The 72,089-nt window shown below is 36.9% G+C and overlaps 3 protein-coding genes across 3 annotated transcripts; 2 read left to right on the plus strand and 1 right to left on the minus strand.

Annotated features, from left to right (window-relative positions):
- The first annotated feature begins 3,633 nt into the window (after positions 1-3,633).
- Positions 3,634-6,225, plus strand: LOC127789114 (protein LATERAL ROOT PRIMORDIUM 1). The gene is made up of 3 exons (XM_052317904.1): positions 3,634-4,238; positions 4,592-5,580; positions 5,709-6,225. Exons 2-3 carry the CDS (start codon positions 4,833-4,835, stop codon positions 6,038-6,040), a joined length of 1,080 nt encoding a protein of 359 aa, XP_052173864.1. The 5' UTR covers positions 3,634-4,238; positions 4,592-4,832; the 3' UTR covers positions 6,041-6,225.
- Positions 6,226-14,360: 8,135 nt separating this feature from the next.
- LOC127812110 (uncharacterized) lies at positions 14,361-49,285 on the minus strand. Its single transcript, XM_052352440.1, has 6 exons — positions 49,119-49,285; positions 22,870-22,957; positions 19,078-19,142; positions 14,973-15,041; positions 14,829-14,878; positions 14,361-14,682 (listed from the first exon to the last, which is right to left on the minus strand). Exons 1-6 carry the CDS (start codon positions 49,194-49,196, stop codon positions 14,571-14,573), a joined length of 462 nt encoding a protein of 153 aa, XP_052208400.1. The 5' UTR covers positions 49,197-49,285; the 3' UTR covers positions 14,361-14,570.
- LOC127812099 (uncharacterized) lies at positions 41,745-42,672 on the plus strand. Its single transcript, XM_052352428.1, has 2 exons — positions 41,745-42,314; positions 42,401-42,672. The coding sequence occupies exons 1-2, from the start codon at positions 41,936-41,938 to the stop codon at positions 42,652-42,654; spliced, it is 633 nt and encodes a 210-aa protein (XP_052208388.1). The 5' UTR covers positions 41,745-41,935; the 3' UTR covers positions 42,655-42,672.
- Positions 49,286-72,089: the final 22,804 nt, after the last annotated feature.

The following is a 72,089-nucleotide window of genomic DNA, read 5'->3' on the forward strand; positions in this document are numbered from 1 at the left end:
ATAATGGGCATTGTTTGCCAAGAGCACCACAAAAATGTAATGGGGGGGGGGGGCAGTGGATTTCTTTTCTTTTCTTTGCTTGCTTGCTTCCTTTCTTTCTTTCTTTCTTTCTTTCTTTCTTTTACAAAAGAAAAGGAAGGAAGGAAGGAAGCTGGAGAAATGATTCTTGATCATGCTTGCAATAATATGCCCATAGAAAGAAAAAGGCCAATTTAACGCTAACCAAACGCCACTTTAAGCTTTCTTACAATTGCAATTGGAGCTTTCCATAATATCCATCAATTCATTCACTCACTCACAATTGCTTTTCCCTCACTCTTTCACGTGCCCTAACACTCAAATTTCTTCCCCCCATGACCCACCCAAAAAGCCTAATGCCAAGCACACGTTTAATCTAACCTAATCATATGCAAATCACATCTTTCTACACCCCCCCCCCCCCCCTTCCATTCCCTCCCTTCACATCTATCTATCTATCTATATATATATATATATTCACACCACCCTTAACCCTTTAGCATGCGCCCATCTTTTCTTCTTCTTCTTCTTGGCCACAGATATTTCCATTGGTAGGAGTTAGTTGTGAAGTGCCATTTCTTTAAATAAAATTGTATAGTTGCTATGTTATGTGCTTTTGAGGGATTTCTCTAATCAAAATATTTTATCTTTAATTGGATCAATTCCCTTTGGAGAAAGACTAATTGAGTTATGCTTTATGAGTAATGTTTATTACTTTCTCATGATGATTTTTCTAAATACAAAATGAATCATATGATCGTGTGACTATTTTTAAATATTTTTTAAAAAATAAATAATATATTATCCAAAAAAAAATTAATGTAGTTTGATTTGATAAATTAACAATTATGGGTTTTAAAAGAAAAAAATTAATTTATAATTGCGAAAAATGTTGCCAAGATGTATATTATTATCAATTAATTATGAACTTGTAAAACCTTAGGGGCATTCATTAGGGGAAGCGAGTGCAAGATGATTGGGTAGTCGCGGGAGTGGGTAGGGCGTGGTTTTAACTTGGCAATCACCATAGGTTTTGTCTTAACGGTCATTTAAATGGGTGGTAATGTAAAACATGCAGAGAGATTATACTATTGGTGTAAACCTAGCCCTAGCGTCTACCCTAGCCCCTACTCCTTTCCTCACCTTACCACGCGCTTCTGCAGCGCGTGTCTGTACTTCTCTTAATATTCCCCCAGACTTGGATTTCGCATAAATATCTTCTTTACAGCTTGTGTGTGTGACTAAGGGTTTGAATTTCATTTGGTATCAAATTGTTTTCATCTAACACTTACCAATCACCTAACTTTTATATATATATATATATATATATATAGTCATTACTTGTACTCGAAAAAAAAAAAGGGTAACCATAATTATTAAATATTATGCAGAATTTATGTCTTGGGAAATTATTAACTTTGATTTGATGGGCTGTCCTAGAAATAACATAGAGGATTTAAGAAAATTTGAAAGTTATTCTTTGTTAGTAAGAACGTTCGTAGCTTGTTGAAGATAAATAGGTAGAATTCTTTCGTATTTTAAGAATAATATTAAAAGTCATGACTAATAATAGTGTCATCAATTATGTGATTTTTTTTATTGAAAAAAGTTAAGAAGATATTATGTGTCATTATCTCTTCTACCTAACATCTTCTCCAATAAAAATGCGACATATAATTATAACTTCTAATATTATTCGTGTTTTAACTAGGTTACAAAATTTAGGAGGATGGACTAAAACAAGCCAATGAAATATGTGACAAATGGCATATGAGGTTCATCCTATGAAAAATCATTATTGTTATTGCTTTTATAGGTTTACCCTTCCCTCCCCTTCCCTTCCTTTTTATAATAATAATAATAATAATCACCAAGTCTGTTGACCACTCACAATTTCACATAGCCTAAAATTAAATTAAATCTAATTATAGAAACAAATTTATTTTGGGAAAAAAATTGTTATAACCGTCCAATCTTCCACAAAAACAGACATCAAAACTGATAAATTACAACCAAAATAATCTCACTTTTTCACCAACTATACTCACGAAAAAATTAACATGATGTTGACAATTTCATTCCTCATTTCTACAATTTTTTTATACTTTTTTTTTGAATAACCTTTTATATTATGTTTGGATAAAGGTAATTAATTTATTTACCAATCAATCTTGAGGCACCACGTGGACCAATAAAAGGTTGATCGATGCGTAGCATAATTTGGATGATCTAGACTATTTGAAAAACATCTAAAACTTGTTATATGGTAAGATCTTTTGCTTTGATAATGAATGGACATAACTCTACTAATAAGTTCAAAATCTTAACACCACGCCTTATTTGTATCAAATGTCACACCCCAACTAAGACATTCGACGAGAATCACAGCTCAAATCAAAATTAGGAGTTATAAAAACCCTAAATTATCTTATAATGGGTAAGTATTTTAAGATTATAGTATTTGTTATTTTGTCGCATTTTACTTGTTTCTTTAATTATCAAATATTAAGTTGATTGTCGAAATGAACTCAGAAGAAAGCTTACAAAAAAAACCCTTACAGTTATTGTGTTGGGTTCAGCTTTAGCAACATCATATTTGATAGTATATTAGTTAAATTAATGTATCTCAAATCTAAAGTTTGAGTTAAATTTTAATAGTTTTCATGCATAGTAAAAAGTCTAGAAAGTTGCATAGTATTTTTGTGTGACACTAACAAAGTGGAGAGCTGTAAATAATATTTTAGTAGCTAGAGATATGAAAAAAAAAAAGAAAAAAGAAAAGGATGGAGAGAAATATGCCATATTATATTAGTGTTATGTGAAAAAAAAATGTTAAATTAATAAAAATATTCAAATAATGATGTTGATATTTAGTGGGTATATTAGATATTAAAACAATGATAATGATATCAAATCATTGTAAGCTTTTTGTAATCTATCTTAGATTAAGAATCAATTTACTCTAAGAAATTTATTAATATGATAATATTAATTAATTCGTGTGAAATATTTATATATTATGGTCTGATGCCTGACCTTAGTGGTAAGCATCAATTATAGGTGGAATTTTAGCAGCATAAGAAAGAGCAGAGTGAATTTCAGAAGTTTTTTTTTTTTTTTTTTTTTTCTTTTCTAAAAATAAAATTATTATTATTATTATTATTATTATTATTATTCTGTTGTGATTCAATCCTTGACCTCTAAATAAGAATAATTTTATTGTTATGATGTCACACTTCATATATATATATATATATTTATAGATATTAATTTAAACTTTGGTTGGACAAAATTGAAACGAAATGTAAATGATGATAACAGTGTTGTTGTGTGACACTCTTTAAAAGTAATTTTCATTTAAAATTTTAATTGTGTGGTTATATATATGTATGTATAGGATGGGTAGCATACAATATATATAATATATAAATATAAATATAATTATATAAATATGGAAACAATAGAGCAATGACACCGAAAGACAGGGAAGAAGCTTTTCTTTAGAATGAATGAACTAATGAATGAATGAATGAATACTATAGCAGGTGAATTTGTTCACGCGCTTTTGGGGAATTAGATGCATGGCGTGAAAGAAAGAAAGAAAGAAAGAATGAATGAAGAGGAGAGGAAGAAGTAAGTTGGCCGAGAGAGAGAGAGAGAGAGAGAGAGAGATGTCATGTGACTTTAGGGCCTCCATAAGCTTACAAAAACTAGAGAACAAAAGTCTTTATGCTCTCTCTCTCTCTATAACTATAGTTAGTGTGATTATTGGAGAGAGAGAGAGAGTGAGTGAGAGGTAGAGAGGAACCCACCTCAGTTTCGGTTCCTAAAGGGGGGAGAGAGAGGGATTTTGGAAAGAAGAAAGAAAGAAACTCAGAGAAGAAAGAAGAGGAAGAAACAGAAAGAAGGAGAAGCTGCTGCTGCTGCTGCTGTTGACGATGATGATGAGAGAGAAAGGTCGAGAAGAAAGAAGGCAAGGATGATGCCAACTGCTGCTGCTGCTGCTGCTGCAAAATTTACAGAGAGAAGAAATATATGTATATATAGATAGATAGATAGATAGATAGGTGCCTGGCCTGGCTGGTGGAAAAGAGAGAAGGGGGGTCGTTATTGCTGCATTTTCTATCTCTTTCTTTCTCGCCCTTCTGTTATCACTGGCCAAGAAGCTCAGAAGTCCCTCTCTCAAAGAAACTTTTTCATCAGAAAAGCAAGTGACAGTGGTAAGTAGGAGTCGTATTACTATCTCTCCACTCCACAGAACCCACTCTCTCTGTATGCATCTTCTTCTCTATATATGTATCAATCAGCAGTAATTATGGCTTGAGAGAAACTAAACAAAACAAACTCATCGACCCACAAGATCTTCTTCTCTTTCCCTCCCTCTCTCTCTACAAATCTTTCCTCTGATTCAAATTCAGAGACCCCACTCTTACACATACATAAGACCTACATATATTTATATAGATATATTTATAGATACTTGTTTAAACATTTCCAATTCTTTTTCGGAGTTTTGTTTGGAAGGAAGATGATGCCACTGAAACTTATTTCTTTTGTCTGATGTATGGAAAAGATTGGATTTTGTTCAAGCCGCCGGGAATTGGAAGAATCATCACCACCACCACCACCACCACCAACACCATCATCATCAGCTTGCAGCTGTGGCTACTACCAGGAGGCTGCCCTCGGATTCCGGCGCTTTTGCAGACTGGGTGGCTTCCACCTCTTCCTCATCCGCCGCCCGCGCCACCGAAGACCTCTCCCTCGGCTTCAATGCCACCCCCGCCGCCGGTGCCTCCGCCACCGGGGCTGGAATGTGGCCCTCTTCCTCCGCCGCCGCTGCTCCCCGCCAAATCAACTACGGCCTCCCATCTGAGATGGGCATGGTGGGCCTCCGCGACGTCTTCGTCGTCGCCCCGGCCTCGTCCTTCCACCACAATAGCCAGCACGATCCCATTATTTCCGATCCTCACGCAATCAACGGCTCCAGCGCCGCCACCGCCCTTGGTGTCGGCGTCGGGGTCGGCGTCATTCCTCTCCTTACTGCCGCTCCGTGCCTCGCTCCGGCGAACATCGGAGTCGAGGAGGATATGCTGAACGCCAATCGCGGTCGAAGTAGCGGAATTCATCTTTGGCAGAACCAACAGTCAACCCAACAATCAAATTACCTGAAAAAATCCATGCTTTTCGAACACAGCTCCCAGGCAAATATGCTGCACGGAAGCGGCGGCGGCGGCGGGATTGGTGGCTCATCGAGCTCCGCAACGACGTGCCAAGACTGTGGAAATCAGGCCAAGAAAGATTGCAGCCATCGCCGGTGCAGAACTTGTTGCAAAAGTAGAGGCTTCGATTGCGCTACCCACGTCAAGAGCACTTGGGTTCCGGCCGCCCGCCGCCGCGAGCGTCAGGTCATCGCGGCAACGGCTGCTGTCGCCGGGTCCTCCGGTTCCAACTCCGGCGCCAAGAAACCTCGACTCGTCGCCTCTCAAACCACCACCACTTCCCATACCTCAACCTCGAACACTCCTCCTCGGAGCTTCGATACCAGTTCTAGCCACCAAGGTTCGAGCATTCCACTCCAACTTATATTCAAAAATTCTTATTTCATGTTAACTTCAAATATTTTCCCGAGGAGAACTCGCAGCCACTATGATTATTTTGTTGAATTGGGTGTGTTGAATTATGCGTAGATGCAAGTTTCAAAGAGTCGTTACCAGGCCAAGTACGCGCCCCAGCTGTGTTCAAGTGTGTTCGAGTTACAGCAGTGGACGATGGTGATGACGAATACGCATATCAAGCCGTTGTAAAGATCGGCGGCCATGTCTTCAAGGGATTCCTCTATGATCAAGGGGTTGAAGAAAGAGATGCCTTCCCCAATATCTCCGAGCTACATTTGGGTGGCGGCGGCGGCAGGAATGGGGCATCGTCGTCCTCCCCAATTCTCGATCCCTCCGACGTTTACGCCGCCTCCGGCGGAGGATTGCTCGGAGGTTCCAGCTATGGTAACCAAATAAACTTATAATTCCTTTCTGGGTCTATGGCCATGTTACAAAAAGAAACAAAAAAACACACCTCAGAGGTTACATTGTAGTCTAAATTTCTCCACTGTCTACTAATTATCAATAGCTTTGAGGTAAAATTTTTCTTGTTGCAGTGTATTTAATTAACACGTCTCGATTCCGGTCATATATTTTCTTCTTTCGTACATGATATTAATTTTGTCTATATTTTCAATGCCCGTCTTTCTCTCCATTTTCAAACTAATTAATCTGGTTTGGGTCTGCGAACTGGTTAATTAATTTCAATGTTTCGAAATGATACGCGCGCACACACATATATGTTCTTTGCTTCCTTTTTTCTGGTTTTTATTCCTTTCCTTTTCGACGTTCATCAAGTGTTTTGTTTATCTAAAGGTCAAATCCACCGTCTATAAAGTAGTATTCATTATCGAGCACTGTATCGTGAGCCTATCTTTATTGTGCTGCCATTTTGTCTTGATGTAAACGTTATTCCACGCTTTGATTAGACATTTTTCAGTATTCATTTCAATGTTTTCTCTATTATAATATCCAGTCCTTTCATTGCATGACATGAGTTCCTCCAGTACCTCTTACATTATTAGCGTTCTCATTTCCATGTGTTTTCTAAACCCTTTTGTTTTGCAAAATCCATTTACTCATTTGGGTTGGTTTGGGCTGTAAGTTTAGTTTATGGTTTAGTTCATCAACAACTAGAAGTTAATGGGCAGTTCATCATTATTGCGCTGCTTTAGACTTTAGGATGGATTCTAGCTGTAATGTCAACATCATTTATTGCTTGAAGGGGGAAGATGATTACATGGATGTCCTTGTCACTCCACTCCACAGTTCTGCATTTTTCATTTCTGTGACGTGCACAATTTGGCTATGGCATGCATTCTTCCACACATGATGATTTCTTGCTTTGGTTTTGCTCAAGTTGGCCGTTGCTTTCGCTCCTAATTTCATTACCAGCATTAATTAATCAGGCAACCCTCTATGTTGATTTTTTCGGTTTTTTATTTTTTGCTCAGTTAGGAAAACACAACCCCCCCCCCCCCCCCCACCCCACTCAACAAAAAAGACCAACCAAACACATAAATGATTATAAGCATAATGATCCTCCTATACCCTTTAATTTATATTGTTGCTCTCGGCAAACATTTTTGTTGCACAGCTGATTTCTATTTGAAGGCATTCATTCTGTACTTGGTTCAATGCCCAGTTGCCATTGTGCTTTAGTTTGGATACTCTTGTTTAATTGGCCTCCCTATTTGGTTAATCTACAAGCAGTGTAGTTGGCCCGACCTACCAAGTTGTCTTCCTAAATTTGGATGTTATGGTGATCGTGTTTTTATTTTCAATGTTATTTGTATGGACTTTGCATTTCTGCTAAGATGATATTGCCCATTAGGCTGTTTGGCTGTCTTACAATAATACTTTATTTCTTGAGAGGTACTGTTATACCTTGTTAATTCTCTTTTTGCTGTCCTCTTGTATACACAGTTGTTGACTTATATGGATTAGACAATGTAAATGGCTAGTGCTTACTCAGCTTTTATTTTTGCATCGCCTTCTATCCATTCTTTAATGTCTTTTACAAGAGCTGACAAAGTTCTATAAATTAAAATTTTTGCCTTGTTTTCTGCATCACAAACAATCACTGCAACACTTAATACTGTCTTTGTGTTTGTATGTACGTTAACTATTTACAACATGCTGGGCAGCTTTAGTGTTGCTTGTCTTGCTCCCTAAGATATACCTCAGACTGTCAATGTATGCCACACTGAAACCAGTATTTGTAGTGGGATTGCCATCCTGTGAAATGCCTCGTATCAATGTTGGAGATGTTGCAAATATTCTTGTCTTCTGGTTCTAGCTTTATTGGGCATGTGAAAATGGTTAGGTTTGGTTATTGACAAATTTAAAAACTGACGTTGAAATGCTTCTATTTGTTTTATATATTATAAAAAAGTCTCTTTACCTCAACCAATTGTGTAATCATGTGTGAGAGGGTGGGGGATGAGTCAGTGGTAAATGCTTACACGGTGTTCAAGTCTTAGAGCTGTGGCTTCCTAATAATCTTCTACCTTTTGCTTTGATCTCTCTTTTCCTTTATTTGTGCAAATGATATGGCCTTACGAAGTTGTTTGGTATGTGTTAATGTGGACACCTGAGAATGACGTGTGTTATCTATATATTTTTCGCTTTTCTGTCTGTTTGAACTCTGATTTATTTATTGCCGCTTGTCTCATCATGGTAAGTATTTTCCTGTATTAATTTGATCAGCCTTATTTTTAGTCTATGTCCTTGATTAGTTTCTCCTCGTTTCCAGATATTGTGTATATTCCTTTGATATTTATTTGTGGAACTAGAAACCTAAAAGAATAACGACTTGTTGATGCAACAGAAGTTATAGAATTCAACAGCTAGCTAGAAGTAATAATATTCACCAACTTATGCTGAACTAAAATTCGTGTGATGTAAAACCTAACCATTTCATAATTTAAGTAGTTTTTATGGCATCGGCTCTGATGAGCATGAATCCCCAGCATTTTCCCTTACATGTGATGTTACCCTTATTAATCCACCAAATTACAAAATACAAAACTACAAAAGCTCTCTTATATAGTCACCTTGTTTCTACCATGAATAAATTTGCTCGTGATCTCTTTGTATATCTTTCTTCTTTCCTATTCCTTATCAGTTCACTCTCTGTGCCGTGGTTGCTTTCACGTGTATTGTCTCCTTGTTCCCCCGAATATTTTATTTTTTGGCTTATGCAGGATACACCCAATGTTGAAACAACGTTACTTCAATTTTGTTGTTGTTCCCCCTCCCTTTTTTTTTTATTCTTTTTATAATGTTCAGGTACATGCCTCTTATCAAATGAATAAATAAAAAACGTTGAGGTACATGCCAAGTGGATGTATGGGGGTTGAAATTGTACTGAATCTGGACATGGCATGAGAAAAGTTTTGCGTGTGCTTGATGACCTACTTTAACTTCTGTTTGTATAGAATGAGAATTAGAGTATTTTGGTGGATTTTAACTGTGCTGGATGGATCTTTATGAAATATGAACAAATGGCAGCCAAATATTGGGTTGGCAATAGATTCAACAGATTATTTGTACCGTCTATTTACTAACTTTTCTTCTAGTTTCTTTGCTCATTTCTTTTCTCCTTTTGACATTTCAAGTCAATAATACGTACCACAGTGGTTATACTTTATCTTAGCCCCCTACCTTCTCCCATAACATATAGTTCTAGTTTCCTAGTCTATTTATCCTGTGTATTGGGGTTGTGACATTCTCTTAGTCGCGGTTCTACAACTGTCGTCCGCAAGACATCTTCACATTTGTTTGTGCCAGATTTTTTGTACTCTCTTTACTAAGTTGACTTGTTAGTTGTGCCATAACATTTGTTGTGCCATATATACATGTATGTATGTAATCAAGTGTATAAAGGATTTACTTGATTAATTGATGACTTGTTAGTTGTGCTGATTGTAATGGACACGGTCATTGTGTGAAAATACCCAGTTCAATCCCATATCTAGTATTCAACTCGTTTAAACTTCTGGATATAATGTGTCAGAGCTTTCATCTTTGCTTAAAACATTTCTTGATCAATTGGAAAGTAACCATTCATGCAGTCTACTACTAATGCTTTTTCCAAAGTCTAATGCAAGTAGGATGAATCTGAGCAAGAACGCCTTTAGGTCTTTCATCCTTTGTCCCCATTAGCTTAATTAACATGCCAGTATTGGTTTGGAATACAGATATCCATGCCATGCGAGTTTTCTTTGCAAAATGTTTGATTTTAACGCGTAGACCAACCCATATCATCGACAGGTTAAAATACGCTTCTAGGGTTGTGATTGATTTGTTGAGTTACAGATCCCTCTCGTTGAGAAACCCGGTGTTAATAGGTGCTGCTGCCTTTTGTCTGCACTAGTAGCCACTATACGCATAAAATTATATGCATAGATGGATGCATGGCTGGGTTACCATGTACAGTTTGCACAGTACTGGAAGCAATGCTTTACTTTCTTCTTGAAGTATATTTGATACGCTTAAACTATTTATAAATGACAACTTATCGTCTTTATCTTCCTACTTGAGATAATCACATGAATCTTAAACTGGGTTATCTTTCTTTATGCATAATTTTACCCGTCGTGTTGTGACACCCTTTTACATGGCTTGTTCTTTTCACCGATCTGCATCATCTGAAATCATGGTTTGTTTTATGGTGGGTCTGGACTGTTGAGGTTACATTAATAATAGATTCTCCTGTCCATAATCATGTTGTATATTAACATGGTGCTGCTTCTTTGTGGGAAGAATGATGCTTCCGTGGAGGTAATTTGTGCTTATATAATGATAACGAAGAAAAGAAATGCCATCATCCCGATCGAGGGGACGTGGCTTGTGGAGATGCCCGCTTTTATTTGTTTGTCTTTGTGGGTTGCTGCTTTTCCCTGGGTGCCTGTTTAGAGAGAGAGAGAGAGAGAGAGAGAGAGAGGAAATTAAATTAAAATTTGTCTGTCCATGAATTGTAGGTAGCCAAGTATCATTATTCTTAAGTAATTAATCCGAGACCCGTAATCATGGATTCTGGGTCTTAGTGCTGCATTACTGGTTTGCTTTTTAGGTTCCTTCAACTCCACCTGCATTCATCAGAGAGAGAGAGAGAGAGAGAGAGAGAGAATCATAGAAGTGAAATCTTATTAGTGGACCTAATAAAAAAAAAATTTACGAGCGGCATTTAGTCATTGTCTGGATGCATGGATTCTAATAGGTTTAATTATTTTATTATTTAGAGTTTTAAGGGGAAGGATTTTATGATCAGAATTAATTGGACTCAGAATAGACAATGCAAACCTAAGCTTAAGGCTTAGGAATGATTAATATACGATCATCTCTCGAGTTATTTATCCTTTGCAGCTCTAGGATCTAGGCCGCCACCTTGGGCCGTTTACTTTGCACCAGAGGACGAACAGTCATTTTCTTAAGAATATATAATTAATAGTGTGGTGTTTATATGTTTATTTATTTATTTTTATTTACTTGGAGTGTGAGATTCCCCCAATCAATTCTTAAGGTGCAGTTTCTAGGTAGGTAAATTCGTATACGAATATAATTTATATATATTTAAAGTTAAACATTGAGTGTAATTTGTACAATATTTGTCTTTTATCGTTAATTGTTATTTTTTAACTAAATGTTATTTTTTTAGCAATAATTGTGCCTTTTTAAGTCTTTGCACTGATTTGAACTTTGATACTAATACTACTTTGTATAAAATTTTAAGTGCTTTATCAGTGTACCAAACAGAGAAATGATTTCTTTCTTTCTTTTTGTTTGATCGCCTGGTAAATTGCTTTTAAGCTTATATATATTGGTAAGGCTGGATGGTTACCACTAATTAATTCATGTACTACTTGCTTAATGATCATGCCAACAATCTATACTAAACATGACATTTGGGTTTAAAATTGCCAACAGTTTCTAGATTTATAATAATTCATAATACAAGTACTAAAATTTAACACACATCATTTGATGGATTATGGCACTAAATTTTGGGAGTTTGATTGGCAGTTCGAGGAACCAAGTGAAATAGTCTATGGTGGATCAGTTAGGGTTATGCCCGGACAAATTTGTTCTTTAATATTTTCTTTTCTATTTTGAATATGAGATTTTAAAAAATATGTATATATTATATATTATTAATAAATAATAATCTCATATTAATATTAATCCGAATCCATTTTTAATTTATCAACCTCAGACTAAATTGGACTAAACCAAAAATTAGCTAAAATCTATAGATGGGCTGAGGATCAGATCAAGGTTTAGTTAGTTTAGAATTAGATTGGTCGGTGCACACTAATTTTTTAATTTTAATTTGAACACATGAGGTAATTACATCAATAATCACTTAACTTTACATTTTATTACTGTTTGATTTATAAATTTTGAAATATTACATGTTAATTATTAATATTTTAAAATTATTACTGTCTAGTTACTGAATTTTAAAAGATTATCTGTTAATTATTAATATTTTAAAATTGTTTCTTACCCGTCACTCGTTAGTCGCTGAATTTTAACTTCACGAATTGAGAAATAGTTTTGAAATATTAGCGACTTAACAAGTAATATTTTAAAATTTAGTGACTAAGTAGTAACAAGTTTAAAATATCAATAATCAATGGATAATATTTTAAAGTTCAGTGATTATATAATAATATAATATAAAATTAAATAATTATTGATATAATTAACCCCTTTAAATATAGTAGGCCATGCTAAAATTTTATTATTAGATATGAAATTTATCACAACATAACTAAAATTGACTAAAATTAACTGAGTTTTGAAAAGCAAATTGGGCTCCAAAATAGTTTGTACTCCTCCGGCAAAGAATAATGAGAATAAGTTGTCATTATTATTAATAGTCAAGTTTAATATTTCTTTGGAGGTCACACGTGTGATATTGTCACCTAGATCAACAACACTATAATGTGAGTGAGCTTGGAGTTTAATCATATGCCCAACTTAGATTAATCATGGCCCTAGCCCAAAGCATCACTTAAAATTGGTTCATTGTATCAAACGCCATCTTCATAGTTTTAAAAGCATTTCTCTGTTCCCACGGCAGTACAATACAATGATGGATTGCATTGGATATGACTATCAGAATTGTTATGTTGTCTGGTCGGTAACATAATAATTGTTCGACGCGAGTAATTTAAGAGAAAGTGAATGAGTTGTATGGGGGTGGTGGGGCCCACAAATCACCTTTTGCTAGCTCGTGCGAATGTCAATTGCTCGGCAATTTAAGAGAAATGGAGTGAATTTCATGAGAGGTGGTGAGACCCGCAAACCACCCCCTCTGCTAGTTTGTGTCGGATAACATTGACGCGAGCAATATATCAACCCTCTAAAACCTATAATCCATATATTTATAATTATTACTCTTTTTGTTGTATTTGGTTATTATTTCATCTTCTCATTTGTTATTTCATGTTATAAATTTTAATTTTATTATTTTGTTACACAATATTATTTTAAAATAATATTAAAATATGAATAAGTAACTATGTCTAATTAAAATGACTGTAATTAATATTAAGCCATCCACAAATAATATTGTAAAATTAAAATTTAAAATTAATATAATATTTTTTTGTTATCTATTTTGATAATTTAGAAACTTAACTTACAAATTGAAATATAAATAGTATCCTAAAATATTATTATATAAGCAAATACTATGTTTTGATGTTATAAAATCCTGTCAATAAAGTGTTCTTAAATACAAAAATTAATACTAAAAATCTGAACTGATAACCCTTAAATAATAATTGGTTTCTCGAACAATCCAAACTCATTTTAATAAAAAATTGACTAACAACAAAGAAATAAGTTGCAACTATTAAATGTCATCTAATAAATTTTTATTTAAAAATATTTATTTCTTTTATACATACATAACACGAGCCACCTCACTGAAGTTTAGGTTTGGCGTTAAGGCAGAGAGTACCATTCTCATTTCGTCCCAAACCCAATTTTCGTACTTTAAATTTTTCTCAAACCCAAAATCTAAACCTAAATTAATTGAGAGAAAACCTACTTTGATCAAGAAGAGTTTGGACGAAAACCACAGAATAGGTAAAAATTACCATTTCTAGTACAGGGGGTTTCTCTGGTAATCTTACAAACTTATCTACAAATGAATATATTTCAAGAGCTTAATATTGAAATTTTATAATGAATACTTCCTCGGGATGGAGACTTTAAAGAAGGCATCAGCCTAGCTTTATGTGGGAACTTTTTTAAAAATAACATTATTTTTTCAATTATGACTTTTCTTAATTGAACTTTTTAATTAGCTTTATGTGGGATGCAAATCATTTGTTAAGCATCGATATTTTGGTTTATTTACTATATACAATTGGAACTGAGAATTGAACTAAACTAACCCAACCCAACCCAATTTTTATTGAGTTGATTTGAATATAGGGATTAGTTGGGTTTTGAGTTCAATTTTATGGACCCAAGATTGGTTCAGTTTTGGTTAGTGTCAAATCCAAACCAACCCGACTCAGGAAGATAAAACAACATATCCAACTTTTACCTCACTATATGAGGAACCCTATTCATGAACATCTCTAAATAAAAATGATGGGCTAGTTAAAATTAATATAGGCGACTCCACCTAATATGGTAAGAGTTTGACATGTTAACCTCATATAATAACTTGACTAGAAATTACTTGTCACATGGATTTGTCAAACAAGAAGGAGCTGAAGGGAAAGAAAACAACAGAGGGCTATGGCATTGGCAGCCTGTCATTGATTTTAAATGCAGAGTTGTATTACCAACATGACTTTGTCTACTATAAATATTAACTCAGCAGAGATTTTGAACTAATGCTTGTAATATGCAAAAGGAGATAAAAAGATTTATAAAACTACACTTCAAAGTTTACCATCTTTTCTTTTGAAGTACTACCGACCCATATCAGGAAACCCTCGTGCTGCTAAGTTCAACTTGTGCCACTGCAGTGTTAATCGCATCAACGATGTCCAGCTTCCCGTTACTCACTGCTTCGTCCATTGGTGTCCGCTCATGGCTAGCCATTGCATAACACAACAAATCAAATTGGAAGGAGAGAGAACCAGAACAATTCAAGTAAAAGAAGGGGAGAAAGTGACGGCAAGAACTAGAACTGTAACCAAAATGAGCTGTGTATGACTCTGGTTTTGGAGATCAGCGCACCTGTTTAGAACTGATACGCTTGCCCCTGCTAAAACCAATTTCTTAACCACCTGAAATGAAAGGGGATCTGGGCTTCAAAACTTCAAAAAAGCCGGGGTGACAAGAATTAAGAATGAGTATGTGCATGAGGAGACTCTCTGTTACCTCAATGTGGCCGTTGAGGCAAGCCCAGTGAAGAGCCGTGTTCTTCTCTATATTTGAAGCATTAACATCCTGTTATCATGGGAGCAGAGAAGAATCAAATCCTGAAAAATATCTTATATTTATGAACAAAATAAATAAACAAACTAACAAACTAACAAATACACACCCACACACATATATGGACAGAACAAGGGGGTAAAAAACACTGGAAGTGTGTTAGAACTGTTCTTCAGTGCAATTTTGGAGGCAGCACTCAGTTAAGGCCAACAGAACATGTGAGCAGAATACCATCATAGTGAACATCAACAATGGAAATCACCTTGCCGCCAGGTATTTCTCCCCAAAGTAAAATGTGAGCAGGAATTCACATCTGCTTGATCAAGTACAATTTATTCCCTAACTCTCATCATCAACCATGATCATGCAAATGGAAAATGGACGGTCCCCTACCAACCAAAAGCATCAAAATTCACAAAAACTGAACCTTTTCTTCATTTTATTTTCCCATCAACCAAAACTTTACAAGACCAAATAGGTAATGATCAAAATTCATCCAAAGATCAATATGAATATGAAAGCAAAGAATTGAAAACAGTTGGCTAAGTAGAAGTTGGTTAAGTAGAAGTTGAAAACAGTTGTTTTCATATCAATATGAATATGAAAACAGTTGGTTAAGTAGAAGTTGACCTAGTCAAATCAATCAAACTCATTCACAAATTATCTGAGTTAATGCCATCTATCTAATGATAAGGCACCAAAGATTGGATACAGGTCATGATTTCATGTTTTTGAAATCCAAACGCAAGGGATGATATCACTGCAATAGAGAGAGCCCAGGTTGCTCAATTGTCCATAAACACAAGAGTCTGGAATGTTCCTCATCATATGGAAGAACTTCAAAATTAACACAAAAAAAGTGAATATAATAACTTCATTTAATGAGTACAAAAGTTTTATGCAAGCCATGGGCTCTGCTACCAGTACCACATATTAAGTAAGCAACGTTGCTTCAACCTTTAATAATTTCATCCTTTTTTTCAACTCTGCCCTTTACTTTTGAGTCCTGTAAGTTTGTAAGGACGTTTCTTTCTCCCATGTAAACACCCATTAGATCTTGAATCCTCTACCAAGGACCCATGTCAGAAACAACCAAAACTAGTAATGTTCCAGAGGCACCTTTTAGCAAAGTTTCAGAGGCACCTTTTAGCAGCGATAGAAGTCATTACACCCATTGGGGAGCTACAGAATATATAGGCAGCCTATGGATTGAATGGAAAGAATTATCTAAAATGGTCCTAGTTAATTCACACATTCTTGAAGGGAAGAGGCAAACTGAGTCATTTACTTGGTATTAGGCCTAAGAAAGGGGATCCTACATTTGATGCTTGAGATGGTAGAAGACTCGATGGTGATGTCCTGGTTGTGGAATGCTATGCTATCAGAGGTAAGTGCTACAATAATGTTTTTAAATACAACCAAAGAAATTTGGGATACTATCAAGAAAACATATTCTAAGGTTCGAGATGCTGCCTAGATCTATGAGATTAAGACTAAAGTATCAGCTACAAAGCAGGGGAACCAATCCATCACTGAATATGCCAATCTTTTGGAAACATTGTGGCAAGACATGAATCATTATCAATGTATTTAGATGAAGTACAGTGAGGATGCAACCCTACTTAAAAGGTTTGTTGAAAAGGACAGAATCTATGATTTTCTTGCTGGACTAAATATTGAATTTGATGCAGTTAGAGTTCAAATATTGGGAAAAGAAGATGTCCCATCTCTAAATGAAACAATTGCCATTGTCCATGCTGAGGAGTGAAGGAGAGAAGTTATACTTGAAACTCCTTCAATTAATGGATCAGCCCTAGTGACTAGAAGCAGGAAGAATCCTGGTTTGGAACATCAGGTGCACGAAGAAAGGAAGTCATTGGATGGATCCAGATCAAACAATAAAGACTCTGTGGTGTACTTATTGTAAGGAACCTGGCACACCATAGATAAATGTTGAAAGCTTCATGCAAAGCCTCAAACAATAAGCAAAGGACCAGCAGGCAAAAGTGGACAAATAAGGGGACAGGGGCAAGCATGCATTGCAGATGCACACCAAACTGAGGAAGAGAGTTCCCTAGAACCACAACCACCAGTTGAGTTTAACATGGAGAAAATAACAAATTTGGAAAACCTACCGGGGTCATTAGAAAAACAAACTGGAGCAGGTACATGTACCTTGGATCTTTCAAGTATTTCTTCCTCTTCTCATACTCTTAATGCCTTAGATATATCCTCTCCTAGCGTTTGAATCATTGATTCAGGGGCAACCGACCATATGACCTTTATTTCGAAAAATTTGTCTCCTATACACCTTGTCCGAGTAATAGAAAGATAACCATTGCTGATGGCACAGTAACAACAGCAGCCGGCCAAGGAAATGTGCTTATCAATGATTTTCTCACTCTCAAAAAAGTGCTTCATGTGCCTAGATTGTTTGCTATAACCTTATATCAATCCAGAAACTTACCACAGACTCTAACTGCAGTGTGATTTTCTCATTCTCAAAAAAGTACAATTTGTTATAGTTTTATCCCTAGGATATTTTTTTCCCACTGCCTTGTTCGGCAGTTTCTAAGACATAACTGACTCCTATGGAGCGGTTACATATGTACCAAACATATACTTTGTCAATTTCGAATCAAGGAGGGTTGCTTTTTTGTCAAAAACTACAATGTGGATGACACCATAGTAATAGGGAATGACTTGGAGGGAATGGAAAATCTGAAGAAGTGTTTGATAAAGAAATTTGAGACTAAAGAACTAGGTAAACTAAAGTACTTTCTGGGTATTGAGGTTGCACATTCTCAGTAAGGTATTTTTATATCTCAACAAAAATACATTCTAGATTTGTTGACAGATACAAGCAAACTAGGGTGCAAGGCTGCTAACACAACTACTGAACTTAATCATCAACTTGGTGATGCTCCAGAAGACAGGGCAGTAGATAAAAGTTCTTACCAAAGGTTAGTTGGAAGGCTTATTTATTTGTCACATACCAGCCAAGGCATAGCATATGTTGTTAGTGTTGTAAGCCAATTTATGTCCAGTCCTAAAGAAGTACACCTTAGAGCAATACACAAAATTCTACAATAATTAAAGGGCATACTAGGCAGAGGAATCCTATTCAAAAGAAGGCAAGAATTGATACTTGAAGCCCATACCAATGCAAACTATGCTAGGTTAATAATTGATAAAAGATCTACATTTGGGTATTATATATTCCTAGGAGGAAATCTTATAACTTGGAGGAGTAAGAAGCAGAATGTTATGGCAAGGTCTAGTGCAAAGGCTGAATTTAGATCAATGGCTCTTGGAATTTGTGAGTTGTTATGGTTAAAAATAATTTTGGAAGATCTGAAAATTAAATAGAAAGATCCAATGAGGCTCTACTGTAATAACAAGTCAACCATTAATATTGTACACAATCTAGTACAACATGACCAAACTAAGCATATGAAAGTTGACAGACATTTTATAAAGGAAAAGCTGGACAGTGGTTTGATTTGTACTCCATTTGTATCTACTGGTCAACAACTTGCAGATATACTTGCAAAGGGACTGTCTGGTACTGCATTTTAGAGGATAACTAGCAAGCTTGGAATAGAAGACATCCATTCTCCAGCTTGAGGGAGAGTGTCAAGAGAGGCTAGTTCCAAAGATTTCTGGATTTTTTAATATTTATGTTCCGAATATAGTGGTTTAGATATTCTCTTCATCTCTTAACTTCTTATCTCTTTATCCCCTTGTTTTAGGAAGTCAAAGACTGGTGGTTAGTTCTTATTTTAGGGGAAGTTAGTGGAGAAGTCAGTTTCCTACTTTTAGGGAAACAGATTTCCCATTCCTATAGGAAAACAGATTTCCCATTCCTCTCCAAATTATGTACATATATATTATTGACTTCTTGAATAAAGTGACACAAGTTTTTCAGTTTTTACCTAATTTGTGTCAGAAAGCATATCAATTCCCCATATGCTTTGAAATAACCACTTCAATAGCAACAATTGAAACAAATAAAGTAAAACAATCCATTGGTAAAACAACTGCTCACCACTCCATTTCCAATAAGATAGTCGACAATCTCAATATGCCCATTCGCTGAAGCCATATGAAGTGCTGCAAGCATATATTAAAAAACTGGCTATATTAATATAACTGTAATAATGGGGAATTCAGCCAAGGGGAACAAAAAAAAAAAAAAAAAACCTTTATCAGTCCCCTTGGGATTGACAAATCTATTGTTCCAGTAAACCTTTCAATTCCAAATACAGCAGGCAATTAAGCACCGTTGGGGTGATAAAAGTTTAGGGTATGCAAAATTAGGTCAACATGAAAGTATGACTTGTAATTTAGAAATCAGTAGAAATGCTTCATGAAAACATGAATTGCACAGAAGTACTTTCACAATTTTCTGCAAGAGGATATTTGCAGTCAGCCACATCTACCTTGTGAATGATCAGCAGAAATATTCAGAATTGAGAAAACAAACATTTCTCAAAAATTAGAACCAGATAGATAAATTGGAGAATCTCTTCTGAGAGAGAAAGTGTGTGTGTGTGTGTAGATTGTAAGCTTGAATCAGAACTGATTAAAACAAGATTGGCCAAGATGATCTGGTTCAGTCTAAAAGCCATGTATTTGGAGACATCTTGCCTAGGCCATGTTTCAACTATGCTAGAGGGCAAAGCTATCAAGAATCTTTTGTTGGTGAAAAAAGACATTGAGAGACCCAGCTGTAAACAACCTTGTTAGAAGTTCTAGGGCTCTGTTAGATTACAGAAGAGAATTTCCAGTTTTGCATCTCCAATTTCACTTACAATTTTAGTTTTCTCTTTCCACAAAAATTAGAAAATGTGATCCCATGTCAAACATAGATTTTTTTTTTTACTCCAGAAAATTGGAAAACATGTTAACTTTTTTCTACTCCAGTTACTTCTCCCTCTGCTGCTTCTTCAGCTTCTACTTCTGCTCCGCCATCCTCATTGTGCATACCCCGACAGACGCTCCTTCCTCACTACATCATCATTGCCCCTGTTTCTGCCTTTGCTCTTGCTATTGTTTTTGCTGCTGGCTTGAGAGAACTTTTGGAGTTATGTAGTTGAGGAGGCTTCACGAGACAAGAGAGTGAGATTGGAGGGGCAGTGATCATAGACAAACAGGGTTGCATCAGAGATCGTGCAATTGCATTAGGGAATCAATTGAGAGAAAGAAAAGTGAGAACTGGAAAACACAAGGAAAGAAAGAGTTGGTAATCAAGAAGAGAAGAGCATAGGCACAGCAGATTGGCACTCCAAAGCATCGTTGATTCACTTACATATCTATATCTCCCTCTTTGCACATTGGATTACTAAATCATTCAATTGGGAAAGGTTTACAGAGATGTGAGTGAAGATCTGAAGACACATTTTCCCTTCCAAACAAATTTGTACAGAAAATTTTGGAAAACAACTTTTTTTTTTTGAGGGGGGGGGGGGAGGGAGGGGGGGGTGTTTTCCATCTCATAGCGTAAGGTTGGAAAATTGAATGTTCAGTTTTCTAATTGGAAGAACACATTCTCTAACTGTGTTTTCCGTGGAAAAGTATTCCAGGAAACAGGGGTTGTTTTCCACAACTGAACAGCCCCCAGGGAAGGAAAGATAGTCCCTGATGTTTAAGAAGATTTAACTGTTTTTTTAGAAAAATTGATACCACAAGACAAATGTGTCTACTAGGTGTACAACCATTGCCTGAACTAGAGAAGGATTTACACTCATACTCTTAATGCCTCCATATAGTCCAATAATATCATTGTTTTCTATGAAGAGAACTTGAACTCAAAGGCATTACAAACCATTTAAATCCAGAATTAAAACTAGATATGAAGTCTATGTTATATCTGAAAACATTCAGAGATGATATAAATACTATCTCAGTTTTGACTTTCATTCAAAATTGGAGGTGCTTACTATGAAGAATGCCTAAATATTTATGGTTGTGTATGCAACAACATGGAACCGTATAGATGTAAGACGATTCCAATATCACATTCCAGCTCCAACTGTAGTTTAACTTCTGTTATTTCCTTGGATTGCTTAAACTCCACAACATACATGTTCAACAATTCAATTTCAAATATGAACAATACGTAATTAATAACTTAAGATGAATATTTTCATGCTCATATTCCAGCTCTAACTGTTGCTCTCACTAATGTCATTCATATCTTCAGCCATTCTGACTTCCAACAACCACATGTTTCAACTGTAACAGTCTGTATTCCCAGTGGTGGAATCACGCTCACTTTTAAGGATTGCCATATTTTCTTACATAATTTGATGAATAGTTGACCTAATCATGCTCACTGAACGAGCAAGTCAGTAAGCAAGACCAGATGGAATTTGCTATGTCAGTAAGCAAGACCAGATGGAATTTGCTATGTCAATAAGTCAAATCAACAAATTAATTTGAGACCACAATATTTGCCAATATAACAAATCCCTGTTCTGATAACTAAGTGCCCATTTGGCATTGCTGTGAACTTTCTGTTGCCACAAAAATCAATTCTGTACAGGACACTTTTAAGAATCACTTCCAAGGAAAAGAAATTAGTGTTTGGCCAGATCATCTAAGAAACACTTTTAATATTGTTATATGTTTGACCAGTGATTGAAATTTTTTTAACAACAAAATTACAAGGGGTATTGACAAAAGTGCTTATGTATTTAATACTATTTGAATGTAAAACTACTTTTAAATTTTTTTTGATTTTTATGATTAAATATTACTTTTAATTATAAAAATGAATACTATAAAATCATCTTTGAGCAACAAGAAATTTCTACAAAAACTTGTACCTATTTTTTTTTTTTTTTTACTATTCATCAACAATTAAAAACATAGCAAAAGCATTCAAACTACAATATAAATAGATGATCCTTTGAGGGAAATGTATCAAGATCTAAATGATTACGATAAAAATCATGAATAATCAGACAATCCATATTGATAATTTGAAGGATATGTACATCTTGTAGCATTAATGAAAAATAGTTTGATAAACAAAGCCTCTCTTTCTTCTGTGGAGTAAATTTAAAATTTGCAAAAATTATGAAAAACTACAATAAGAATCAGTGAGAGGAGCACGATATGTGATATTATATTGAATGGTTTATGGGGATAAGGATTTTGTGTTGACTGTGTGAAGACAAAGAACAGGAATTAAATGACTGATAATCACAATGTCTATAATTTAAATATTGATTGCGGGTAATTTTGACTAAAATAATTTTATTTTCTGCTTCTACTTTTGCTTCAGATAGAAACTCTAAATTTCTACTTCTGCTTCATAAAAAAAAAAAAATAGCATTTGTAGTCAATAAAAGCATTTTTTTTTTTAATTTTGGCCAATCACCACAAAAAATCACAAACATGTTTTTATTAAAAGAAAAAACACTTTTCTGGCTTACCTTCACATGGATTTTTCTTTTTTGGATAAGTTGTTTTTAACTACCTTAAATTGAGTAATCTTGACCTATTGACCCATATTGATGTTTCTTAGCTATTTGGCCCTACATGCTCCATTTCTCCCAACCAACTAAAGGCTATGCACTACTCACTTCCTTTATTTGGTATATGGCAAGGCAGGAAATCCTATCACATATGATCATTAAACAAATAACTAAATAATTTACTGGATGGTCTTAAATCATATCAATTAAAAACTAGCAGATGAAACAAAAATGCAACCATTTGAAGAAATAAAAACAATAAAGTAGTTTGAAAAGAAAAGGCATGGGGAAAACTATGTTATCTACAAATGAATATAGAATATTTCCAAGCATCCAACTATGACACGGATATTAACCTGTTCGGCCCTGCGAATCCTTGGAATCAAGAGAAACTCCAGAAGAAGCTAAGCTTTTAACATCATCAATGTCATCATATCTGGCTGCCTGTTAGAATAAAAGAAAATTCAGGTGAACTGAGTGAATGATAGAGCAATTACCAGCTAGAAGTAAACCAAAAAATACACTAAAACTGGAAACCTGGGTGCGGTAGGCATTTTAATTAGTATGATGTAGCAAGCAACCAAACAAATTTACATAGTATATCTTCATTTCTAAAAGTAATTTCCTACTTCTACTTTTCCCAATTAAAGACAGAAGGACCAAAAACGTAGCCTTTTGTGCTGATAATCATATGTATCACTAGAACACATAAGGAGAATCTTATGCTTAGGGCAAGGGATACACCTAAAAGCAAGCTTACCTAAGACACAACGAAACAAGGTGGCTAACCATGGACCATAAGCTAGAGATAAAGGCCCCAGTTGGCAACACAGAGAAACTATTTAGACACTTCAAGGACCTCAAAGATAGCCAAAGGTGGTGAATTTCCTTAGGTATGTAAAGTATCAGGTATTTTAACTTTTAATCTTCATGTAAAGATGTCTTTCACTCAAGGAAATAAAACAATTATCTTGGAAAACTCTCAACAGTAGCCAATACGAAACATACCCAAGGGGTTCATCAAATCATTCGACCACCACCCAACCAACCCATACGGTTCTAGATACATACTTCTATCTCAAACTACTATTGAGTATAAAGTCCATGTTTTGAAGATAAGGACCTAGGTCTAAGGCAGGAAATGCTCAATGGAAGAGTCACTCAATGAAGCCAAGTTGGCATGCTTGTCATTGCTAGAGGAATAGATGATTTACTCAATTAGAGGTTTGGTCAGTTAGGAGGGTTACTCAACCTAGCTAAACAATGCCTGATAGCATCTGAATCCATGTTCCTGTGGATGCACATTGTTCCAGTATGTGAAATGGGAAGACAATATGTCATATGCGAATGTTTGGTAGCATCAGTGTGTAGAAGGAAATAATGCTGAGTACTTTTGTTGTGTATTTTTCTAATGCTTGTGCCACGGTTGTATTCAGTTGTAAGCTGTTATGTTGTTATAATTAGGTGGTTGCGTTAGTTAGACATTTGAGATTGCTGTTGCAACTTGCAACAGTCTGTTATTAAGGATAGCTGGTATAAATGTTCAGCTATGCCTTATTTCTGTAACTATTGATTCATTTTTCAGAATTCATTCTACGAGTTCTTTTCTGTCTCTCTTTCCTCTTTCTCTTTTCTTGCGTTTCATTTGGTTTGCACCTTTAAGCTCTTGCTTCATGGTATCAGAGCCCTAGACAGACGTCGATGGCTTCCAATCCTAAATTCAGTTCTTCTTCTTTGCCTCGTTCCTCCTCTACCTTGTCATTGGCCTCACAATCCAATTTCTCAGCGGTTGCAAAGGCCTCCAATTATATCCCTATCAAGCTGGACACCAGCAATTATCTCTTCTGGAAGGCGCAAATCTTGGCAACGATTAGAGCGTTCGATGTCCTTCCATTTATCAATAAATCTCCACCACCGGTGAAATATGTTTCAGATCCAACATCTGGCGAATCTGATTCTCCAATTGTCAATCCTGAATGCATTAATTGGATCAGGTCAGATCAGCTATTACTAGGTTGGCTCTTTTCTACGATAGACAAAGAGGTACTCACACAGGTGATTTACTGTAAATCATCTACAGAGGTATGATCTACTCTTGAAAATCTTTACTCTCAACAAACAATAGCAAAATCTTTCTAGTTAAAGCAACAATTGAGGTTAGTCAAGAAAGATTCACTTTCGGTAAATGATTATATCCTGAAAATCAAAACCATAGGGCATGCTCTTGTTGCCATTGGTGAACCTCTGAATAACAAGGATTTGCTACTAACCATTCTTAATAGACTAGATCACGACTACAAGATTGTGGTTAGTCTCATTACCTATCAAATGGACGATATAAATCTAGAGAAAGTTCAGTATCTGTTGTTGATGCATGAGCAAAGGCTAGCTGCTAAGAATATGTCAATTTCATCTGCTGTTAATTTTGATACTGCTGCATCATTGTCCATGCATGTTAATGTTGCTTCTTATTGGCCTAGAAATGGTAATAAATCTGTACATAATAGAGGAGGTTTTGTGCCACGAGGAGGTGGTTACATGAATAGAGGAGGAAGAGGTCGTGGCGCTGGTAGGAGAATATATTGTCAACTTTGTGGAAAACCTGGTCACTTTGTGCTATAAGTGTTACCATAGGTTTGATAGAAACTTTCAAAGAACTCCAAATCAAAATCAAAATTTTGGAAGAAGTGGTAGTATGATACAATCAGATCAATGAGCTTATATAGTTGTTCCTAATGAGTCTAATGATGTCTTTTTGACTGAAGTAGGGTCTACGCCAGGGGCTCACTGTGGCTATTTGCCTCAGTCTTCAGAAACACAATCCCAATCTTCCTTGTCTTCCTATCATGAAGAACCTTCCCGGCAGTGTTCTAAAAATCAGCCTAGGCACTGTTGAGGCGCTAGGCAGCCCCTAGTCGCTACGATTTTGGCCTAATCAGCCCCCTTAGACACCGGTCTGGCTAATCGATGCCAAGCAGCGCCTAATCAGCCACGACGGCCGCCTAGCCTCATGAACTACCTTGGTCGCACATTAAGTTTAGTATAAGTTGATTTAGGGTTTTTTCCCCCTTACTCATTCTCTCTCTTGTCTCGCCATCGCCGCTTGCTCTCTATGTTGCCGTCGTCGCCGACCGTCTCTTGTCACTTTCTCTTTCTATCTTAGCCTTTCTCGTCGTGGCCTCTTGTGGGCAGTGAACTCACTGCCATCAACGTTGCCATCGCCACTTGCAGGAAGATTTACTCTCTCTCTTTGAGTCTCAACTTTGTTATTTAATATTTATTATTTAACTTGGTTTAATAAGTGTTAACATGTTGTTGCCTTTGTTATATATGCACAATATTATATATATAATATAATAATTCTATTAATATATAGGTATATCATATATGTGATCTATTTATAATTTTTATATATATATACATATAAATAGAGATAGATTTATATATATAGCCTCTATATATATGATTTGTTTATATATATATGAATATATATGTATGTATGTGTGTTTGGGATAATATAAATTTTATTTAAATAATTTTTTATGCCCCACCTAGGCCTAGCACATTTTAGAACACTATTGGTTTGTTGATTCTAGAGCAACAAACCGCGTTACATCAAGTCTTAATAATCTATCTCTCCACTCTCCATACAACGATGTTGATAAAGTTGTCATTAGTAATGGTAAGAAACTCCCTATTTCTAATGTTGGTCTTAACCAGTTATATACCCAAACAAATCCTACGTCCATTATTTCTTTGTCTAATGATCTTCATATTCCTCATATGAAGAAAAATCTTATTAGTGTCTCTCAACTTACTAGAGATAATAATATTGTTGCTGAACTTTATTCTGATTTTATTTGGTTAAGGACAAGGATTCAGGATTGGTGCTACTTCAAGGACTTCTTAAAGATGGACTCTATTAGCTGGCTCTAGTCTGTCAAGCCCAAAGTTTTTGCCACCAATGTTTTTGTTTCTTTGAATAAATGTAAAAGATAGAGTTCATTCTCTCATGATCTGTCTCCTAGTGTAAATGTAGCCCAAATTAACAATGTATGTCAACAATGGCATGCCAGATTGGGGCATCCTTCATTCAATGTACTGCAATTCATTTTGAATAAAATTCACATTCCTTGTTCAAATTCTAATCTTTCCTTTTGTGACTATTAGATTTATATTTATATCATGCTTATATCATGACTCGCTTAATATTAGTATAAATAGGTGTACAATGTATTTGTTTGTTGAGGAATTTATTTCCTCCAACTAGGATTTGGCTCTCTCAAATTCTCTAATTCAACATAGTATCAGAGCCACCACTCAAACTCTAGTTGTAGCTGCAACCTCCTTGCTGCCTCCACCATGTCGCTGTCAGTCTCCTCCACCAACTCCGACATGTGTCCCCTTCCCACTGCAATAGCCTCTAGCTCTTCACTGCACCATCCATCACCACTGCAGCAGCAGCCAAATCTCGTTGCCTTCTCCAGATCTGCCACCGCAGAGCTTGTCAACGCCACTAGATCTTGCTGCCTTCTCTAGACCTGTTGCCCCACGACCATCCGTCGCCGCTGCCTTCTCTAGATCTACCACTCCACAATCGTCCATTGCTGTTGCCTTCTCTAGATCAGCCACCACCGCAGCCGTCCATCGCCGCCGCTGCTCGCGTCTTCCTTTGCGCATCGCCCAGATTCAGCTAGATCTAACCAAATTCACCCAAATCCAACCACACCTTGCTTAGATCTGGCCGCCATTGACTAGATCCGGCTGCATCTTGCTCAGATCGGACCACCACCGACCAGATCCAATCATCAATCTTCAAATCCGCCCAAATCCAACCGTTAACCTTCAAATCTGCCCAGATCCAGCCATCGCCATCTCTTGTCGACTGCCAACTTTTAGATCTACCCAGATTCGACCATCACAAACCTTCAAATCTAACTGACCTTCAGATCTGAACAGATCCAACCCCCACACCTCTCTCATCACCCAGATCCGCTCTCGTCACCACCATTGTCACCTAGCTCCAGTCGTCGTTGCCTCCAAATCTGGCCACGACTCGTTTACCTAGATCCGGCTATGCTAGCTCCTACCCAGATCTGCGTCTGCAACTTCCATCACTACCACCTGCTTCCGCAACTTCCACTGCCGCCTCCCACCAACACCATCTTCGTCAATCTATCGTTTCAGATCTCACCGAATCTACCTCTTCATTCTTTCACTGATCTCTCACAATCTCTCGTTGGATCTGCCTCATCGGTCTCTCGCCAGATCTACCTCCTCAGTTGTTGTCCCTCCAGCCATCATTTCTTAGATCCGGTTGTCAATCCCGTAGACCCGATCAGATCTGGCTGTCAAACCTCAGATCTAGCCATCATCTCTCATATTTGGTTGTCAATTCTCCAGATCCAGCCATTCCCGTCCAGATCCGACCACTTCCGTCTCAAATCTCACAACTGCTTATTAGATCTCATGGTTGGTTTCTCAAATCTCGTCTCGTTCCAGTGCGGCTCTCAAATTGGTGTGCCTTCAGATCTCGCGCCTGTTTTTTCTTCCAGCGTGTCTCTCAGGTCTTGCAACCTCTTCTCTGGATCTTGTGCATCGCACAGATCTCGCATCACTGTTGTATTGCCAATCTACCATCATTGTCGCCATCGCCAAGATCTGCCTTTAGTCATTGCCTCCGTAGCCTCCAATCGTCGACTGCCTCTGTGACCCAAAACGACTATCTTCTATAGCAACACCTCCATGCGCCCTCGAATAAATTACATTTGTAACAAACTTGGAACATATATATGTTTCAGCTTGAGAAGGAGTATTAAATTTATATTTATGTCATGCTTATGTCATAACTCACTTAATATTAATATAAATAAATAGATGTATAATGTATTTGTTTGTTGAGGAATTTATTTCCTCCAACTAGGGTTTGGCTCTCTCAAGTTCTCTAATTCAACAGTGACTCTCGTAAAATTGGGAAATTACATCAACTTCCTTTTACTACTTGTCAAATTACAATAAAGAAGCCTTTAAAATTGGTTTATTCTAATTTGTGGGGTCCATCTCCTATTGTCTCCACTAAAGGATATGGGTATTACATCATTTTTGTTGATGCCTATATTGATAGGCATGGCTATATCCATTGAAACTCAAATCTGATGCATTGGCCACCTTTATAACCTTTCATAAATTTGTTGAATTACAATATCAGTCCAAACTTAAGGCTTTACAAATAGATAATGGTGGAGAGTTTAAAGTCTTCTTTGTACCTTACCTTCATACCCATGGCATTCAACCTCGTTTTACCTATCCTCATACACACCAACAGAATGGTGTAGCTGAGAGAAAACACAGACATATAGCTAAGATGGGTCTTACATTATTACATGCTCATATGCCCTTGAAATTTTGGGTAGAAGGATTTCAAACAGTTGTCTACACCATAAAATTGTTAATAGCCTCACCTCTCAAATTTCACTCTCCCTTTGAGTTACTTTACCATAAACAACCTAACTATTTGCAGCTTCAACCTTTTGGATGTGCTTGTTTTCCTTATCTTAGACCCTATAACAAGCACAAGTTTGATTTTCATTCCACTAAGTGTGTGTTTCTTGGTTATAGTCATGTTCAAGCTAGATATAAGTGTTTACATCCATCAAGTAGAATCTATATTTCTAGACATGTGCAATTTAACCCGGATGAGTACCCCTTTCCTGTTCTATTTTCAACTCCTCCTTGCTCTTCTTCTCAACTCAAGTCGGCTTCTAATGGTTCTTCTACTATATTCCTTCATTCTCTTCCTTCATCCTCCTCTAGTTCTTCTTCTCCTCAAGTAACACAACCCTCTATTCCTACCTTATCCCTTTCTTTTTCTACTAGCACTTCCTCTTCTACTTCTCACTTGGTTGCTTCCCCTGCTCTGCAGTCTGTTCAACCTATTTTACCTAAACATAAAGTCGCTCCAACTCTTTCTATTCATCCCATTGTCACCAAGTCTAAGTCTAAGCAGCTTGTTGTCACTTCTCCTCATACTTAAGTGAGTACCCTAGAACCTACTTTAGTTCATGAGGCTCTCTTAAATTCTCATTGGGTTAGAGCTATGGAAGAGGAGTTTTTTGCATTGCAGCGTAATAATACATGGGAGCTTGTTCCCTTCTCCCCTGATATGAATCTTATTGGTTGCAAATGGGTGTTTAGAGTTAAGTATAACTTTGATGGGTCTGTTCTCAAATACAAAGCCCGGTTAGTGGCTAAAGGCTTTCTTCAAACTCCTGGGATTGACCATGCTGAAACTTTTAGCCCTATTGTTAAGGCACCTACTATTTGGGTCTTGCTCTCCTTGGTTGTCACCTTTGGTTGAGATATTCAGCAAATAGATGTTAATAATGTTTTTCTCAATGGGGATCTATCTAAAGAGTTTTTTATGTCACAGCCTGAAGGTTTGGTGAATTCTCAGTTTCCTTCTCATATTTGTAAACTAAAAAAGTCTCTCTGTGATCTTAAACAAGCTCCTATAGCTTGGTATACAAAACTGAGGACTGCCTTGCAGGATTGGAGTTTTACAAGGGTTGTTTCTGATACTTCTCTTTTTATCAAAAAGACCCCTCAGTACGTGTTGTTTATTTTGGTATATGTCGATGATATTCTTGTTACGGGCTCCGATTCTACAACTCTTCAAGCTTGTATTCGCGATTTGGATACTCATTCTACCCTCAAAACTCTAGGGTCAGTAAATTACTTTCTAGGGTTTGAAGCTTATAGAGACACCAGTGGCATATACCTCACCCAATCAAAGTATCCTTTAGATTGTTGAAAAAGGCAACAATGCAAGATTGCAAGCCCTGTGCTACACCTATAAATTTGGGAGTTTCGTTGACTGATGAGGGAGATTTATTTTCTGATCCGTCTCTCTATAGAACCATCATTGGTTCTCTCCATGAAACAAGTAGAAACTAGAATGCTTGATTAATTCATTCTCGGAAAATACAGCTACATATATACATGAGTCCCTTATCTTATCTCCTATATTTTAGGATAAGATTTGGGATTCTTTATCTCCTAAAGACTAGGAATAAATGAAACTTAAAATACAAATTTCAAACTTAAAATATAAACTTGAAATACAACAATAATCTACAAGGATAATTCCTTTATTTTAACTTTTGAATCTTCTTGATTTAACTTTCAAATCTTCCTTATTTCGTCCAACACTCCCCCCAAGCTTAGGAATAAATAGAAGTCATTCCAAACTTGGCTATTAGAGATTTGAACCCTGGCCTCACCATAGCTTTTGTGAACACATCCGCAATTTGATCAGTGGTTGGAATATAGGATAGAATTATCCTTCCTTCCTCAACTTCTTGCTTTATAAAATTCCTGTCTATCCTTACATGCTTCATACGATCATATTGGACAGGATTTTTCACAATACTAATAACAGACTTATTGTCACTATATACCCTTGTAGGTTGAGTCAAAGGTATTCTTAGGTCCTCCATTAACCTTTCCAGCCAAATTACTTCACAAATTCCTTGTGCTATTGCTCGAAACTCTACCTTAGCACTGCTACGAGCTACCACTGATTGTTTTTTACTTCTCCAAGTCACAGTATTTCCCCATACTTTGGTGCAATAACCAGTTCTTGACCTGTTGTCCTCAATAGCGCCTACCCAATCTGCATAAAAAAAACCTTCAATTCCTCATTCTTTGGTCTTTTTAGGCATCAACCCTTTTCAGGTGTCCCCTTTAAGTATCTAAGCACATGAAATACAACATTCATATGCTTCTTTGTAGGTGCATGCATGTATTGACAGATCTTGCTTACTACATATGTTATGTCTGGCCTAGTAAGGAACAAATAGATCAACCTGCCCACTAGCTTTTGGTATCTCTCTCTTTCAAACGGGATATCATCATCCTTTACCTCAAATTTTCAGCCTTTGTCTAATGGAGTTCCAACTGGCTTACAAGTTAACATCCATGTATCCTTGAGTAAATCCATAGTATATTTCCTTTGAGAAATAAACAAACCTTCCTTGCTTCTAACTACCTCCATTCCTAGGAACTACCTCATAAGGCCAAGGTCTTTAACTTCAAACTCGGATCTCAATTGCTCCTTTAGTATCTTGATATTTTTCTAATCATCACCTGTTATAATGATATCATTAACATAGACAATTAGTATAGATTTTCTTCCACTTTCGGTGGCTTTGATAAACAAAGCATGATCAGCATATCCTTGTTTATACCCAAGTCGGATTAAGGTAAGACTAAATTTCTTGAACCATGCTCTAGGTGACTACTTCAATCCATATAATGATTTCTTCAATTTACAAACCTTCCTTCCGTAGCCCATTTCATCTTCAAAGCCTAATGGAATTTTCATGTAGATCTCCTCATCTAAGTCCCCATTAAGAAATGCATTTTTTATATCAAACTGATACAAAGGCCAATCCAAATTAACAACAATTGAGAGTATTACCAGAATAGAGTTTAGTTTGGCAACCAGGGCAAATGTCTCTTCATAGTCGATCCCATGGGTTTGTGTGAACCCTTGTGCCACCAACCTAGCCTTATACCCCTCAATACTATCATCCATAGTTACCTAGTTCGTGGAACGCCCGGTACTTAGAACATATTACGAGGACATGGTACGCCACTTTTCCCAGGGCGCGGTACATGAGGGGTAGGCTTCTTCAGTTCATGGTACGCTTTGGTGCGCCAAAGTGGAACGGCTATGAAATATATAAATTTTTGAAAAAATATTTAAAATTTTTTACTATATAAACTGAGAAATAGAAACTAATACAAATGATCAAAATCCTTAAGATGGAGAAATGATGAAACTTACATGGGAATTGGGATTAGGACTTAGGAGTTTAGGATTGAAAACAACGAAGACATCGAACAAGATCAATAAGATTTATGAACAAAATCTTGAATCTTGATAATAATAAAAATATCAAATAAATAAATATTAATATAATAATTTTATAATTATAAAATTATAAAATTTAAAAATATAGAATGGGACGTGGAGTCCCAATAAAAAGCTTTAAACAAAAAATGAAATCACAACTCACGAGAGAGGCTAGGTTGTGTCTCTCTACAGACCCACCTATTCTCTCCACCAACTGATGCAACTTCAAGTCTCCATCAGTTGATGCGACGGAGTGAGAGAGCCAGAGAGGCAGCAAGCGAGAGATCGAGGGGAGAGCCGACGACCGGCGAGTGACGGAGCTAGAGAGAGGCAGCAAGGAAGAGCGACTGAGTGAGGAGAGCGACCGAGGAGGGTGAGCGAGTCAGCGACCTCAGCGACGATCCGAGTCATTCGACAGAGGCACGAAAGCCGGAGCGAGTGAGAGCAAGAGACAGCAGCCTGCAGCCGGCAACAAGCGAAGCGAGAGATGGAGAAGGGCGGGGGGGTGGGCGGCAGGCGCTTAAGCGAGAGATGGTCTGAGGAAGGGTTAATGGCGGGCGTGAGTGTAGGCCGTCATTGCTTCACCTTCTAGTTCTTGACAAAGACCATGAACTGTTGCAGAGAGAAAGGAAGAAGACAACATCACTGCAGAGAGGAAGAAGACGGCATAAGAGATCTGGATCTTTATTATAGGGGAACTGGGACGCGTCCCCAAGCGTTCCAAGATGCAAACACACTGCGTTCCAGTGCGCGCGTACTGGAACGTGGTTTCCGGGGGCGTATTAGGTAACTATGCTACCATCTGCCTTATGCTTAATGGTAAACACCCATTTACATCCCATAACCCTCTTATCTGGAGGTAATTCAACAAGATCCCAAGTATGGTTTGTAATTAAGGCCTTCATTTCCTCCATAACAATTGCCTTCCATTTTGAATCTTCCATAGCTCCTTGAATATTTTTAGGGATTTCAGCACTGTCAGGTCTTGCAATAAATGCTCTAAGTTGAGGAGACAATTTTGCATAAGTTAAATAATTGGATAGAGGATACTTTGGATATTTAACACATGATCTTACACCCTTTCGAAGAGCTATGGGAACTGCCCAATCTAGCCCATCATCTGAAATATCACTATTATTAATTTTTGGTTGATCCTTAGTTTCTTCCATTAATGCAATCTCATTTCCTGTTAAATCAGCATCTGCTTTATTGTCCTCTAATAGACCGTCATCAAGAGAAGATGATTGACCCTGTTGGGGTTCAAATGGACCTTTAGGTCTTCGAGAATACACAAACCAGGGAGGACTGGAAGGTTTTTGGGCTAGAGACTGAGGAGATAGAGAGGCTGGAGATTGATGAGACATAGGCTGCACATTTTTTGGGCTTGGTTGCTGAATAGAAGGCTCAAAATCTGCCAGCATATTATCAGGGATTAATTCTTCCCCTTGAGAAGATGCTGGTAGAGGTAGAGGAAATGGTGTTGGTGTAGAAAGTAGAAGAGAATCAGTGATGTTGGTGGGAGAATCAGTATGTGGATAATAGGAAAGATCCTCATAAAAGGTAACATCAGAGGAGATATAGAGACACTTACTGATTGGACAATAACATTTATATCCCTTTTGTGAAGGAGGGTAGCCAATAAAAATACACTTGAGGGCTTTTGGATCTAACTTTGTTCGAGACACATTGTGATTGTGAACATACACAACACACCTAAAAACTCTAGGCTCAAGGGAAGGAAAGAAAGATGCATTTGGATGAGAGCCACAAAGGGTTTCAAGAGGGGTTTGGAATTTGAGTGTTTTGGAAGGGAGACGGTTTATCAAATATGCAACCTTAAGAATGGTCTCTCCCCAATATGAATGAGGCACATGAGTAGTGAACATCATAGCTATTGCCACTTCTAAAAGATGTCGATTTTTCCGTTCAACCACATCATTTTGATGTGGTGTGTAAGGGCAAGAACTTTGATGCACAATACCATGTTCAAGTAAGTAGTTGGTCAAGTCATGGGAAAAAAATTCACGACCATTGTCAATTCGAAGAATATGGATGGAGATTTGAAACATATTCAAAATAAATTTGTGAAATCTTTTGAATATGCCACTTGCTTCTGATTTATCTTTCAAAAGATATACCCAACATGCCCTAGAATGGTCATCAATAAAAGAGATAAACCACCTTGAACTTGAAAGATTAGGATGTTTAGAATGTCCCCAAATGTCACTATGGATTAAGTGAAATGTGGAAGGCCTATAAGATTGAGTGGGATGATGGGCTCTTGATTGTTTTGCAAGAGTGCATTGTTCACAAGAAAAACACTGATCTTTATTGATAAAAAACTGAGGATACAAAGATCTAAGATACGGAAAGCTAGTGTATCCTAACCATTTGTGCCATAACATAACCTTGGCCTTTGTGGCAACAGCTAGGATTGTTTTATTAAAAGTAGATGAGTTTGTAGTATTCTTCGTCAACCAGTAGAGTCCATCTTTCGCTTCAACACTACCAATCATCCTCCCCGATGCTTGGTCCTGAAATATACAGCAAGATGGAAGAAATATCACTCTACAATCCATATCTTTAGTAATCTTACTCACTGATAAGAGATTATAATTTAACCTAGGCACATATAACACTGATTTTAGTTTCAGATTCAAGATACAAACATTCCCACGACCCACAATAGGGGATACTGTACCATCAGCCATTGAAATATCAACTGAATTTTTACAAGGAGTATATTCGGTCATATACCTTGTAGAACATGACATATGATTGGATGCCCCTGTATCTATTATCCAAGTGTCCTTAGGAAATCTTTGTGTAATCAAAGAAAGATAGGGATTATCTTGCAAGGCCATGGAAACAGTGGGCTGATGTGTAGAGGAACTAGCAGCACTGGTACCTTGATCTAGCAGCCGATAAAGAGTCTGAATTTGTTCCTTTGACAGATTTAAATTTGTCTTATTTCCTTCTTCACTAGGTGCCTCAACAACATAGGCTAATCGAACATTTTCTCGGCTTCCAGTTGGCAGGTTTGTTATGTATCTTCCAACAAGTATCTTTGATGTGATATGGCCTTTTACAGTGATCACACCAAGGTTTTTCCTTCCCTGATCCTTTGAAGGAATTTTCTCCCTGTCTAATAGCTGCTAGAGCAAAAGAATTCTAGTGAGTAATATTTAGGTCATTAGGTTGATGCAGCATTACCTTCCTTCAACTCTCTTCCCTTCTTACCTCGGCAAAAACCTTCCTAAGAGATGGTAGAGGTTTTGTCCCTAAAATCCGGCCTCTTACTTCATCCAAATCCGAATTTAATCCATAAAGGAAATCAAATATTCTGTCATTTTCAATCATCTTATAATACCTGTTGCTATCAACCTTACATTCCCAATCTATAGTATGAAATAAATCAATTTCATGCCATAACTCAACCAATATATAAAAATAATCAGTAGCACTCATGTTACCTTGCCTTGTAGTCCTAATGGATGATCTTATTTCAAAACTTTGTGAGGAGTTCTCTAGGTTTGAATACATCTCCTGGACCGAATCCCAAATCTCCTTGGCGATTTTGTGAAATAGATAAATCCTCCCAAGTCTAGGCTCCATTGAATTAATCAACCATGCCATTATGGTTGAATTTTCTGCTTTCCAAGTGCCATAGCTGGCTGAATCGGTTGGAGGAGCAGGAATATCCCCTGTGAGGTAGTTGGATTTGCCTTTCCCTTTGATCACCAATAACATGAATTGAAACCACTCCCTAAAATTACTACCATTCAACTTGTGGTGAGTAATTTGAAGGGGATGATTATCGATTGAGCTGGCTGATAAATTCTGGGAAGAAAGGGCTGGAACCGGAGAAGGGAGAGGATTTGGAGAGCTTGTGGCGGAAACTTCAATTAGGCTAGGGTTTTGGTGATCATCAGCCATGATTTTTTAGGAAAGAGAAGGACAACGGAAAGCTTCAGGATATTTCTATCAAGCCTGGCTCTAATACCATGAAACAAGCAGAAACTAGAATGCTTGATTAATTCATTCTCGGAAAATACAGCTACATATATACACGAGTCCCTTATCTTATCTCCTATATTTTAGAATAAGATTTGGGATTCTTTATCTCCTAAAGACTAGGAATAAATCAAACTTAAAGTACAAATTTCAAATTCAAAATATAAACTTGAAATACAACAATAATCTACAAGGATAATTCCTTTATTTTAACTTTTGAATCTTCTTGATTTAACTTTCAAATCTTCCTTATTTCGTCTAACACTCCAATATTTGACATACACCAAACCAGACATTGCCTTTGTGGTGAATAAGTTGGGTTAGTTTTTTTCTTCTCCAAAAATGCAGCATTGGCTAGCCTACAAAAGATTATTTCGATATCTTAAGGGAACAGTTAGTCTGGGCTTGTTATTTGCTCCTACTTCTAGTGATTTGTCCTTAACCGTTCAAAGCCGAACTCTGACATGGGAAGTTCTCCTCGGATTGGGGAGAATTAGAGAAATTAAGAGGGAAGAATAGAGAAAATTGAGAATCAGGCATGTTGGCTATGAAGCACTAAACGACATCGTTGGATTAACCTGGTTGGAGGGTCACGTGCAGCAACCGCAGCCTGCCAATTGGCAGTTGCTAGATGGCAGCACATGGCAACCATCAGTTGCTCTTTGATGGCGCCCGATTGCCTTTTTCTTGCCCAATCTAATTCCTTGCCCGTCTGCCATTTCTGTTGGAATAATCATCGTGCTTGCACGATTGGATCTAAGCCCTTCATCCATGCTTTATGAGGCCTGATCCCAACCATCCATCATCGCTTTTAATCCTGCCCCTTGGGATGTGAACCGGTTAAACGATTGAGACATAAGAATCAATAAGAAACAAAAGAAAAGGGGAAAGAAACATCGGGCAGAGGGGAGAACCTTCGTCTTCGAGCTAGGGTTTATGGTTTGCATCTGTTTCATTCTCTATATATGCTTGTATAGCTTGGTAGTTATATGGTTCGATAGGTTTTCTACCTTTAATCTATATTGTGTGATTATTGGGCATTTTTGAGTTCACGAGCCATTGATTGTACAGAGTGTTTATGAGGGTTTTGAGAGGGTGTAATCTTTGATTCATTACTTAGTGCAGTGAACTCTTTTCACCAGAGCTCAACGTGGACGTAGCCTCTTTTGAGGTGAACCACGGTAAAATCCTCATCTCCCTTTATTGTTGTCGTTTCAGTGTTTATTGTTTCCACTTTGTGTATGTGCGTTCTGCTTCCAATTTTGGCTATCTTTAATCTTTGATTGAATTGGTTTCGGTAAATACCCTAAGGTATTGTTGTTTAGTCCCAACAAGGCAGGAGAGAGAGAGAAAGAGAATTAGGCGAGCGAGATGAATTGTATATTGATCCTTGATAATGTGGGGCGTAGAATCAGCATGTATATATACTGATCCGGCTCCAGAAAGTGGCGCCAAGGCCCACTTGCTTGACCATTACATGGGGTAATTTGAATTTAAAAGTTTAGCCTAACTACCAAACTGCTCTTCTCGCCTAATATCAACTAAACCCCTATACAATCAACTAATCCCAATTTATTACAATTGCAATTGCATGTCCATGACAATTCCCCCCCCCCCCCCCCCCCCCTTTTTTCAGCTTCTTGTCCTCAAGAAGATCAAAGAAGTCCTACCACTTTAGGAAACTGTTTGAGCATGTTGGGGAGGTACTCCCAAGTGTTGTTTTCTGGGTGTAGGGTTGACCATCTCACCAAGACTTGTGTGATAGGGCTCCCTATCAATATATAATCCTTTTGTCAAGGATTGCCACGGGTTCCACAACCTTAGAGGAATCAGGGAGTAAGGAGGGCAAGGTTGTACTCACTAAGTGGGCCCTTGTTGACTTCTTCAACAAAGACACGTGAAATATTGGGTGCATCTGGGAGTTTGGAGGCAGCGGAAGTTTATAGGCAACTTTACCGATCCTAGCTACAATGGGATAGAGCCCATAGTACCTTGGACTCAATATAGGTGTTGTCCCGGAGCTAGAGCTTTTAGATGAGCCTGCCTCATTTGCAAATAGACTTCTTCCCCTTCCTTGAATTCTCTATTACTCCTCTTCTTATCTGCAAATTGCTTGGTTCAATTCTGTGCATGGGCCAATTCCCTCAGTAGGACCTTAAGTACTTGCTATCTCTGTTGCAGATAGGAGTCCACCGTGGCCACTATGGTCTCTCCTGCAATAGTAGGTAGCAGAGGAGGATTATACCTGTATAAGGCCTCAAAGGGAGTCATCTTAATAGAACTGTGATGGCAAGTGTTATACCACCACTGGGCCAATAATAACCAGTGATGCCATCCCCTAGGCAATAAGAAGCATAAGCATCTCAGGTAGGTTTCCAAACACTGGTTCACCTGCTTTGTTTGGCCATCAGACTCCAGGTGATAAGCAGATGACAAGTGTAACTTGGCTCCCAAATTCTTAAGCAACTCCTTCCAAAAAAGGGCTAGTAAACACTTTGTCTCTATCTGAGACGATGGATTGGGGTACCCCATGCAGTTAGGCCACTCTATCTAGAAATGAGTGTGCTACCTCCTAAGCAGTGAAAGGGTGTGTCAGCCCAATGAAATGAGAGAACTTTGTGAGCATGTCCACCACTTTGTGAACTTTGTGTAGGTACAAGGACGGGTTATAGCAACCCCGGGGTGGCTACTGTCTCTATTTTGCACCTCTTACAAGTGTCACATTGCAACACATACTCAGCTACCCACTTCCTCAACCATAGCCAATAGAATAGTTGTCTGACTCTCTGATAAGTATTTTGTACTCTGGAATGACCCTGAGTGGTGATCCATGGAGGGTGTCCAAAATCTTTCACTTCAAGGCTTCACTGTCTCCAATTACTAACCTTCCCTGATACCTCAGCACTCCATTTTTTAGAGTGAACCCAGGTCTTAAGGTGGAATCTAGGGTGAGTTGTTCCATGATTCCCTTAGTGCACTCGTCTTGTTCATAGCTAGCACTGACCTCTTGAAACCAGTCAGGGACAATGGTTGTGATAAAGGTCACCATAGCTTCCTTTGTGCATCTAAATAAGGTATCAGTTGCCTTGTTCTCTTTTCCCTTCCAATCAGTGAACAAAAACACTGCCTAGGCGGAGTCGAGGTGCTAGGCAGCCGCTGGCCGCCGCAATTATGGCCAAATCGGCCACCTTAAGCGCCGGCCCGGCTAGTCAGTACCGAGCGGCGCCTAGGCGGACGCCTAGCCGCGTGAATCGCCTGGCTAAGGCGGCCAAATCGGCCGCCTAGGCTGCATGAAGCGCCTGGGCCGCGTGAAGCATTTAGTATAAATTGATTAGGGTTTTGTTTCCTTACCCGTTACCCCTTTCTCTCGTCGATTTCCCCTTCTCTCTCGCGCACACCGCCACCGACAATCTATTGCTGAATCACCGTCGCCGTCGCCTCTCTCGTGCTCGCACGCCGCCACCGTCTCTTGTAGTTGCAGAGTCGCCGTCGGCCCATCGCCACCGTCTCGTGCTCGCACACCGCCACGCCACACTCTAGTTGTCTCCTCTCTTGCAGCTTCACCTTCTTCACTCGTTGTCGCCACCGTCTCGTGCTCGCTGCTCGCACACCGCCACCCCCTGCTTGACGGTTGTCTCTTGCTCTTGCAGCAGCTTCAGCCTTCATCTTCTTCAATCTTCACTCACCCTCCGGGCCTCCGCCTCCTTCGGTAAGTAGTAGCCAGCAATAAGCAGCAACTGCTGCTACTTGCTATTGCCTCTCCCCGTTTTGTTTTGTTTTTATTTTTCTGTTATTTAATTTAGTATTTATATTAATATCTGATTATTTGTTATTCAAATATTTATTAATTATTATTATTAATGTATTTAAAAAATTAACATTTGCAACTTGCAAGCAAGCAACAAATGTAGCAAGCTGCCTTTGTTGCTGCTTGTTGTTGCTGGTGCTGCTTGGACTATATATTGTTAGTTTTTGGCTTTGTTTGTTAGCTAGTTAGCCTAATTATCTATTTTAATTCAATCATTCAATGTCAATTTACTCAGGAAAAAAAAGAAAAAAAAAAAGGAAGTCATGTCGGATGGAATTGGGAGTACGAAAGCATCGTCCGATGCCGCCTTAGTTCTTAAAAGGAAATCAAATGACGTCGGATGGGAGTATGGAATGTTAATTAATCCAAAGAACATGGATAAAGTTAAATGCAAGTTGTGTGGTAAAGTTATGTCTGGAGGAGTTTACAGAGTCAAAGAACACATCGGCCACATTTCCGGAAATGTTTTTGCATGTCCAAAATTTTCTCCAGATGATAAAGCTAGATGCAAGAATGCTATTGTTGAGGCAAAGAGTAAGAAGAAGAATAAGAAGCAGGAGGAAGATATGATGAGATCCTCGGTTAATATTTCTGACAGGAAGGAAAGGGGTGGATGATGAAGATGAATTGGAAGAGTTAGGGAGTAAAAAAGCGCCTCGCACTCTTGGCCCTATAGATAAGTTTGCAAGCAAGCTCCATTAGTCCTGAAATTTGTTTGAGTTTGAGAATGACGCAAAGGCAGCAAAATATTAGTGAAGCATTGTTTAAAGATAGAACACAGACTATACAAGGATATTGTGCTAGATGGGTGTACAAAGCTGGTATACTTTTCAATGTTATTGATCATGATAGCTTCAAATTGTTTGTTAAGACGGTTGGTCAATTTGGGCCGAGGTTCAAACCTCCTAGTCAATACCAGTTGAGGGAACCATTATTAAAGGAAGAGGTTGACATAATGAAAGACTTACTGAAGAAGCATGAAGAAGAGTGGGCACAAAATGGGTGCTCTATTATGACAGACGCATGGACAGACAGAAAAAGAAGGAGCATCATGAACCTATGTGTTAATTCTAGCATGGGTACTGCTTTTCTTTCTTCAAAAGAAGCATCAAACGAAGCACATACAAGTGAACTCATATTTGAGTATGTGGACAAGTGCATTGAGCAAGTTGGGCCACAAAATGTCGTTCAAATAGTAACCGATAATGCTGCCAACAATATGGGAGCGGCAAAATTATTAAAGTTGAAGAGGCCAAATATCTTTTGGACATCATGTGCTACTCATACCATCAATTTGATGCTTGAAAGTATTGGAAAAATGCCAAGATATAAGAAAGTCATTGATCAGGCAAAGAGTTTGACAATCTTCATTTATGCACACCGTAAGACCTTGTCCTTAATGAGGTCATTTATGAAGAAGAGGGATATAGTGAGACCGGGAGTCACTAGATTTGCTTATTCTTTTCTTACTTTGCAGAGTTTGATGGAGAAAAAGGCTCAATTGAGGTCAATGTTTACCAGCTCTGAATGGGAGGAGTGTAAATGGTCTAAGAATGTTAAAGGGAAAGTAGCATATGCTATTGTGATGAGCATTGCTTTCTAGAATGGTGTAACTTTATGCCTTAAGGTTTTTGCACCTTTGGTGAAGGTGCTTCGAATTGTTGATGCAGATAGAAAGCCTTCTATGGGTTTTTTATATGGAGAGATTAAGCAAACAAAGGAAGATATTAAGGAGGCCCTAAATAATCTTGAGAAAAACTATCAGTCAGTTATAGAGATTATTGAAGCAAGGGTGAAAGATAGGCTAGATAGTCCATTGCATTTGGAGGCTTACCTTTTGAATCCCTACTACCTTTTCAAGAATAAGACTATATATCTTGATAATGAAGTGATGGATGGGTTTTTTAATTGTGTGGAGATGTTTTATCATGGTGATGATCATTTTGAATTGCAAGGTCATGTCATAAATGTTGAGTTGCCAAAGTATACTCGTAAAGAGGGAGCTTTTGGAAAAGTGTGGGCAGCTCAAGGCTGTGCAAAAAATGATGACAATTATAATCCAGGTATAAAATTCCTTTAATCCTTTTCTTAGTTCCTAATGTGTATTAGTGTATAAATTTGTTTACTTTATACTTGTTAACTTATGTAGTTACATGGTGGATGACTTATGGAAATCAAACTCCAAACTTGCAACGAATGGCAATAAGAATGCTCTCGTTAACCAGTAGTTCATCCGGTTGTGAAAGAAATTGGAGCACTTTTGAAGGGGTTAGTGCATATGAAAGTATGAACTATATTTCTTTAATATCAATAACTTATCTATCATTTAAATTGATATTACTTTTATTTTATTTATGTAGATACATACGAAGAAAAGAAATATACTGGATGTGCATCGATTGAACAATCTTGTCTATGTCCAATTTAATGCAAAACAGATGAACAAGCAAAAGAAGGAGAAGGACGGGAATGTTGATGTGCTACTTGCTAGTGATGCTAGCAATGCACGAGGATGGATTGTTGATGGAGGAGATGATGAAGAAATTGAGCCTGGTACGGGGCTTACTTGGGAAGTGATTGGTGAAGCATCCGGAGCAGACGAGATGCTTCAACCTCGAAGAAGTTCTAGGATGAGAGAGCTTCATGAAGATAATTTTCAATCAGAAGAAGAAGAAGACGATGAGCAAGAGCTCAATGAATTTGATTTTGAGTCTGATGAAGATCATGTATTGGAAGAATATGGAGAGGAAGAATTCCAATTAGATAGTTAGATACTTAGATTCTTCAAATATGGTTTATGTTGCATTATTGTTGCTTTTGTCTTATTGAAGTTTGAACCTAGAACTGATCTACAACAATTGTTTTCTCATGCTTAATTCTATATTTCACTTGTCATTCCATTATTGTTGTATTATTGGTTTATGTTGCATTATTGATGTTTTTCAACTTTGATTTAATTGAAAATAACATCAAATTACATCACAAAGTTAAAAAATAAAAATAAAAACAACAGTTTTCCTAGGGGGCCCGCCTAGGCCCCCTAGGCATTAGGCCCCAGCCTGGCGCCCGACTAGCGCCTAGCGCCTTTTAGAACACTGCTTCCAATATTGGATAACATAGTCCAACCCCATCCACCTTGTCATCCCCTTCTTTTGAAGATGCGTGTGTAGCCTCTGTTGCAAGACGAATTTGAGGCTCTTGTGGTCTGTTTTGATGATGAATTGCCCTCCCTCCAAATAATGGTGCCACTTATCTACTACAATCAGGACTGCCAGCAATTCCTTGTCGTATACACTAAGACCCTGGTGCCTCAAACTTAAGGCTTGGCTAATGAAAGCCAATGGTCTGCCCTCCTGGGATAACACTGCTCCTACCCCCCATACTGCTTGCATTTGTCTCCAAAGTGAATGGTTTGGAGAAGTTCAAGAGTCCCAGGGTAGGTACCTCACTCATAGCTTTTTTAAGCTGTCTAAAAGCCTCATCCGCCTTCTCATCCCATTTGAACCCCTCCTCCTTCAATAAATTAGTCAGGAGCCTGCTGATCACCCCATAATCCCTCACAAAATGCCTGTAGAATCCTGTTAGGCCTAAAAATCCCCTCAAGGCCTTCACAGATGTAGGTCTTGGCCATGAAATCATTGCAGCCACCTTCTTAGGGTTAGTGCTCACCCCAGCACTAGATATTACATGGCCCAAGTATTCCACCATTGGCTGAGCAAAGGCACATTTAGATCTCTTGATAAACGGTTGATTGAATCGTAGGACCTCTAAGGTAACCTTTAGATGGCCTAGGTGTTGTTGGAACGAGGGGCTGTAAACAAGAATGTCATTAAAGAAGACTAGGATAAATTTGCGGAGACAGGGCTAAAAAATATGGTTCATTAAGGGTTGGAATGTGGCTGAGGCATTTGTTAAGCCGAAGGGCATTACCAAAAACTCATGGTCCCCTTGATGAGTGGTGGAAGTTTTTTTGGGTATGTCATCAGGGTTCATTTAGATCTAATAGTACCCTGATCTCAAGTCTAATTTAGTGAAAACCACTGCATGTTTGAATTCATCAAGTAGATCTTCTATGATTGGAATTGGGAACTTGTTATTTACTGTATAAGAATTGAGCTGATTGGTAATCAATACAGAAACATCAGCTCCCATCCTTCTTTTCTACTAGAAGTATGGGTGAGGCATAGGGGTTTTGACTTGGTCGAATGAGTGACCTTGTCAACATGTCTTTGATTAGGTTTTCTATCTTAGCTTTCTGTTTAGGGGGATATCTATAGGCTCGAATGTTAATGGGTTCCATGTTGGGTTTTAGGACAATGGAGTGGTCATAGTGTCTATGGGGAGGCAGTGATTGGTTCCTCGAATAGGTCCTTAAACTCAATCAACAGTATATTAAGAGAGTCTAATTCGTGTACCTTCCATGGTTGTTGGTTGGTGGCTTTCCTCGGTAACTCCTGCTCAACCTCTCCTTCAGCATGCTCCAAGGCATGGATTTAAAATAGCTGAGCCACTTGAGTCCATTTGGACTTCAGTATCTTCGGTAGTTTCCTCCCAGTTGTCATCTTGCAAATTCTGGTCTCCGGGCTCCCGGTAAGAGTCATTCTTCTTCCATCTTTCTCAAATGTGACTTCCATTTTATTGAAATCGAAGCTAATAGGGCTAACACCCTTCATCTAGTCCACTCCAAGGACTATATCACACCCTCCTAGCTTCAGCAATCTCAATTTTTCTTCAAAAGTTTCCCCATGCATCTCCCAACAAAAGCAGAACGGCACAACACTTTGTTGTCGTTTGCCACAGTCACAGACAATGGGTGAGTCCCAATCAATTCACCCTCTTGGTCATTCCTTCAATGAGGAAGCTATGCGTGCTTCCACTATCAATCAGGACCATGAGCCTGTGGTCCTTTACCTTCACTTCCACCCGAATGATCTTGCTATTAGCAAGACCTCTGAGGGCATGGAATGATATCTCTACACTCTCTTCCCCTTCTTCATCACCTTGGGAAAGTTCCACCTCCTCATTGTCCTCCATCTCCTCATCCCCTTCTATCAGCAAAAGCTGCCTCCTGCACTAATGCCCGGGAGTATATCGGTCCCCACAACGGAAACATAGCCCAGCCCTCCTCCTCTGATCAACGAGTTTACCATTGTTTATGGGCACAGGGACTAAAGCAAGAGATTGTCCCCCTCTTGTGCCCCTTTGATTTATTCAGCCTCCTTCTCTCCCTATCCCTTTGCTCCCCATCTAAATCATCCCGAATTCATGGCCCTCATCTACCCCCTTTGCTTCCTCATTAACGCCTCCGCCGTCAACTCTTGTAGCCTGGCACACTCTAAAACTTGCTTAATGGTTCTAGGCTGTTGCATTTTGATAGTGGGCCCCAATTCCTCACTTAACCCACTCACAAAATTAGAGACGAAATACCCCTCGGTCAAGTGTGGATTCAGAATGAGCATGAGGGATTTGAGATCTTCGAACTTTAGTTGGTAAGACTACACCGTCCCCTCTTGTCGGAGCTCGTTAAACTCCTCAACCACGTCCATCATGTTTCTGTCATCGAACCTCTCACATAGATCCTCCACAAACTCCGCCCACTAGTAGCCCTCATTGGGTCCTATCCATCCCTGGAACCATGCATCCCCTGTATTGTTCAAGGAGGTCAATGCCAACGTCACCCGCTAATGCTCAAGCACATGGTAAAAGCTGAACATTCTTTCACACCCACCACCTCGGATTCATTCCATCGAACATAGGTATATCTAGTTTTGGGAATGGAAAACCAGGCTGATGGCGAGCAGCCTGAGTTCCTAGCCTCCTCTCCATCGTATTTTCTCCTATTGCCATTGGATCGGCCTTAAATTCAGAGGTCTCCTCTGTTTGTGGGGCCGAGATATGGCCAAGCAAGATCAGATATGATCTTTCCCTAGGAGGAAATTCCAGAGAAAGTCTTACAGGATGTTGAGTTGTAACCATCCTGATGAACATCTGCATCTGCTCCTTCAATTGATGGTGTTGCTCCCAGTTCTCCTCCCACCATCGGTCCATGGCTCCTTCGATCCTCCTTTCCACCACTGCCTTCATGGACGACTCCATGCTTCCCATCCGAATTTGCATATCGGACACTGTCGCAGTGACTTGCTGCAGCTATGCTTACATTTGTTTCATACGTGTACCGTCGGCCATGGTGAATTTCGGTGCGATTGCCACCCAAGAACTTGCTCTGACACCAGATGTTAGAGCCAAACTTTGATAGGGGAAAGTCTCCTCAGATTGGGAAGAATTGGAGAAATTAAGAGGGAATAATAGAGAGAGTTGAGAAGGAATAGACGAGAGAGAGATGAATTGTATATTAATCCTCGATAATGTGGGGTGCAGAATCAGCATGTATATATACTGATCCGGCTCCCGAGAGTGGCGCCAATGCCCACTTGCTCAACCATTACATGGGGTAATCTGAATTTAAAAGTTCGGCCTAATTGCCAAACTGTTTTTCCCGCCTAACATCAATTAAACCCCAATACAATCAACTAATCCCAATTTATTACAATTGCAATTGCATGTCCATGACACCGTTTACGTAGATACGGATCATGCTGGCTGTAAAGTCACTAGGTGGTCTACCAGTGGGTTGTGTCTTTCTTGGCAATAATTTGTTAGTTTGGGGCTCCAGGAAATAGTCTGTGGTAGCTAGATCGGTTGGAGAAACTGAATATAAAGATGTTTCACAAGGTGTCACTGAGGTTTTATGGCTAAAGTCTCTATTTTCTAAATTAGGTTATCCACGTGCTAAGACTCCAATTATATGGAGTGATACATAACCTAGCTGCCAAGAGCATAGCTGAAAATCCGATATTTCATTCCCGAACTAAGCACATTGAGATTAATGTGTATTTTGTACGAGATAAGGTAGAAATGGTGAGGTTGAAATCAGATAAGTCCCTACTCTTCATCAAGTGGCTGATATTTTCACTAAGGGATTACCAAGAGATATTTATGTTCCTATGTGACAAACTTGGTCTCACGTTGTCACTTGCGTATCATAATCCTACAGCCACTCCGGATAAGCTAAAGCCCAAATCTTCTCCTATTGTCATGGGGTCTGATTTGAGGGAGAATGTAGAAGGAAATAATGCTAAGTAGATTTGTTGTGTATTTTTCTAATGCTTGTGCCACGGTTGTATTCAGTTGTAAGCTGTTATGTTGTTATAATTAGGTGGTTGTGTTAGTTAGACAGTTGAGATTGTTGTTGCAACTTGCAACAGTCTGTTATTAAGGATAGCTGGTATAAATGTTTAGCTATGCCTTATTTCTGTAACTATTGATTCATTTTTCAGAATTCATTCTACGAGTTCTTTTCTGTCTCTCTTTCTTCTTTCTCTTCTCTTGTGTTTCATTCGGTTTACACCTTGAAGCTCTTGCTTCACAGGGAACAGGCTCATGTGTATTTCTATTAAAATCTAAGAACTTTTAAAGCTTTTTAGTTAAAAATTTAGGCATTCAATAGAACAATATAATCTAGTATATTATTTCTTTAAATTAATTGTGGAAAAAAAATCTCTTATAACCCAATGACAAACCTTTTTATTCTTTGATTTCTTAAAAGGTCTACTATTGTAACTTATAACTTTGAGTTCATTCTATCTGACTTTTTCCCTCATCAAAAGCATTTAAGAAACAAGTATTAAGAAGAATAGCAAGCCCACTAGGATATTGCAAAATCAATTATTTCAGACAAAATTGTATTGCATTTCTTACCATGCACCATTCGAAAGGGTATTGATATGTTTGTGCAACTGTGCATTACCCTCAATTGGAATAGCTAACCCCCCAGAGTAAAGCACAAAGATTGGTTAACCATGTGTCATTTCACAAGCGGGTTATGTTAAAGGTGATGACTAATGATTTATAAAGCAATCTCATGGGATGTCACCTTGCAAATTCAGATCATAAATTTAAGAGTGGCTTCAATAGTTTGCACACTGCTAGCCAAAACTTTTCACCTAACGTAGGATGTCCATCAGAATGAAACAATGATATGAACACAATAGGCATACAGTTTAACCTGTCAATACGTAGATCATAATTCTATATCAGAAAGCCCGATGTTTGACAATTTTAAGCAATATAATCTATATAGGAATCATATAAAACACAGGAGGGTCATGGTTACCACTACTCTCTCTAGTTAACGTTGTTCACACCCCTAGTAGCTTTTGGTATAGTAGCGGTAAAATTGACTTGACCACTATGATCTCTATTTAAGGTTGTTCATGACCCTATTGAAGTATCCATGGTGCAGTATGTCAACATACCACATCTAGAGTGCATTAATTCTACTACTCCGTCAACTCCCCTTGGCCTTAACCTAGAAAAAAGAATAAGAGTACCTAAACCCGTGACTTCGAGGATTCTACAAAGGGATTTAAATTTAAATTTGCAATGAGAAATTCAATGCACAGTGTATTGGGACCCAATAAACAAGATACCATCAGACTATGCTACTACATGAAGCTTGAAAACAGTAGTGCAGGAATTAACTTATCAACCAATTAGTTGATTAGGTGGAGTTAAATTTTTCTCTTGTGAGGAAAGAAACTAAAACTTCGATCACCTACTCATAAGCCTACAACTGATTTCCCTTGAGTCATCTTATTCATTTATAGAATATAACAAAGCTTAAAAACACAGAATAGAGGGACCTTCTTCTCCATTGTTTCATCATGTTTTCCTTTTCCCCCCATTTTGTTTTCTCAACAGCCAAAAGGGTACAAAATTAACCTCGGCCCTTTAAAACATATGTTGTATTTATAAAGACATCGTGTGTGTATTTGAGAACGCTTGTAAAACCGATGAGTGGATCTCACCTCAAGCAAGGCCTCGACGTTCTCGGGCGTCGTCTGAGGCGCTGGAGTCTGCTCCGCGGCGTTAGCCTCCGCTCCCATCCCGGCAGTTTCGGTCGGCCCGTTTCGCTAGAGAAGAGAGAAAGAGAGCCCAAGGATGGGAGTGGCTTTTGCTCTAGTATAATCTTGGGTAATCCATATCGGGTTCGGGGATTAACCGACGGGTACGTTAAAAAAACAGAAAAATATTTTAATCTAGTTTAAAAGCAACAAATAAAATTTAAACAAAATATCTTGAAATGGAGACGTAGACAATCCAAATAGTATTGTTTTGGCATTTTTGAAATGTTTTTTACTTTGAAATGTTAAAAAAATTATAAGAAAAAAATTTTCAGTTCATTTTTATAATTTTAAAAATATTTTATAATATTATAAAATATTATAAATGTATTTTTAATTTAAAAACTAATGTTTACTTCACAATCACTTTAAAAATAGAAGTAATTTCGCCTTTATTGTCCTGACAACCACATTAGAGATAGACTCAATTTTTGTTTTTTTTACTTAAATTGACAATGAAATTTATGTTTATATTTTATTGAATAATTATTTTTTTCTATTTTTATATTAAAAAATATATTTATAAAGGACATATATTTTTTATTTACTTTTTTTCCACATTTCTGTTCTCACTTTCATTTTGTATTATATATGTTTCTCATTTCTATTTTCGTACAACCTAATAGATGAGATTGAGAATGAGAGTCGTGTTTTCCACTCTAAACTCTTTCTAATGAGACAAATAAGTATTTTTATTAGCATTGAAAAAAAGAAAGGTAAGTTTATAATTTTAGATAGCGTTTGTTAAAATAGGGAAGATAAATATGTATCAAGATAATGTTTGAATGCTTTCCAAACTAAGATATTGGATAGTCAAAATAAGACTAGGAAGCATTTTAATATTTTTATCAAACTGTTTGTTAAATTTTTTGAAATGTAATAAATGACACATGTACTATTTTTTCTTATCTGTAAGAACTAAAATAAATTTATTTGGGGAGATAAATAAATTTATCTGAAAAAATTCAGATAATAAGTCACATGACTTTTTTTTCAAATGTCGTTGGGATTTTTAGCGAGAAATTTTAATTAGTCTTGAAGATTGCATCATATTTCTAATATTGGTTTCTTATTTAGTGTGTAATCCTATTTACTAATCAATTGTAAATTGTTGTTAGGCAAGAAAATATTAACCCTGGTGAACAAGGAAACTAGTCTATAAATAGGATGCTTATTTGCTATTCAAGGTGTGCAAATCACTTGTGATAAACCAATGAGAGATAGGAATTGTGTGTAATTGGAATTTGGGTTTAAAGAGAGAATATTAAGTTTTGTAGTTGTAAACTTTACTACATAGTGATATTTTTTTTCTATCATCATGACGGCCGTGATTTTTCTCTTTTTAAGTTTTTCACGTAAAAATTTATTGTGTTTGAGTGTAATTAGATATTTTATTTTCTCTTTTTTTTTTCAACAAGTGATATCAAAGTTTTAGTTATTAATCATTTAGTACACAAAAGATATGTCAAGCATGATGAAGTTTGATTTTGAAAAGTTTGATGGGAAAACTAATTTTGGCTTGTGGCAAATACAAGTTAAAGATATTTTGATCCAATACAGATTACACAAAGTGTACCAACTTTTGAAGGCTCTGAAAAATCTGGTAAAGTGATATGTTGGAAGTGCAAACAATTTGGTCATGTGAAAAGGGATTGTCGCATTAATGGAGCAAATCTGGCAAAAGGCTCCAAAGATTGTGATGCTGGAAGTTCGTATCTCAATATTGTGGGAGATGAAGATTTCATCTAAAGTGTTTGTCCAGAAAAAAACCCAAGAGGTGGGGTGAATTGGGTTTTTCAAAAATTAAGAATTTAACTATTTTGAAAACTCTTAAATTTGTGATCTTCATATGTGATAATTGCAATAAGATTAATAATAATAAAATCACACAACTATTAGGAACAAGAGAAATTTATAGAGGTTCAGCTCTAAAGAGTCTAATTATCTCTCTCAAAACTTAGCTTGAGGTTCCACTAGGGAGAATCATCACTAGCTTTTAATTGAAACTAAAACCAACACTAGCTTTTAATTAAAACTAGAACCAACATACAATCCTTTGCCTAAACAAGAACCACTAGCACACTATTAGCAAATACAATCCTCTCACACAACAAGTGAGTAAAAATAACAAATTTACAACCAAATACAATTACAAACAAGTCACCAACGGTTGAAAATTCCACCAGCCAACACACTTCCAGCACTTCAAACATTCTCACTCTTGTTTGAATGCTCTATCAAGTTTGTTTTGCCTTAAGCCTCCATACTTACCCTATATATATACATCTTCTAAACATACTAGTCATTAAAGAAATGGTTAATATGAAGTTTGAAATTCAAGAAATGTTTAGACTTTCTCAAACAATAAGAAAACATGTATCACATTTAATTCAAAATAAATTTACTTTTTGCATGAGAAATCAAGATTTGAAATTTTAAATATAAGCTTTTACTATAATACCGTTTGCTATGACGCTTTGGTCGACGGGTCTCCCGTACCTTACCACAAGCCATCCATCAACCCTTTGCAATGGGTCCTTAGATCTAGATCTGTTCACTGCGAATACCAAACTAGTAGTGTTGTCACGTTATAAGGGTTCTTTGTCCCGTCTCTGCGAGTCACTTTGGTTGCACCACTATCGCCTCTTTTAACTGGAGTAACTCACACGCCATTACTTGACCACCTTCGGTCTCTTGCTCGACTCAATTCGTTGGATCCTTGATTTATACGTTTCTTTTCCAGAGTCACTGAATAAACCTCAACAAATATTTATCATCTGATCCTAACTCAACAGCTAGGCTATGTCACATTAGACAACTATTCATAATTCAATCATCCTTAATAACTACCAGTTATCTTATCACTCATCGTAATGATCTCGACCAATGATCTCAAATCAACAGTCTCTAAATCTCATAGATCCATATTATGGTTACCAAGTCAACCTTACACCCGAATCATATTATTGGATCCTAACTTCAATAGCTAAGTCAATCCAACCAGTTGTTCTATCGCTCAACGATGTTAGATCCTCAAATCAATAACTCCTAAGACTTCAACCGTCAATCCCCGAATCTCCAAATAGGGATTTCTTTCTTTACAAACCATCAGTCTCTTTTCCCTTAAGTCTCTACTTAGGGTTCTCACTAACTGGTTCTAACAATATCAGATCACCTTAAGTCTCCAAGTTGTTATTCCTTAAATCTCCAAATAAGGTTAAGCTATGAGAATCCTCAATTGAAATAACAGTTAATCTCAAGTCAAACCTTTTTAAGTCTCCAAATAAAATTTCGCTATGACACTAACTATATTAGAGTCTCATAAGTCTTCAAATGAAACTTTTCATATGTCTCCAAATAAAATTTCTCTCTGATACCAACTATAACACCCCACTTTCTCGAGTATGTTATAACTTAAAAAATTTGAGATTTTTTTTTTTTCTTAAAAACAATCTCAACATCATATTAATTCCCCAAATTTCCCATATACCTACATAGCATGAGAACCATCATACATAATAAATACTAGGCTAGGTATTCAACAATAGCAAAAGCATGAATTGAACCTAAGTATACATCGAACCATATTAATAATACATGATCGCTTCAGACATATTCCATCATACAAGACTGCTTATTAACAGAACATAAGTTTTTCAACATGACTTGAAATCTAACAAAACATAATCAAATCTTCATGAATAAGCAGAACATTGGATCTACATGTAGAATCCATCGACCATGTCATCACGTGCCTCGAACCTTAACTTTATCATTAATCTTAAATAAGGTTATACATCATCATTCCTTAAAACGTTCAGATTTCGAAGTAGCGTAACTTAAATACATGGGTAACATAACATTCAATCATTTCATCTTACACTTTGCTAAGTACCATATCATACCTCATTCATCCTCGTTTTTGCTACAATCTCCATCTAGAACATTTGAATATTTCAGGGGCAAACCCTAAGTTAGATGATGAATTATCTAAGTAAAGGCACAAAATCATATTTCGTGTATGTATGCAAAATGCAACATAATATCATTCCTTTAGTTTGAGTTGACCGCTCCTAACTGCTACTCTCCATTTTAACAGCCTTCTTACTAGACCGAGGAATATAGGTGCACCCTTGGCAGAGTAGTGGCGCCAGTCCCTAATCCCAAACCTTTATGCGTGGCATGATCAATAATATCATCGTGAACTTATGCATAATTCATTATCAATACATGTAAATGCACTCTATATGAAGCATAACATAGCATGTCAATATTATAAAATCACTTGCATAATATTAGTTTTGGGTTGAACCACTTACCTTTTGCACTAAGTTTTAAGCATCTCAAAAAGCGCACATTATCTTGATTTGCGTGCCCAACCTCGATTATTGTGCACAACCTCAATTTTTGTACTAATCACTTCACCTCAAGACTCAAAGTATCTTATTCATCATATTTATTTAAATAAGCATCAAGGCCCATTTTTTCATAATTTCTTTGTATTTTTCTTTATTTTCTTTCTATTTTCCCTTTGAAAATCTAAAATAAATACCTACTCAAATATTTATCCAAATATTTTCACACCAAAATTCATAAAATACTATTCCAGATAATATAGAATTTTTCTAGATTTTTTCTGAATTTTCTCCTATTTTTCTCTAATTTTCATAATCTATTTTTTCTCCAAAATTGCAAAAATAAATATTTCTCACATCATTTCCCAAAATTTTATCCATAATAATACCCAAAATATTTTTCTAGATTTTTTGAAATTTTTTGTGAATTTTTTGAAATTTTATCATTTTTTTTTCTTTTTTCCTATTTTTCTTACCTTCTCCTATCATCTTTTCCGACGAAGACGACCTGCAACTTGCTCTGATGCTCAATCTAACTTCACCTCCTAGAAGATATCCTCGATCCGATCACAATGGTGCCCTTGGATTCTCGAAAAACTAACCGAAAATACCTTAAATCAGCCAATTACAGTTCGGCTCTGGTGACTCCCATTTTTCCTGCAAACTCTTAAAACACGTTCAAATGAACATGAAATCTCTCCAAACTTTTCAGAAATGATCTTAAAAATATGAGGAGCAAAAACCTCTTATCCTTCTCCCTCAATTTTTCCTTAAACATGCGGATTTCAAGATTTGCCTGATTTTTTGACAACCCTTAAAACCTGCTCAAATGAACACGAAATCTCATCAAAATTTTCAGAAATGATCCTAAAACTATGATGAACAAAAGCCCCTTATCCAATTCCCTTAATTTTTCCTCAAACCCTCAAATTTGAGAGATAAATTTTTGAAGAATTCTGGTTATCCCATAACTTCTATTTATAGGCAATCCCGAACTCTCAAATGCTCACGGCTACTCCATATGAAGCCTCTAAGGCTTTTTGTAAATTTCAAAAATTTTGAAGATAAATAATAATTGGTTGAGGTTATTATTGAATATTTGAAAATTTTGGAAAAAAATATTTATTTATGGTGTTTTGAGGAAATGAAAAAAAAATTATGATAATTAATCATTTTACTTGGGAGTAATTATGGAAATAATGGAAACTGGAGCAAAAGTCACCTTAAATATAAAATGGGTGCAGTATGAAGTAAGGAAGTGGCTAGACCGAGCGGTTGAGTGTGCGTGTGTGCATGTGAGGGGGCAGGGGATTGAATCTTGGCAGACGCAAAGGGAGAGCTGGGAATTTTTATTCCCAACCAGGCACCATGAGGCGCCTAGCACCCAGACACACAGCCCTCCTGGCTGCTCTAGGTGGCAGTCGCTGGGCTACCTTCTGCTTTTGCCTTCCGTTTTTGTCCGCCACAGCCCAAATTCTCTTCACATTTTGATGCAAATACTCTTGAAACTTGAGGATGTAACGCCCCGCTTTTCCGAGCGTTAAATAACTTAGGAATTTTAGGATTTTTTTTTTTTGAATATAAACCATTCCCGACAATCCCGTTTTACATTCCCAACATACTAAACAAGAACCAATAAGCAAAGACATGTAATCATCATAAATGCGGAAGCTGAAATCGAAACCTGATATGGTACGGAATTGTAATCCACTTTAATCATAAGATAAGAATTTGTACCATTACATCTTTACATACTTAATTACATGGTGACTCATCATCAAGAGATAACAACTAAATACCTTAATTGATACAACCTAAAAATACCTCACAATTACATTAAACCATAACAATTTTACATGATCATCAATATAATAATATATCCAAACTACTCACGAGGAAACAAATACACGGACAACTTGCCAAACTCATCGGCTACGTCATCACGTGTCGTTACGTCTCAATCACCTCCCTACCATATTTGCAAATCCTATCTGGAACATGGAATGTTCCAGGGGCATAACCCATTAGAAGATGAAACTTCTAGTGAGGGTTTAAGAACATGATACATGAATGTATAATGCAAATACATGAACAAACATTTGCTCTAGTGCAACTTCCCTGGCCCAGCCCGGCACGGAATCCTAGGCAAATCCCAAACTTTTGCAGAACAAGCCTAACGTTATTCCATCATTGCCCTAGGGGTATTACGGCTACACTCTGGGGGCGACATCCCATTTCCATGCACAAATATCAACATGACAATAATATCGTGCCATGCAAATATCATAATTTTTCATGCAATATGACAAAATGAATCATATCTTTCGTAAATATCATGCATATATAAGCAATCATATCTTTCATAAACATCATGCATAATAAACAATCATTTCGTATAAGATAGGAAAAACTCACAAAACCATGTTTTGGATAAAATTACTCACATTTGCCCAAAGATCAAGATATCTCGAAAAGCGCACATTACCTCGATATGCGTGCACGACCTCGATTTTTGTGCCAACTCTCAAAAGTCGCACCAATCATATCATCTCAAACATCAAAATGATATTTATTTACTAAATATCCTCAATATTCTATTTATTTCATTTTCCTTCATTTTCTCTCATATTTTTCCTTTTTAAAAATTTCAATAAATACATCGGGACTATTTTCTCAAATCTGATTTCACAACAATTCATTATAGACTATGAACTTCAAGGGAAAAATATTAGACTTACCTGGATGTTGCGTTTTCACGTAAAACGAGATTCTTTGGTGCTAAAATCGAGACATTGGGAACCCAAACTTCAATACTTTTTGCACCAACCTCCATAAAATATTTTTCTTTATTTTTTTGTATTTTTTTCCAATTTTTTCCGAGCCACACGCGCCCGCACACGCCTGCACGTGCCTAGGGCGAGTGGCGCCCGTGACCAGCACGTGTCGGTCATCTTCTCCGGCCAACTTTTTCCGGCAACGGCCGATTGCTACACCCCTCGAAATCCCTCCTCAAGTCGATTAAGATGGCATGTTGTGATGCTCGAAAGGAGACCCGGAGATGCTCCGATTGGCTGTTTATAGGCTCGACTTTGTCGCTTGTCTGGTTTTTCCGATGAAGCCTCGAAAACCCCTTAAACCTATACGAAAATGCCCCAAATTCTCCAGATAGCTTCTACTTCTCATGGGGTTCAAAAGCCCCTTATTTTGGACGGCCAATTCATTCGATTTCGTGGCCAATTTAAAGCCTTAATTTTCCCAACTTTTGGCCACTTTGAATGCCTATTATAGGTATTTTCGATCCTTAAAACACTCGATTTCGATCAACCCCAGTCCCTTAGAGCCTCCACCTCCCCCAAGTCGGTCCAAAAACCCACCGAAATGCTCTATTTTTCGCGATCAAAGTGGGTAAACTTTCGGCCACTTTCGATCGAAAGTTAACTCGATTCCGACGCTATTTTGGCCACTTGTTGGCCAAAAATCTCGTCTTGGCCTTGCCCTTGAGGTCCCCCAGCCCTTTCCTCGTGTCTCCCATGGTCGAATTCGGCGACGAGATGGCTGGTCGGCCATGGTTGCTTGGAATTTTCTTAAAATTGCATTTTAGCCCCTTGCATCTTGGCTTTCTCACTTTAACCTATTTTCACAAAGCCCCTCAACTTTTCATAATTGCCATTAAGACCCTCAAGTCTTAAAACATTCATTTGACCCCTGAAAATTCTGAAAAAACATCATTTCGGCCTCCCTCTGCAATTAAAAAAAACTGCACTTTGGCCCGAATCTTTATTTTAGCCCTAAACCTCTTCGTTTCTTCCCGAAACCACTGAAGGGTTGTTTCTTATGAAAAACCGAAGCCCTCTCAAGCTTCCGTTGACTTTTCGGAAGTCGTCTATAACAATTCCTTATTGCAGCCTAATTGGCAGCTGCCATTTTGCTGTACCGAAAATTGTTCCCGATCCTATTTCTTTCGGCACCATAAATCCTATCTCGGCATGCTTGTTAATGCCACGTAATTTTTCTTTGGCATCTTGGCTCCATGGCACTCCCTACAGTTGATTTGGTCAATTTTTTGGGCTATTCAGATACCAATCTTCTCTGAAATCCTATTTTTCTAATAAATTGCTTATTCTTAAATAATCCAAATTTCTCAAGTATTACAGAGGAGAATATAAATGATGTTGTATTAAGTGTGGACTACCCAATGATGCTCTGAAATGAGTAATTTAAGAGAATGCTCAATGAGAGTGAGTATAAATAGGGAGTCTGAGAGTGCAATTAAAGGCAGAATAAGTGATCGTGAATTTGAGGAGAAATTGAGGCAATAAGGTATGTTCAATTTCAAAGTTATTCTATCATTAGTCAATTAGTGAATTGATTAGTACAGTGGTGTATTAGCTTAATTAAGTTAAAGTTTATTCTAATCAGTTAATTTAATTTAATTATTAGTTAGTTAACTAAATTAATTAGTAAGGGACAATGTCTAAATTAGTTAATTAATTAATTAATAACTTAGTGGATTTGGTAGTCAAATGAATTTAATTATGGGTTGACCTTGCTTTGAAAATATTTTTATTAAGGGATTTGAGTGCGTCAACAATACAAATTATTAGGCGGCACGTATCTTGAGGTAAGGGTTTAATATGCTTTATGTGTAAATTACTTTTGTCATGACTTGCATAAGATGTTGAGGGAGTGCCTAGGCATAAGGCTGTGGATTTCTAATCGTGGGAGTCTCGAGATAGGGTCTTAGAGGAAACCACTAGGGGCCACCTAGAGCCTGAGATAAGTGCGATGGACAGGCTTGCATGCATGTTGCACTTCATATTTATCTATGATGTCATGCTTAATAATTTACTGCATTGCATATTACATTTGCTGAGTTCTAGGACTCACTCCTTTCATTCCCACTAACCACACAGATAGTTCGGGGTCCGATAAGGGGAAGACGGTGTATGCTGAAAACCAACTGAATGATGAGAATGACAAGCCATGATGGGAATGCGGCCTAGTAACTCGTGTCTGTCATGTAATTATTTTATGGTTGTGTTAAACGTTGTTTATATTTTCCAGTTGGACTTGTTACTTTTAATGAGTACTTTGTGTGAGTAAGTTGTGATATACCCTAATTACAGTTTATTAATCTGCATATAAGGCACAGGTCAGATTCGAGACTCGAGTGTCCTTTCGCTGCAAATGAGTCTTAGACCTCGAGTTCTAGATGGCCGGAGGCGGTGAAGCCTAGACCCCACCCAGGGCACCCACTTTATTTTTATCCCCTTATTGTTAGGGCATAGCCGGCCTCCAGAGTGGGATCTACTGACATAACCTTGGGTTACGGTGACACCCGATAATGAGGACAGGGCGTCACACTTCTACCTTCCACAGATCAAGCTAAAATATCATCATTCAACTCTCAAATTATTCACCAAAATTCGGCTAAAAATGGCCGAAAAACATGAAAAAATAGGCCATATTTACGGCTAATGTTGGTCTAGGCCTGACCCTAATCATCCCTTATCACCTTTCTCGAGCCTCCCATGGCCTGAAAGCGGCTGTTGGCGACTAGCAAGGTGGATGGCCAGCCATGGCAGTCACCTCACTATTCAAGTTGCAAAATTTGCATTTTAGCCTCTCTACAAATTTTTAATTTTACTTTGGTCCTTTCTTTGAAGCCCCTAAGCTTCCCAATAGTTCGATTACGACCCTTAAACTCTATACCTTTCATTCCATCCCTGAAAATTCGGGAATAACATCTTTTCAACCTCCCTAAGGCAAAATTAAGAAATTGCACTTAGGTCCGAATGTACATTTTGATCGTAAACCTTTTTGTTTCAACCCGAAATCACTGAAGAGTCGTTCTTTATGCAAAATCAGAGGCCTCTCAGGGTTCTGTTGTCTTCTCGAAAGTCTCCTACGATAATTTGATTTTTCAACCCAAGTCACAGCTGTACCGAAAACTGTCTATAACCTAAATTCTTTTGATGTCATAAATCATGTCTTGATACGCTCGTCAATACTATATCATTTTATTTAGACATCTCAATTCTTAGATACTTTTTACAGTCGATTCGATCACTTATAACTGTACCGAAATTACCTTATAACCTTAATTTACCTAAAAATTACATTTTTGCCCTAAGATAAATTACTCTTGAGCCCTTGAAAATTCTTGGGTATTACATGTGTGGTGGAAAATATGTCGATGGCTTAAGAGCTCCAAAGGAAGCCAAGCATAAGGGTTGCACCATAGTTTTTCAGTAAGGTACGTTTTTGACATTGTATTGTGAAAATCTTAGGGTGGTATGTGCCTAAGTGGTTGTACATTTTATGGTGGGGTACGGTGATTTTGGTGATTGAGATCATAGTGATTATCAATAATAGATAGTAATGGTTGTCGTTGGAGAATGGTCAAATGTTTTTTTAGAAATTCTCGCTGAGATGATGGTTTGTTGGGATTTTCATCGAGAAATCCTAATTAGTCTTGAAGATTATCTCATATTCCTAATATTGGTTTCTTGTTTAGTGTGTAATCATATTTACTAATCAGTTGTAAATTGTCTTTAGGCAAGGAAACATTAATTAATCTTTATGAACAAGGAAACTAGTCTATAAATAGGATGCTTGACTTGTTATTCAAGGTGTACAAATCACTTGTAAGAGATAGGAGTTGAGTATAATTAGGATTTGGGTTTAGAGAGAGAATATTGAGGTTTGTAGTTGTAAACTTTACTACATAGTGATATTTTTCCTTTATCGTTTTAACGATCGTGATTTTTCCCTTTTTGAGTTTTTTATGTAAAAATCTCGTGTTGAGTGTGATTGGATATCTTGTTTTCTTATCTTATTTTTTTTTTAACAGTCACCATTAACAAACAAAATAGAAAATTAATTTTGTATGAAATATTTTCTATATCCCACTTTTTTCTGTCTATATATTGGTTAACAAAGATTATCTTAATGTATAAGATATATTTAAAAGGATAAAATATATCAATTATAAGGCTTACATTTTTTTTAGAGTCAAATAAACAATATTATAACTCAATTTCAATTAAACATGTTGCACTTGTCACCATAAATGTAAACGTGAAATAGGGACGATATGGGTGTTCTCCGCTCTAAACCTTCCCCATTATCTTTCCAATGGTCAAGCATAAGAGAGAGTATTCTTATAAGTGAACCAATATAAGAATATATGTTGTAACGCCCCATAAATGGCAATTTAATTTAATTTTGGGGTAATTTAATTTAAAAGAAATATTGAAATAACTTGTTGTTATTAAATAAAAATAAATTATGTGGTTTTAAGGAAATAAGAAATTAGGGTAATTAATTTATTATTTTAAAAAATTTCTGGAATAAGAAAAAAATTGAAATAAATTAAATAGTGAGATTTTTATAAGTTTCGGGTGTTAATGTAATTAATATAGGGGGGTGAGAGTGTAAATAATGAAAGTTGGGGGTGGTTGGCGCGATTTCGTAAAAGGGTCCGAGGATTCCTTTAAATTTAATGGTTGAACTATATAGGTTGAAGGTTGGTGCAGGCGCGAGCGGTCGCGCGCGAGGGTAGCCGTGGGCGAGGCATAGGTTCGAATCCGCAGGTGTGCGCGCGCGAGGCAGAGATTTCGGCTGATTTTTAATCAGCCTAGGCGTCCGAAACGACACCGTTTCGATGAGGCGGTTGCCTCCCCAGCGGCCGCTCTAGCGCTGCCACGTGGCCGCGCCTCAGTCGCTCGTTTTGCCCCCATTTAAGCCCGATTTCGGGGGTTTTTCTTCCAGCAAATCAATTAGCAAAATTAGGAAAAGTCAGTGCGTGCGCGAGCTGAAAATTTGGAGAATTTTGGGTGGAACAAAATCAGGATCAAATCAAGTTTAATCAGCGATTTAATTTTCCAGGTATGTAGCTAAGCTAGTAATTAATATTCTGTACGGTTAGAATTTCATTTAGAGCCCAATGTTGTTAATTTTGGCGAATTATTAGGGTATTGCAGTGTGTATAAATTTTACCGCGTTTGACCAAAACGAGCCTAAGGATAGCTTCATAAAGGCAAATTCTTTATACTCTCCTCGTCGTTTCTTTCGTTGCCAATTTATTTGACCTCCCTTCGTCTGTTTCGGCTGTTAAAAGATTATGGAATTTTAAACGGTTTGTTTTAAAATTTAATTTATTAAACTGATTTTGAGGGTTTTATTCATTGGTTGCCTACGGGGGTTTGTGCCACCCCCAAGCCTATGAGAATGATGTCGTACTCACCCAGGGCTAGGTTCTTAACTGTTCGGGTATTATTATTGGATTTTTGGTTGTTTATAGGCTAGAGCGGTTGTGCAGTGGGGACAAGGATCGGCTGTTCGGTGACGGTGTGACTGTCGTACGGTCTATCTTAGGCCGTTAGATGGTCTCTCCTGGTCACTGACTGCTGACCGGTGCCAGGCACTGCTGACTAGTTCTGCCGTTATGTGATTATAACATGACAAGTTACATTTTATTCTTGTTGCGTAGCTTGGTATGCACATGGGTACGGGCTGCATGTTAGGATTTATCATGATTTGGTTATGCTTGGTCACGGATATTCTAGCTTGGTTATGATGCATCTAGCACGAGCATATGTATCGCGTGTGGTTTACTATGTGGGCAGAGCATGGCCTGATGCCTGGATGTATGGGCGCCATGTATCACGTTGATGCTCATTACGCCATTGCATTTTATGTGCATTGCATGGTTACTGGTAGTGTAACGCCCCGTTTTCCCACAACGAGCGTTAACTAGAGATTTTGGGAATATTTTTTTTTTCAACATTGAACACACAACATAAGTCTCTCAATACATATACCTTCGTCATAATCATTTCCCGTCAATCCCGATCGTACCTTCTTAGCATATCAAAATTTAATAATAAATAAACTAAGACAGGTATCAACAATCACATCAGCGGAAGCAAGATCGAAACCTCAATGATATATAACCGACAATTCCTTTACAATAACCAAATCGATGTTTCACATGAAAATATCAAAATATTACACAACCTCTGAACATCGTAATCATGGACAAAACCTACGAAAACTAAACATAGCCGTTACATCTCGATGATATTCATTCTCTTGGCGCCACCGCTTTCACCTGGAACGTTTGAATATTCCAGGGACATAGTCCAAATTAGATGCTGAATCATCTAAGTGAGAGTTCAAAAACGTTTTCATGAAGATATGAAAAATCATATACAAAATCGATAAATCCCGACATGCACCAGCCTAAGAGAATCCCACATAGCACTTAACCCTAACCGGGAAAAATGCAATCTCTCTAAAGGCGACACAACCACTTCGGCCCATTGGCAAAACAGTCCTGCTTAAGAGGGACAACCTCGGCATATGAACCCGGGAATCACCCCATTGTCATTGTTAGGCTTTACGCTCTAACTCAAAAGCAATCCAAAACCCAACGCAACCCTAGCCCCAAGAGTGTCACATCAGCACTATCCTCGGAATCGACGTCACCTCGGCATTAATGCTATCGCTCAAAGGAACCTGGGGTGGTGTCCACTCGCAGCCCCGCCACTTGAGCCAACAACCGGGGTGGTGTCCACTCTAAGCCCCGCCACTTGGGTCCCGTAGGGTGAAGTCCGTCTCAGCCCCGTCCCAAGTGGGTCACCCAGCATTAATCCTAGGTACGCATCCCGAGTGCTGTCACTCTGGGCTACGTCACAGGTTACCAACCCACGTCCCACATGGATGACACAAAACAAGCCAATGCCGAAAAAATCATAACATGCATAAAATCGACATTTCAATGTATGCAATTTATAGTACGAAATTCAATGCATGTGTAAATAATTGTTTGGACAACCATAATAAACCAAGCCATAGGGATGAACATTCACAGTAAACCATTCACATGTCACTTAAAGTCTTTTCGGGTAGAACCACTCACAAGTCAAAACAAAGTTGGGGGGCGAACACTCACCTTTGACGAAATTTCAAATTCTTCTCGACAAGCGCGGCACGCCTCAATTTGCGTGCCTGCCTCGATTTGCGTGCCTTCTTCGAACTTCGCACGAGTCACTTCGTCTCAATCCTCAAGGCACCCTAATCATCACATTTATCCAACAATTATAATTTTCCTTAATTTTCTCACAATTTTCCTATTTTTCTCCCATTTTCTTCTCTAATAATCCAAAATAAATACCTACACAACTATTTTATCAAATATTTTTACATAATAATTCATAAAATAATATTTATAAACCTCTGGAATTTTTTGGAAATTTTCCAGATTTCTCTCCTATTTTCTCAAATTTTCATAATTACTTTTCATTGAGAAAATTTATTTCTCATCGATTTACTTCGAATATACTTCAAGAAAAATCACCAAAACTCATCAAATAAATTCCTTATACTTCTGGAATTTTTCAGAATTTCCTAAGAATTCCTCCTATTTTTTTTCTATTTACATTTCCTTTCAAAAATCAAAAATAATTATTTCCCCAAGAAATTTCTAAGATAAAAATTCACCAAATTAAACTATTCATCTTTCTTGAATTTCTGGATATTTTTCCAGAATTTTAATTCCTTTAATTCTATTTTTTTATAGAATTTTATATATTTTCAGTATTTAAAAAAATACAAAAAATACCTCCAGTCATCTTCTCCGGCGACGGTACACCGGAAAATTGAAGAGACGACACCAGGTTGTTCCTCTCCCTTAGTCGATCCCAATGGTACCAATATTGCTCGGAAAAAATCACCGGAAGCCTTCCGATTTGGCCAAAAACAGCCGGCCGAAGCTATCCCGCCACCGAACTCCGGCGAATCAAATTGACCCTCGATTCGAACTCCGATTGGCACGAAACTTTCCAGATCAGTTACCCATCACCTTGCGAACAAAAGCCCCTTATTAGATCGCTCGATCGATCAATCATCACTCTACAACCCGATTTGGTATTTCACGCAAAATGTATATATATATATACGGCCGAATGTATATATATGCGAAAACACCCTCTATACTACCCCAAAAATTTCCAAAATCTTCAGAAATGATCCTCTTCCCTCAAGAATCAAAAGCCCCTTATTGGTTTCCCTCGATTCGCTCTCAAACTTGAGAGATTTGATGATTCAAATTCGGCCGAAACCCTTGGCTATTTATAGCCAAAATCCGACCCCCACGTGGCCAATTTCCGGCTAAAACTCCTCCTACACGCCACCAGGACAGTCCTTGGCCATGCCCTGATGATCCTAGGCTGCCAAATGGCCGGATTTTCTGGCCAAATCGGCCATGCTTGTACAATTTTTGGAAAATTGCACTTTGGTCCTTTGAAATTTCTCTTTTGCATTTTGGCCCTTACCCTCAAGCCCCTGATCTCTTTAGCACCCTCACTAAGACCCTCAAGATTAGGACTTCTCATTTCTCCCTTGAAATTTCTGAAAATTTACCGTTTTGACCTCCATCGGGCATTTTTAGAAAATTACACTTAGGCCCGATTGATTTATTTGACCTCAAATCCACTCGATTCAAACTGAAACCACTTAAGGGTTGTTCTATACATCGAATACTAGTCCTTGACACTCTCCGTTGACTTTTTGGATGTCGTTTACAGCAATTCGGTAATACGACCTAATTGGCAGCTGTATTTTTGCTGTACCGAAAACTATTCCCGATCTCATTTCTTTCATTACTAAAAATCATAATTTTAATTTCTCATCGATACTATACCATTTTCCTTGGCTATCTAGAGTCCGAGGTACTCCCTCTGATTAATTCGATCGTCCAAAGCTGTGTTAGTGTGCCCTATAGTCCTATTTTCCCCAAAATTCCAATTATGCCCTTTATCAAATAGCATTTTTATCCTCAAAATTATTCTCGGGTGTTACAGGTAGTATTTAGTTCTCGGACGGGAGTACCGTTCCGAGAGAGCTTATGGCTCGGGTGTCGGGAGTATCGACATGGATACGGGTGACGGGAGTACCGACCCGGGATAGTGCGCACAGGTTTGTTGGAGATCTATGTTGTCTTTCAGGGCAGCGGCAGGTTGGTATGAGACTTGGGTGTCAGGTGTCTTATGTGGGCCCCAAGGACCGGTATGTGCTTTTATTATGCTGCACTATTGTATTGTTGCATCACATGACTTGTGTGTACATGTGGGGTCTATATTTGGGGTGATCTCCCATATTTTCTGTATAGCCTTCCTTTTCTTATAAACTTGCTGAGTCTTGCGACTCACCTTGCTTTCCATCATTTCAGGTAAGGGTAAAGCGAAGGCCGATGGTGAGGATCGTTCCACCTAGCAGCCAGCCGTGCCGGTATGGTGTACATTTAGCTTGCCCTCGTTGTCTCTGATATTTTGTTAGGAGTTATATCTCTCATTTTTTACTATGCCGGGTTGTTCCTTGTATCTTTTATTTGTTGGCACAGGTGTCTGTATATTTTTATATACTTCTTGCCCGCTGTTCCAGCGGGGTACTTGTGGGCATGCATGTATATCGTTTTGCTTCCGCTATAGTATTTTTCTTATGTATACATGCCAGGGTATATTTGTCTTGTATTTATTTCTCTTCCCTTATGTAAGTGCTTTCGTTCGGATAGACCGGGTGGTTGGGATATCCGGGCAGGGGTGCTTACATATGTACTTTTTATTGTGTAAACGGATGTAAAATAATAAAAGATGTCGATAATTAAATGAAAAGATTGAGATATATCTTAAGAGTCAAGTACCATTTATGACTTTGTTATTGTTGGAATTAATGGGTTTTAAATGTGTGAATTAGGAAAGTCTTTGAGGTATAAAGTGTTATTCAGTGTAGGAAAATAATCCTGCGTTGGAAACTCACCTTATGGTGCATTATAGTCTAGCTTTTGGATAGGCTTAAGGAGCTATAAGGGTGGTGCAAAGCATTTGATCATTGGACTAGATTAGTCATCTGTCATGTGATTTATAGTCTACTTTTAGGAAGCTAGAGTCGATTGTCATCTGAATGGGAGCCGATTGTCCAAAAGAGACTATTAATTAGGTCAACTCTGCATAAATAGGCTATTTGCTAGCTTGACTATGGCTTTACCAGAGTCGACTGGCACATCAAGAGTCGACTAGTCATGGCAGGAAGTCAACTCTCGATTCGATTTTTGGAGAAAATTTCTAGAAATACATGGTTAAGTGGCTCAATGACATGGTAAATGGATTGATGTAGCGATAATATGGTGAAGGCATCCAAGAGGCATATGCATGGCATGCCTCTATGCAATAGGTTGCCAAGTGGACGCATATGTTCGTAGAAGGTGTGAGTGAGCGGATATGTCCATTTGGATGTGAGAGGTACAGGGTAAAAGATGTAAATTTTCGCAAGAAGGTACTGTAACGCTCCGTTTTTCGAGATCGCTATAACTTAGGATAATTCTGGGATAATAATTTTTTTTTTTTCTAAAACTATTGCTAAACTATATTGTTCCTCATATCCATCCCAAAATTTCCATACATTTATCTCGAAAGAGAATCATCATAAATATTAAATGCGGAAGCTAGAATCGAATCTAACATCTTAACATTAATCATAAATCAATTCTTACATTCTCGTTAACCATAAATAAGGTTATACATCATCATTAATTATAAATGAAACTATACATCATCATTTCTCAAAACGTTCAGAATTTAAAGTAACAGAACTTAAATACATGGGCTACAAAACATACATTTAATTCATTATGTACTTTGCTAAGTGTCATTTCATGTCTTATTCATCTTCATTTCTGCTACAATCTCCATCTGGAACGTTTGAATATTCTAGGGGCAAAGTCCAAGTTAGATGATGAATCATCTAAGTAAGGGAACAAAACATTTAATGCTTATGTATGTATGCAATGCATATAATATCATAACTCACATGTTTGGGTCGACTGCACCTTAAAATTACCTGCCATTTTTATAGTCTCCCTGCCAGACCGGGGTGTATGGGTGCACTTTTGGTAAAACAACGACGCCAGTACCTAATCTTAAACCCTTGCAACGTATAACCATGAATCTCATTATGCTCATATGCATATTTCATAAATCAAAACATGTAAATGCAATCTACATGACATACTCACATCAAGGCATGGCAACATGACAAAATCATTTACATAAAATCGGATTTTGGGTCGAACCACTTACAAATCAAGAATTTTCATAAAATTAAATCCAGTTAGGAAGTACCACTTACCTTGCAAAGACAATTTTGTCTTTAGCATAATTTTGCCTCAAATTCCCGTCGGATTTCCAATCGTACTCAATTATGAACCTTGACGTACCCTGGGCATCATAATTACTTAAAAAAATCATATTTCTAATATTTCTAATTTCTCCTATTTCTCCTATTATTTCCTCAAGATTATGAAATAAATACTTTCTCATAAAATTTTCTCAATTTCTCTTCACAATAATTTCTAAAACAATATTCTTAAGCCCCGACAATTTTCTCATAATTTTCAGAATCTATATTCTATTTATTTCTCATTTTCTCTTTGATTTTCAAGCATCTATTGCCTCAAAAATTCATAATAAACACCAATCATGCATTTCTCTTTCAATTTCATCATAAAAAATTCTAAAATATCATTATCATATTTTTGAAATTTTTGAAGAAATTTTCAAAGATAACTCACATTTCCACGGAGCGATTCGGTATTCTTCTGTACTGCAATGAAGTATCGATTTGCGTATCTAACGACATCTTCTGTCACAAATTTTCACACAAATTACTAAACTCAGCTTATATGATCTTTTTAGAAATATTTGGTATTTTTCTATATATTTTATTTTTCCTATTTTCTTTTTTTCTCTTTTTCAAATCCTTCTCTCACTCTCAAATCTTTTTTCTTACAACCTTTCTCTTTCTAATTTAATTTCTCAAACTTTTCAAGTTTCCTTTATTTATAGAAGGTTGAATTAAGCCTAACATAATTGTAGTGACCCACTATCTTTAATTATTGTCACATTTCTTAATTATTTTCACTAAATATCTCCCATAATATTTAATTAATCGTTCACACCCTACTTTGTCTCCCACATTTCTCTATTATTTCATCCATTATCTTTGATTATTTATCCACACCCTATTTTGTCTCCCACATTTATCAATTATTTCAACTCTTATTTTTAATTATTTTGTCACATTTTTTAATTATTTTCTACTAAATCTCTCCCATAATCTTTAATTATTTGTCAACACCTTGCTTTGTCTCCCACATTTCTCAATTATTTCATCCATTATCTTTGATTATTTGTCCACACCCTATTTTGTCTCTCAAATTTCTCAATTATTTCACCCACTATCGTTCATTATTTTGTCACCTTAATTATTTTTCACTAAATCTTCTTTTGAATAGATTATTTTTTCATTTAGTTCATTAATTTTAAACCCACTTTCTTAACCTACTAATTCTAAGCCTATTTACTTAGACTGCGTTCTCTTTGTTTTTTAATTTTTAATTTTGAGTTTTGAATTTATTTTTAGTTTTTTGTTTTGGTAATCTATTTTTAGAAAATTAAAAACGCGTTCTTTTTGTCATTTTAAAAAACTATTTTTCAAAACATAAAATTAGAAAACGCGTTCTCTTTGAAATTTTGAAAATATTTTTTTAATAATATTTTATTCAATAAATTTGATTATTAAGTAAATTATAAATATTTAATGTTAATATATTATTAAAAATATATATATATAAGTTAATGAATTTTGTAATATTTTTTCCATTACAATAATAAAATATGAATAAATAAATATGTTTTGAGTTTTGAGTTTATTTTAACTGAAAACACTCAAAACAACTTTTTGTTGTTTTAAGTTTTCTTTATAATTTTTTTTATTTTTAAAAATATATTTTTAAAAACAGTAAAAAGAACGCGTTTTCATTATTTTAGAAAATTGAAAACTAAAAATGACTTGAAAACAGTAAAGAGAACGCAATCTTAGCCTTTTTTTTTTTTTTTTAACTTAACCCACTAACTCTAAACCCATTTACTTAGTCTTTCCTTTTTTAATTTAACCCACTAACTCTAAGTCCATTAGTTTTCTCAATTATAATATCTAATGAATGTCAAAAAATATTTTAAATATAAAAAAATTAATTATTATTATTCTCAAAATACTAGAATATTACAAGTACAATTTGAACTGTTAGGTCGCACCCACATCTAAAAGGATGCGATTTGAAAATCTAAATTAATCCGGATTAAACAACATGATTTTTCACAATTTGACACTTAAAATTTATAAATAGTACCCCTTTAATTCCATTTTTATTAATAAAAAAATAAAATTCAAATTAATTGTTTTCATACATTCCTTCTCTCATACACTTTCTTACTATATAATCCTCAATTACTTTTAAGTGTACGAGATTCTAATCTATTTCCTCCGATCAAAAAGAATACGTTCAAGTTTGGTTTTGTCTAACAATGTTAGCATTGTGTTATACTAATTTTTGAAAAAAAAGTATTATATCTTGGGATACAGACAAGGTTGTTAAAATCGGGATTTTAAGTGGGATCGACAAAGGGTCCATAAAATCGTATCGTAAAATCGAATCGTAAAATCGTAAGATTTTAGAGATAATTAAAAATACCCTTTAATTCTTGTAAATATATGTTTATAATAACATAATTTTGTAGAAAATGAATTAATATCATTTAATAACCTAATTATTCCTTATTATAATTCAAAAGATGATATTTCCAAAATATAGCTCAAAAACTAGCAGGTTGGTATAGGCAATTTAGAGGTAAAATATAGCTTAAAATTCTTTAGAGGATGCTTCCAACGTCTTCCATTAGATTTAGATTGCAATTTTTTCTTGATTTAACATTGATTAAATCAAGTAATATCCCGATTTGGAGTTGGGTGGTCCATTAATTAATTACTTGTTTGTCTTGATTTACTTATGCAATCAATGTTAAATCAAGTAAAAATTATAATTTAAATCAAGTAAATTGGAATTTATGCAATTAATGTTAGATGCTATGTGACATTGGAACTTATGCAATCAATGTTAAATCAAGTTCCAATTTAGAGGCAAAATATAACAATTCATTGCATAAGTTCCAATGTCAGATGCTATGTGACATTGAGACGTTGGAAGCATCCTCTAAATTACAACTTAAATCAATGGAGGTCTTTGAATCGTAAAATCGTTTGGGGATCTCTGAAGCGTAAAATCGTAAAATCGTACATGTAAAATCGAGATTTTATAGGATTTTATCCCAAATTGGATTTTACATTGGATTTGAATCGTTTGGGGGTCTTTGAATCGTAAAATCGTAAAATCGTACGCATAAAATCGGGATTTTAACAACAATGGATACAGACATCAATTGATCCTATTAGCACCGTTGTGGGGGGTGAAATATATTTTAAGGAGATTTGTTTCGTCACACTTCACTTCATTCTGATTTTATTTTCTATTTTCAAATCTTCATTCTTTATAATTATGCATTTTATTTTTATTGTTAATTTGCACATTTTCCTTAGTGAAAATCAAAATTCAGTGAAAATCAAAATTTCAACAACATTCTTAAAGACAAAAGTTTGTTTATTACAATATTTTTATATTGTGTACCTATAATTTATTATTTGTCAGCTGCAAGCTGCAAACTAGTGGGGGGAATGGACCAGCTATTGGTTTTAATTCATTTATTATGCGTTCGCTCTCCTCGCATGAGGCACTTGAGTAATTTAAAGACACGTAATTCAAGCGTGGATAGTAAAAAATACTATTTTAGCTCTGATTCTATTTTTTATTTTCAAATTTTAATTTTTTATAATTGTGTATTTTAATTTTATTATTACTTTACACATTTATCTAGTCAAAATCAAAATTTTGACAACAATTACAACTACAAATGTCGCATTGGTCCACTTTGAAATTAAGAGCATGACCATGAACTAATTTAGATATGTATTATCGGGAAGTAAGCAATGGGCTATTTTATATTTGGACAATTTAAATTATGGCGGTGACTTGTTGGGTTTGAGTTGAATTGAGGGGCGGCCAAGTACCTTGGAGGGGTGGCCAAGTCTTATATAACAGTGGCTCGTGCGAGGAAAAAAAATTGAGATGATTTTGCTAGATTATAATGATTATGTGTGCCGGGCTCTGTTTTGTAGTTGGATAATTAGAGTTCTTAGATTGTGTAGCAACCAATAATAATCTAAAATGATTGAGGCCAGTGTTGATTTTTCAATAATCTAAAAATTAAAACCTAATAATTATCAAACACTACAAAATAAGTATTTATCAAAAATTTCTTAATTTATTATTTACGTATACACATAATAAAAAATAATATTTTTTTATTCACTTGAGAGATGTTTGTTAATCAAGATAAGATGGAGGAAAGGTATTGTATGGGAAGCATTTTGGATATTTGGTCTTTCCAACGTGTTTGTTAAGGTTATCTGACCATTTTCTGAAAAAGTATCACGTGACCTCTTATCGCTATCTTTCAAGATAAATTTATCCGATCTCTCTTCTCGGATAAATTTATCTGTCTTT

The sequence above is a fragment of the Diospyros lotus genome, chromosome 1 (assembly GCF_014633365.1).
Source record: "Diospyros lotus cultivar Yz01 chromosome 1, ASM1463336v1, whole genome shotgun sequence".
NCBI lineage: Eukaryota > Viridiplantae > Streptophyta > Magnoliopsida > Ericales > Ebenaceae > Diospyros > Diospyros lotus.

What these genes read in the sequence shown, in the direction of transcription:
- LOC127812099 (XM_052352428.1), top strand. Translation starts at nt 41,936, where the DNA reads ATGGGTTTTTTATATGGAGAGATTAAGCAAACAAAGGAAGATATTAAG. An exon ending in TGATGACAATTATAATCCAG is followed by an intron (nt 42,315 to 42,400) that starts GTATAAAATTCC and finishes TAACTTATGTAG; the next exon opens with TTACATGGTGGATGACTTAT.
- LOC127789114 (XM_052317904.1), top strand. Translation starts at nt 4,833, where the DNA reads ATGTGGCCCTCTTCCTCCGCCGCCGCTGCTCCCCGCCAAATCAACTAC. An exon ending in TACCAGTTCTAGCCACCAAG is followed by an intron (nt 5,581 to 5,708) that starts GTTCGAGCATTC and finishes AATTATGCGTAG; the next exon opens with ATGCAAGTTTCAAAGAGTCG.
- LOC127812110 (XM_052352440.1), bottom strand. Translation starts at nt 49,196, where the DNA reads ATGGGAGCGGAGGCTAACGCCGCGGAGCAGACTCCAGCGCCTCAGACG. An exon ending in ACGTCGAGGCCTTGCTTGAG is followed by an intron (nt 22,958 to 49,118) that starts GTGAGATCCACT and finishes TTATTCTAACAG; the next exon opens with GCAGCCAGATATGATGACAT. An exon ending in ATCTTATTGGAAATGGAGTG is followed by an intron (nt 15,042 to 19,077) that starts GTGAGCAGTTGT and finishes CCATGATAACAG; the next exon opens with GATGTTAATGCTTCAAATAT.